The 72,089-nt window shown below is 34.0% G+C and overlaps 2 protein-coding genes and 1 long non-coding RNA gene across 3 annotated transcripts in view; 1 reads left to right on the forward strand and 2 right to left on the reverse strand.

Annotated features, from left to right (window-relative positions):
• Positions 1-25,303: 25,303 nt before the first annotated feature.
• Positions 25,304-26,965, reverse strand: LOC120072873 (uncharacterized). Its single transcript, XR_016528660.1, has 2 exons — positions 26,395-26,965; positions 25,304-25,647 (listed from the first exon to the last, which is right to left on the reverse strand). It is a non-coding gene; the product is annotated as an uncharacterized LOC120072873 (long non-coding RNA).
• Positions 26,966-58,172: 31,207 nt separating this feature from the next.
• C/VIF2 (cell wall / vacuolar inhibitor of fructosidase 2) lies at positions 58,173-59,559 on the forward strand. The gene has a single exon (XM_039026881.2). It carries the CDS (start codon positions 58,799-58,801, stop codon positions 59,363-59,365), a length of 567 nt encoding a protein of 188 aa, XP_038882809.1. The 5' UTR covers positions 58,173-58,798; the 3' UTR covers positions 59,366-59,559.
• A 4,275-nt stretch (positions 59,560-63,834) lies between these two features.
• Positions 63,835-72,089, reverse strand: part of FAS2 (Transducin/WD40 repeat-like superfamily protein) — a 9,216-nt gene continuing 961 nt past the window's right edge. Inside the window, exons 3-12 of the mRNA XM_039025301.2 lie at positions 69,540-69,566; positions 69,362-69,434; positions 68,838-68,941; positions 68,509-68,723; positions 68,321-68,417; positions 65,452-65,524; positions 65,155-65,243; positions 64,905-65,043; positions 64,706-64,806; positions 63,835-64,359 (exon numbers count right to left, since the gene is read on the reverse strand). Coding sequence (XP_038881229.1) covers positions 64,061-64,359; positions 64,706-64,806; positions 64,905-65,043; positions 65,155-65,243; positions 65,452-65,524; positions 68,321-68,417; positions 68,509-68,723; positions 68,838-68,941; positions 69,362-69,434; positions 69,540-69,566 — 1,217 coding nt within the window. The 3' untranslated portion in view covers positions 63,835-64,060. The remainder of the gene's footprint in view (positions 64,360-64,705; positions 64,807-64,904; positions 65,044-65,154; positions 65,244-65,451; positions 65,525-68,320; positions 68,418-68,508; positions 68,724-68,837; positions 68,942-69,361; positions 69,435-69,539; positions 69,567-72,089) is intronic.

The raw sequence follows: 72,089 nt of genomic DNA on the forward strand, positions 1-72,089 counted from the left end.
TACTTTGCCATATGAACACCATACATCACATGTATAATAAACAGATGTTGATGAACCGGGTAAAATTGACTCAAATCCACAAAACTAAAGCTAACTATTATAAAACCAAGGAATCTCCGGTTCAAACAGGCGAACCAGGTCTTGAACCATCCGAGCGAAGCAACGCGTCTCCAACCATCGTGCACTAAACTCCCTGCGATCGTCTACACGAAAGAACAAACGCTAGGCTTGATCGTTTACCAACACCCCCAGAGCTAAATGATCGTTTAGCAATGATCGTGTACCTTTTACTAAACGATGAAGCCTGAGGTACGCGATGGTCTAGCATGCTTCACACAACGCAAGCCTTATACAATTGTTTAAATGACTACGATGCGGCAAAGCTCCATTGCCTAAATGATCACTTAGCGAGCACCTTCGTATCGTATACCGTGTGATCTTGTAGGTAGTAACTAAGCAAGGAGGCATGCTAACTATACGATCGTCTAGCGTGCGCCTTCTTTTAAATGATGAGCATCAAATGCTCCCACTATGATCATCTACCTTCAGCGCCTATGTGATCGGGCAACCAACGATACGTGATAGAATAAACGATTTACCCCATCGTTTAGCATCATTTAGTAAATACTACACGATCGTATAGAAAAATCTATATGATCGTTTAGATAAATCCCAATGATCGTTTACCTTAGGCTACACGATACGACCAACTTTTGGTCTTCTTCCTCATTGAGAACTGCATCAGCATGCTTCGAAACTTCATCACGAACAACTCGACTAACTCAAACTCTTTGAATTACAAATTCGATAGCATGTTAATTATGCCCAAAAACACAGGGACCCTTACAAATTAACACTTTGTAGTTGAAGAAAGCTTTAGCAGAAAGGCAATTAAACCTGTAAACATCCATCAAGGCCATCCACAAAAGCATTTAACAATTAAACACAAGTGCAGAAAACCCACAAAGACTATAAAAGAAATTCAAAACAGAATTGGAATTTCAAATATCAGAACAACCTGGCTCTGATACCAATTGAAGGAAATCAAACACGAGGATTTCCATGAGCACCTGAAGGATCTTTCCAAATTTCAATCGTATATGAACTTTACAATTACAATCACAAACGGAAACATGCGGTTAAGCATAAAATAGAAATTACAACATGCTTTACTACAGATCAAGGGAAGAATCAACAAACCTTTGTAGACTCATCTTCTAGTTCCTTGTTCACGAATGCTCGATCATAGCAACACAGCAACACACGAACGTTCGTCCAACAAGACCGCTACACTGCACGAACACCGCACACTCGAACTAAGCGATCACCAAGGTCACGAACACCCTGAACATGGCGAACGACCTCCACAGAACCTCGACTGTGACGAGTTGAGTATGAAACCACCAAAAAGGTTACCTCAGTATTCTTGGTGTGAGAATCCAGAGGGTGGGCTCTGTGTGTACTTGGTTAGAGGCAGAAAACCAGAGGAACCACAATCGTATAAAAAATTGAGCAAGTGGGAGATGGAACAACTTATCGTATAAGTCGATGCCCAATTGTTTAGGAAAAGTTATGCAATTGTGTAGCAAAAGCTATGTGATTGTTTAGCTCATCGTCTAGCTGAGTGTCTATTGTGTAAGAACACTCCACGATCATTTAGCTAGCTCCAAGCTGTCGCTTAGTAAATCTGATTTACTTGAAAACTTCTCTGTGAAAATTTTCGAGAATGGAAATCTCAAAAACAAAATTTTTTAGATCTTATTTCTTTTATTTTCTTACTAAAAATAGGAAAACATTTTTCCTTTTATTTCAAGGTTAGCATCAAACCACCAATAACCTCCCACTCAATTGGATATTAGAGAAAAAGAGATAATTATCCAATAATTAATATTATTATAAATATAAATGATAACGAACTTACCATAATATATTTATAACCTATAGTTTTAATATTTTATCTCATGAAACATATAAACCATAGCTCTTTTTCTATTCCATGGCACTTAATGTAAATCTCATTTACATTAATCCTCCACTTGATGTATCTCATACACCATACCGATCATATCATATATAATCGAATTACCTCTTGTCAATTTGCACATTTCAAATCAACACCAAGAACTGATTCTCAACTTGAATCCATAGGGCTACCAAGGGGACCTTATGAACCTGTAGCTCGAAGCTCCAACGGTACGGGAATAACTGACTAAACTCTTTAGTCACGGGATCCACCATCCGTTAATTTCCAGGCACTCCACGAAAGATTGACAGCTGAACTCTCTTTACAACAGATATGTTATGTGTCCATCTTAACCAATCAATAGTGCGACGACCCTTCACAGATCGCTCGTAAGTACAACTCGGTCAATAACCGTTATGCCCCTATAGTTACATCTAACTCCTTAAGTACCACTGAATCCTCTAATGAACGTAAGTTATAGTCCTACAATGACTAAGTCATCTCTTCCAAAGAGAAACTATGGCCACTATGTTCAAGCCTCGGAATCAGCCCTTAAGGAAGCAATTTATCTACTTACCCCTGCTTCGGGGAAGGAGTGAATTCCATCTTGTATAATTGAGTTCTCAGCTCCCAGATCAGACAAGTCCCCAAAAAGGTAGGCATGTTGAGTTGGCAATTTGACCACTCTCACCCATACTAATCAAAGGACCGCCTTCAAAAGTAAGAGTTCCCAAAACACTCAGGATTGAGGTCGTGTTACCTATGGTCGTTTAGTTGAGATGTAAGTCTCCAGTATCAACGGTGTTATATACAGACTCTAGTCATCTCGTGGTTCAGTCTTATACAAACTCTTTATATAGGATACCCCGCTCGCATGTCTCTACATGAATGGTCAGGATCTACCATCTTTAGTGGTTTACAACACTTGTAAACCCTCTACAAAGCGAGTCGTATCCGTAGTGTCACCAGGATCAGGTATCCCACCTTAATCCTTATACTAGAGACCAATTTAGGTAATCACTTAAGGCATGATCCACTTGTATATCACATATACATACTTAAGTTTACATAAGATAATCATGGAGCTTTGTTTATTAAATATGAGTAAATGCCAAAATGGAATAACAGTTATTTTATTCATAAAACAATATGTATAATTACAAACAATGAGGCTCCGGGAGAATTAGGACACTAATCCCAACAATTATCACAATCTCCACATCACAAATATCACAAGATGGTTCTATAACATACATATACACCTTAACATCATGGCTCTACAACATACATATACACCTCAATACCCTCAGATCAAATACAACCTCATGGAATTAAATATCATATCATGCTAGCATTCAAGTATCTATGTGCACAATTAATCTCTCAGATCCTCATACAAGAACATACATCGGTTATACTAAACTATCAGTCTATCATGCTATCGTTATGTCATAATATCAATCTGTCTTGCTAGCATACATCTAGTGCCTGACCGTGGGCAGTTCCAGTAGTAAGATTACTTACCTCAAATAAAGTCCAAAAATTAATTCAAGCGAATAAACTCCTTTCTAGCTTTCCACAACTTTTGAATGAGATCCTAGAACATGGATAAAAATAAATCTTAACCTTTAAGCCCAATTTTAAATATTAAATAATTCCAAGATTACCAACACAACTTACCCAATAGTGGTTTGACCATGATTAACACCAAAATTCTTATCGGAATCAAACCCAAGTTGTTCGCTTCTAAATTCAAAACTTCTTCAAAACTTGAACCTAAAGCCCAATTAATCTGAGTAAAAAAAAAAAAGAAAATTCCATGGGCATTCAAAGCTCTTTGAAGAGAGTTCAATAGTAGCTCCAAGATCTACCCAAAACCTCACCTTTCAAGATCCAGTGAGGCCACAACGGTGGCGCTCGACAGAGGGCGGAAGAGCATGCGGTGGTGACTAGAGCAGTGACGGGTGACCAGCAGCTAGCTGATATGAGGGAACGGTGACACGCGTAGAACTTATGGCGTGAACAGATCTGGTGGCGCACAAGTGGCTGAAGAAGAACCAAACTGGCGACGCGACCTTTGAACAACGTTGGTGGCTTCGAAATGTAGACGAAGAGCGGCATGTGGGCATTGAAGCGCGACTGACTCAGATCTAGCGTTCGACTTCAGCTCCGAATAGGTCCAGACAACGGCGAACAGCGGTGGGCTCAATCTAATAGACGAGAGGTTCCTGGCTTGCTGGACGCATTCGACCATTAGGATTTGGAAAAGGAAGATGAAGATTGGGGGAGGGGGTTTCAGGGGTTGCTACATGTGAAGTTGATGGGAAAGGAAAGGGAAAGAAAAAGAAAAAGAAAAGAAAAGAAAAGGAAAGAATTGAATAAAATAAAATAAAATAATAAAATAGTATATTTTATTTTATTATTTCTTTAATCCACATTATTTTCTTTAAATTTCCTTCCTTTCCAGGATAGAATTTATTCTTGCCACCAATTTCCAACGTCAATAATTAAATTCCCACAATTACACTTAAAATCCAAAATTAAAAAAATACCCTCAATTAATATCAATTACTGAAATTATATTAATAATAAAAATTCGGGGTGTTACAATCTATGTCCTCTAGATGCCTCCCTCTAGTGGGGTATAAGTGCTCCCTCTAGTTCGCATAGGAGACATATCATCATGCAAAACTAACCTCTCATCCTACTGTAGTTAAGTATACCCATTACCTTTAGTAAGTCCCATAGGACCCACAATCTCTAGTGATCCCGAAGGAGACATCACCTCTAGTGAATCCTGAAGGAAACACAACCTTTGGTAAACCCCGAAAGATAACACCACCTCTAGTGAATCTTGAAGGAAACACAACCTTTGGTGAACCCCAGAGGATAACACCACCTCTGGTGAATCCCGAGGGAACACAACCTTTGGTGAACCCCGAAGGATAACACCACCTCTGATGAATCCCGAAGGAAACATAACATCTGGTGAATCCTAAAGGATAATACCATCTCTGGTGAATCCCAAAGGAAACATAACCTCTGGTGAATCCCAAAGGAAACATAACCTCCAGTGAATCCCGAAGGATAACACCACCTCTGGTGATTCTCGAAGGAATCACAACCTCTAGTGGATAACTAATTAACAGTAAGGATGCTACTACTACTGCAACATCATAGCATGGCTCTATAACATACATGCATAAACACCTCAGATTCTCAAATCAAACATAATCTCGTAGGATAACCTATACTTATCTCATACTAGCATTCAAACATTATCTCATAGAATACACATACTCATTTCATGCTTGCGTTCAAACATAATCTCATAGGACAACTCATACTCATCTCATGCTAGCATTCAAACATAAATAACACATACTCATCTCATGCTAGAAATCGAACATAATCTCATAGAATAACACGTACAAATCTCATGCTAGAAATCAAATATTTATATGCGTATTTAATCCTTCAGGTCCTCATAGCGAAGAAGACGTATATCAATCCTACCATCAACCAATCGTGCTATTAATCAGTCATACTATCAACTTATCTTACTAGCATACACCTAGTGTTTGGCCCGTGGGTAGTTCTAGTAGTAAGATTACTTACCTTAATCGAAAATCCATAGATAAGATCAGACAACCAAACGATGATAGCGATATGAAGTAACGACCCTAACACAGGAATAAAACCATTCAATTCCAAAACAACTAAATTTAAATCCTTGGACCCAAATTCATAATACCCAATCCAGCACAACCCGCAACGATTACCAAAACTTAAATGCCCAAAAGCTTACCCAAATGACGATACCAAAACGGGTCCGACGGCAACCACGATGGCGGCAGGGGCTGGGCGGCCGGTGGAAAGATGCGGCGCTGGGGACGGACGAAAGGGGTAGCGATTGGCGGCGCGGACGGCGAGTAGAGGCTCATGGCGATGGGTTACGCGGCTCGAACGAATGGATAGAGGAGGGTGAGATCGGTGCGACGCGTGGCGGAAGAGATCTGGCAAGCGGCAATTGGTGGATCTAGTGAGCGGCAAAGGACGAAGACCAGTGCGGCGAGATCTATGGCGACGAGGATGAAGACTGGTGTAGTGTCGAAGGTGAGGAGAGTGAGAAGAGATACGAGAGAGAGATGGAGATCGGGAGGGGGAAGGTCTTAGCGGCGTGAGGGTTTTCAACGGTGAGGGGCCACGCCTGTAGCATTTCACAAAAGGGGGGGGGGGTGGGTTTCTTTTGTTTTTTATATAAAAAAATAATAACTTAAAATAAAATAAAATATAATATAACACATGGGTGTTATGGTGATCAGCCGCATGTGTCCATCGTATAGGAGTTGCGATCGTCAAGCGATTATGGTCATCGTGTAGAGTTGCGGTAATCAAGCAAATGCGGTCACTGCACAATTACGGCTACACGATAACGCATAATAGTGGGATGACCGCAAGATTGGTGGAATGGACGCTTCAACGCATATCTTGGGAAAATCAAAAGATGATGTTGACATTTCACCTACCACACCGTTAGCAGCAGAGATTCAGAAAAAGACTTATGTGCCGCGAATGTCAGAATCAGAGCAGTCTATAAATGCTGTCGGCGATCCAAGCTCTAGAAATAGAAGTCGTCGAGCATAATTTCAAAGCATCTAGGGTTTTCACCCAAGGTTTCCTACCTTCGGGTGGATCCTTGTGATCCAGACGAATGCGTTAGAAGAAAGCTTGAGAGTTCTTCATCTTCTTCATCCATTCTGAGTGACAACCGTAGCCTTCGCCGGAGTTAGATCTCGAGAGAGTCAACTTCACCACCCTTCCATGACACCATTGACAGCCTTGACACACATCTGCTGGAAGCAAGACATTGTTTCCAACTGGTCTTTTCATGTTCTCTTCTTTTCTTATATTGTATTGTATTACATTTTAGATTAAGGAATTAATACATTATGTGTTCAATGCATTTCTGTGTTTCCTTCGATTCCATCCCCTATCTTTCTTTACTTAGCATCCTTAGCTTTCATTGTATCACTTAGTGAGATTGCTAGAGTATCACATACTTAGTCATGCAGATTAGAGATATGAAGCATGTAGCAAACCACCGGTAGGTGTGCGTTGCGCGAGTGTATGAGAAAACCTTATTTGCTTGGTGTGAAGCTATAGAAACGCCTATCTATAGGCAGATGCAACGTTTGTCTATGAGTAAAGTCAGCAACAACTAATTATCGGGAGGGTAAGTGATTGGTCGCATTAAGCATTGTAAGCATGTATTCACTAAAGATAAGAATAATCTTACGTCAGCCAAGTTTATGCGGTTACCTTGTCTTATGAGTGCATCATTCATCATTTAGGCATACTTGAAAGAGTAGTCTAAAATCCAAATCTAAGACTCGAGAGAGCGGATTGGAACGCATAAGCAAGAATAGAGAACTTAGGAATATGCTCCGTTTGCTATCACACATCGTATGCACCCTACGGAAAGGATATTGCATTCGTCCAAGAAGTAGGATATGGTGGCTGTATGCGGTCATCTCGACCCTTTTACATATACATTGCATGCATCCTAAATTAGACTCTAGTGTGTGTAGCATGATTGTTTAGCTTGCATTGGCTGAGGTTGCCCTTGTGGTCACTCTTAAGGGTTTCAATGAAGACATCTTCACATTTTATCTATTTTCCCATCCATTTATTTCATGTCAACAGTTGTCGTGTCTCTATCTCTCATTCATACTTCTCATTGCGTTGTCTATTAGTTAGGAGTAGGAGTAGTGCTAGCATAAAAACCCCTCCATCATTCTTTTATTCAACCGCCGCATACACATTACCACATACGTCTAGCTACAAGTCCTTGAGTTCGACCTCGAATCACCTGAGAAACTTGCGTTCGCGTTATACTTGGCGTGAGCGCAAGAAAACTTGTGACAGGAATGCATGGTCATCGCATACATTCGTTAACGCATAGTTCATTCCAACGCATGTCCACCGATGTATAATAATCAATGCATACTTTAAGACATGCATCAGATATTGCGTTCAACTAATTTTAGTCATCAAGTCCTTGACGGCTTAGTAATTAATTTTTCATCATAAAAAACCCCACATAATTAATTTTTCGTCATAAAAAACCCCACATAATTTTTCTTCATTCCCTTTTCCCTTTTTCAAATTTAAAACAATTCCCCCACATAACATCTCAATAATCAAAATTGAATTTCCAAAATTCCAAAAATGTCCTAAAATATTAGAAGATACTGAAATTATATCAAGAACAAAATTTCGGGGTGTTACATTCTTCCTCACTTACAAAACTTACGTCCTCGAAAGTTACTCCTGGAGCCCTGGTTCCTCATCTCATCCTCTCGCTCCCAGGTTGCTTCTTTTAACTGATGATTCTGCCATAACACTTTCACAAAAGCTATCTCCCTGCAGTGCAATGTCTTTACCTCTCTGGAGATAATTTCTACAGGCTTCTCCTTGTAGCTCAAGTTTTCATTCAACTGTAAAGGCTCAAAATCCACTATATGGGACGGATCTATCACATACTTTCTTAGTATTGAAACATGGAAGACATTATAGACTGAATACAGTGCTGGAGGCAATGCCAATCAGTAAGCTACTGGGCCAATTCGCTCCAATACCTCAAAAGGCCCAATGATCTCAGACTCAGCTTCCCCTTCCTGCCAAACCTTAGAACACCTTTCATAGGTACCACCTTTAAAAACACCTTATCACCAGTCTCAAATTCCAGGTCCTTACGTCTCACATCGGCATAACTTTTCTGTCTACTCTAGGTTGTCTGTATATGAGTCCTGATTTTCTGTATTGCCTCATTCGTAGTCTGCATTAGCTCAGGCCCTAGCAACTTTCTTTCTCCTACCTCATCCCAGAACACAGGAGACCCGTAGCTTTTCCCATATAGTGCCTTAAATGGTGACATCCCAATAGTAGACTGGTAACTATTATTATAAGCAAACTCTATCAAATACAAGTGGGCATCCCAGCTCCCTGAAAACTCTATGATGCATGCACGCAATATATCTTCCAATATCTTATTTAGACGTTCGTCTGCCCATCGGTCTGTGGGTGAAAAGCTATACTAAAATCCAACTGAGTTCCCAAAGCTGTCTGAAAACTCCTTCAGAAGTTAGACGTGAAACAAGGGTCTCTATCCAAAACAATGGACACAGGCACTCTGTGATATCTCACCACTTTTTTCATGTAAATTTGTGTCAACTTATCTATTGAAAAGGTAGACTTTCCAGGCATGAAGTGCCTAATTTGGTGAATCTATCTACCACAACCTAAATCATAATGAAACTTTGCTGTTTGATAACTGGTAGAAATACAAGTTATTATAGCTAAAATAAGTAAAACAATGAGAGAATGCAACGGTAAAATAAGCAATATCATGTCCAAAAGCGCTAAACTGAAAGGAATTGTGATCGCATGCACCTATCGCATAAAAGCAGTTAATTTACTTCTTATGTACAGGAAAAATGCGATAGTGCAAGTAAAATTGCGATCCAAAAGAACTAGGCGTCAACACACTTGAAGAATGCGATTGCAAAGTCATGCGATCGTATGCGATCGTGAGAAGTTTCTTAAAAAGGTGGCCGCATAAAGACTGCACATCAAGGTGACAACATAATAAATCATGATGGAACGGAAAGCTGATGACGGTCGAATCTGAATTTAGTTGACAAGCCTTAAAGCCACACTATAGCAAGTACACTTAACTTTTGGTGACCATTAATCGGCGCATCAGAGCAGGAGAATTAATATCGCCCATCATTGCAATCATTAGAAAGAAAGGTTGCTTCACCTTGAGCTCTATAAATACCGAAGGCCACGAGTGTAAAAAAGAAGTTAGAGAATTAGTTAGTCTATTCATGCACATACTCGTAGATATACTTAGAAGACGAAGACGAACAAGGAGATGAGGAAGTCGAGAGATCATTCTCGGATAGATCGATAGACTGTCGAAAAGCATTATAAAGGAGAGAGGGCCAACACTTACGAGAGCAAGAATACTTATCGAGAATAGAGTTGGAGTGAAAAAGAACTGTGTAAAAGGCTATGGGAGGCAAGACATTGCTTATCGGGCTTCTTATCTTTCAATTCCTTGTTATTTTGTATTCAGTACTTTATTTATAGAAAATAGAAATCTCATTTCAATCTATGTTCAATCTCTTCATACTTCGCATGAGTAGCTAAATTTCTGAATGGGTTGAGAAGTATTTAGCTAGCATGACTTAAGATTTATATTTTGTGCGATCATCTTGTCTTATGTATGCGTCATTCACCCTTTAGAGATACTTGAGAAAGTAGTCTAAAGATAGAATCTAGACTTGAGAGAGTTAGATTAGAATCTGGGCTTGAGAGAGTCAGATTAGAACTGCATAAGCAAGAAATAGAAACTTAGACAATTTCTGTTGCTATCTACACATCGCATGCACCCTAGAAATAGTTATGATTGTATGCAGTCACCTTATTTTATGTATGCATTACTCATCATCGCATAGACAAGAATAGAGACTTAGACATAAGTCCCATCGACTTTATCGTATACTCATCGTATGCATCCTAGAAATAGGAGTTGTGGCATTCTGCATTGAGAGATGACGTGTTGTTATTTTTGTGTAGCATGATCGCATAACTTGTGCACAATTTTAGAAAATGTTAGCTAAACCTCTTCTCAACCCTTTCATCGTATACTCATTATAACTCTACGTTTTTATCAACTCTGCGTTCAACTCCATCGCATAGGAAAAATTCTTAATCCCATCTACTTCATTTGTTTTTACTACCGCAAGAGAATCAAAGTGGCTGTCGCATATTTTCTTAGTAGTCCTTGTGTTTGACCCCAAACTTACCAGGAAACCTAATAAGGCTTATACTTGGGTCTTGTTAGGAAAAATTGCATGATCACTGCATAATACACATCGCTGCAAAATCACATCATAATTGCAGGCATTACTGTCCAGGGAAATCCCACAACGAAGTCCATAGACATGTGCTCCCACTTCCATTCTAGCACTCTTAAAGGTTGTAGCAAACCTACTGACTTCTGTCTCGGGCCTTAAACTTGTTGGCACACCAGGCACTTACTGAAGAATTCAGCCATCTCTCTTTTCATATCATTCCACCAATAATAATGCTTCAAGTCCTGGTACATTTTGGTGCTGCCGGGATAAATCAAAAACAAGGAACGATGAGCCTTTGACAACAACTCATTCTTAAGATCATTATCCGTTGGCACGCACAAACGCCCTTGATAGAGAAGACCACCTTCCGCTGAAACAAAGAATTCATCACCCTGACCCTACTCTACCTTACGAACTCCCTCCAGATAAGGGTCACACCACTGCACATCGATAATTATCTGCCTTAGACTCGGTTGCACTAACAACTGCGCTAACTGGGCCGTGACTTTTCCCACTGCTATTGCAATCTCAGCCCATTCTAGTTCCTTGCACAAATGAGTCTGTCTGGTAATGAGGGCTGTTGAATGGACTACCTTTCTGCTTAGAGCATCTGCTACTACATTCGTCTTCCCTGGGTGATACAAAATTTTGCAGTCATAATCCTTCACCAACTCTAACCACCTTCGTTACCTCATGTTCAACTCCTTCTGAGTGAAGAAATACTTTAAACTCTTGTGGTCGGTGAAAATTTGTATCTTCTCTCTATATAAATAATGACTCTAGATCTTTAGAGTGAAAACCACTGCTGCCAATTCCAAATCATGGGTGGGATAATTCTGTTCATGACTCTTCAGTTGACGAGAAGTATAAACAACCACTCTACCTTGTTACATCAGCACACATCCCAATCCTTTCTTGGAAACATCACTGTAGATGACGAAACCATCTGATCCATTTGGCACTGTAAGAATTGGAGCTCAAACCAACTTCTGCTTGAGATCTTGGAAACTCTCCTCACAAGCTTCACTCCAAATGAAAGAGGTTTTCTTCCGGGTCAATTGAATCAAAGGGGTGGCTATGCCAGAAAAATCCTTCATAAATCGCCTGTAATAGCCTACTAAACCCAGGAAACTGTGCACCTTGCTGACTATGGTTGGGTGAGCCCAACTTGTAACTGCCTCAATCTTCGTAGAATCCATGGAGACTCTTTCCTTCAATACCACATGCCCTAGAAAGAACACCTGCCTCAACCAAAACTAATATTTAGAAAACTTGGCATACAACTTATTTACTCGTAGCGTCTTTAAAACTTTTCGTAAATGCTCTGCATGCTTTGCCTTGGTCTTGGAATAAACCAAGATATCATCAATGGAAATAACAAAGGTGTCAAGGAATTCCTTGAACACCCTATTCATCAGGTCCATAAACATTGGCTGGGGCATTCGTCAGACCGAACGACATCACGATGAACTCATAATGCCCATATCTCGAATGGAAGGTTGTCTTGGGTACATCACTGTCCTTTATCTTCAGCTGATGATATCCTGATCGAAGATCAATCTCGAGAACACCGTAGCTCCCTACAATTAGTCGAAGAAGTCATCAATCCTAGGGAGTGGATATTTATTCTTTATGGTCACTTTGTTTAATTTTCTGTAGTCAATGCACAGCCGCAATGATCCATCATTCTTCTTTACAAAAAGTACTAGTGCACCTTATGGTGACACACTGTGTCGTATGAAGCCCTTATCCAACAACTTTTGCAATTGGACTTTAAGTTCCCTCAACTCTACTGGTGCCATTCTGTATGGAGCTTTCGAAATGAGAGTTATGCCTGGCTTCAACTGAATAGAAAAATTTATCTCCCGTTGCAGAGGCAGTCGGGGAAGATGCACTAAAAAAACATTTGGAAAATCTCTTACTACTGGCTCTGAAGTGAAGGTGACTTCAACCTCTCTAGTGTCAACCACACTGGCCATAATACCCCAGGCTCCTTGGTCAAACAGTCTACTGGCCTTCAATGCTAAAATCACTTTGGGTAGGACTATAGTCCCAACCCATTTAAACTTAAAACTAGCTGCTGTAAGAGGGTTAAAGATGACCTTCTTATGGGATTAATCTATGCTGGCATGATTAGCAGCTAGCCAATCCATGCCTAATATCACATCAAAATCACACATATTTAGAATTATTGAGGTCACATCTAATGCATGATTTGCTACCTCTACTTGACATGCCTTTATCTTTTTAGTAGCTAACATGATTTCTCTCGATGGAGTGGAAATTGACAGAGCATACTGTAAGGGTTTTGATTCTAACATGGCATGCTTTACAAATGCTAAGGATATGAAAGAGTGCGAAGAACCGGAGTCAAACAAAACTAAATCATAGTGCCCCAAGATGGGAAGCGTACCTATCACAACTGTCCCTGACTTCTCGACCTCATGCCAAGTAGTAAAAAACACTCTACCTTACTGCTATTGACGGCTCAGGACCCCCTGAAACGAGCTTACGGGTTGGCCCCTAATCTTAAACACGTTCCTCATTAGGAATTTCTTTGACATATGCCCCTTCTGACCCCACCGAAAACAAACTCTAGTACCGGCTAGACAATGCCCTCAATGACATCTACCACAGGTTGTACAAATCAACTTATCTTTCTTGACAGTTACAGCTTGAGAGCCTTGTTGTCCCCACTGACGTGGAACATTAACTACATTCTGGTTCCTTTGCAGAGGCTTCAGAAGCCCTTGGCTCAACCTTTCTTTTCTAATCTGCAGAGGTTTCAATTCCAAGCGACTTTCTGTACTCTTCTCCTTTTTGGGAGTCAACATTGATCCTCACGGCAGCCCGTAGTGTTGTGGCATATATCTTGAGGTCCAAGGTATGTATCGTACCTCACAATCCACTCCTCAGACCCTAGATGAACCTCTCTGTCCTTGCTGCCTCAGTGGGTACCAGCTCAGGGGAAAAGTGGGACAGCTTATCAAATTCCTACTCTTATTCCTTCATCGACATAACCCCTTATTTCAAATTCAAAAACTCTATCTTCTTGTTGTACCAAGTGTTGGCTGAGAAATATTTCTCGTAAAAATGCTCCTTAAACTGCTCTTAGGTTGCAAGTCTTCCACTGGTATCAATCATTTTTTCCGCTGATGCCACCAAATTTTTGCATTGCCAGTCAGTAGAAAAATCCTTCACAAATCGCCTGTAATAGCCTGCTAAACCCAGGAAACTGCACACCTTGCTGACTGTGGTTGGGCGAGCCCAACTTGTAACTGACTCAATCTTCGTAGAATCCACGGAGACTTTTTCCTTTGATACCACATGCCCTAGAAAGAACACCTTCCTCAACAAAAACTAATATTTAGAAAACTTGGCATACAACTTATTTGTTCGTAGTGTCTCCAAAACTTTTCGTAAATGCTCTGCATGCTTTGCCTTGGTCTTGGAATAAACCAAGATATCATCAATGGAAATAACAAAGGTGTCGAGGAATTCCTTGAACACCCTATTCATCAGGTCCATAAACATTGGCTGGGGCATTCGTCAGACCGAACGATATCACAATGAACTCATAATGCCCATATTTCGAATGGAAGGCTATATGCAGACCGGTGCGGCGAGATCTATGGCAACGAGGACGAAGACTGGCGCAGTGTCGACAGTGAGAAATGTGAAGAGAGATGTGGGAGAGAGATGGAGATCGTGGGGGGTGGGGGGTCTCGGCGGCGTGAGAGTTTTCAACGGTGGGGGGTCACGCCTGTAGCTTTTCACGAAGGGAGGGGGGTTTCTTTTGTTTTATATATAAAAAAAATAATAATAACTTAAAATAAAATATAACTTTACTTTATATTTTATTTTATTTGATCTTATTTTATTTTTTAAAACCCCACATAATTATATATATATATATATATATTTAAATCTTCATTCCTTTTTCCCTCTTTCAAATTTAAAATAATTCCCCTAAATAACATCTCAATAATCAAAATTGAATTTCCAAAATTCTAAAAATGTCCTCAAATATTAGAAAATACTGAAATTACATTAAGAGAAAAATTTTCGGATGTTATAGAAGTTATCACTAATAGCATGTTATCAGTGATAGAAGCTATCATCGAAAAGAAAAGGGACTTATAAATGTTTGGAAAGGACAAGAAATGGGTAAAAAGGTGCTTAGTGGCTATGATTGTTAGAAACTACTACTGATAGCATGTTACTGATGATAGAAGATAATACTAATAACATATTATTGATGATAGAAGCTACCCGATAGCACGTTATCAGTGATATAAGCTACGCGATAGCACGTTACCGGAGATAGAAGCTACCACTGATAGCACGTTATCAGTGATAGAAAACTATCACTGATAGCATGATATTAGTGAGATCATTGATAACATCTTATTAATGATACTATCAGTGAAAGAAACTATCATTGATAACCACAATATGAGTGATGTTAGTAATATCGGTGATAGAACTTAGGTGATATCTATATATCGAGTTTCTTTCAAAGATGATAACCAATTATAGAAATCTATCATTGATAGCCTTAAGTGTTAATATTTTAAGGTTGATTCTAATTAATGAAAGTCTATCAACGATAGCGACTGATAGTTGCTATCAGTAATAGCCACGATAAAAGATTATTAGTGATAACTATTGTGGTAATCAAAGTTGTTATTCTTCTTTAAAAGTTGATCACTATTTATGAATCTATTATTGATAGCCAGTGATAGTCTTAAGTATTGATATTTCAAGGTTGATACCAATTGATGAAAGTGAATCAATGATAACTACTGATAATTGATGACAAATTTAAAACTAATATTTCAAGAGTGTATTAATTTTTCTCAAATTGAAAGTTATCGCTGATAGCAACTATCATCGATAACAATTTATAGAAGCTATCAGCGATAGCAACTGATAGCAGCTATCAGTGGCTATCACTAATAGATGCTATCAATGATAGCTTTTAATTTGAGAAAATTGGGAAGAAGCGAGCAAAATGGTGGTTAGGCATGAGTTTTTTAGTCTTTTACCAATTTTTTTTTATCTATATATGCAATTATTTTATCCTTATACTACATATTTTCTATTATTTTGGGTTTGAATTCTATTTATGCCACTAGTCCTATTAAAACAGATTTTGACTTTTTCATAAACTAAAAAAAAGAGGCATTGATTGAATATCTATTTTAGCGCACACATTTTGGTTATTGATTTTTGCGGAGAAAGTCTATACACGTTAATTTCGCCTTTCAAAGCACAGGATCTTGATAATGTTAGATTTTTCTTACGCATATAAATTTGTATTGTAATACACAACTAAAATATGAGAAATGGTCATAAATAACTCTTTTTAAGTTTTCACATTATAACATTAGTTTTAAAAGAAAATCATTAGAATAGTTTTTCTTAGTCCATCTTGCGACAATCGAGATTTAGTTTAAAAATAACTTCTTCTAATTTATAGATTGTTTTGGGCCTTCTCGGTATCTCGACAGATTACACATGGAGATTTGCTAATTTTATATGTAATCTTTCCAAATCTTATATATTTTCTAATTTTCTCCAAATTCAGTTATCTTTACTAAATATTATACCAAATTCTTACGTAATTTTTCAAATATTTAGCATAATTTATGTTTTCACAATGGTGCGAATTTCTAAAATTCCAAATAGGTTTTCCAGTTATCAGAATAGATTTTCCAAATTGATTTAAGATGATTACACTGTCACTTTTAAATTTTGGAAAAGATATAATTTTGTAAAAAATTGGGTAAGATTTGGGATTTATATTGAATCTTGGTGTTATTTATGTCGAGGTTCTACCGAGAAAGCTCAAATATATTGAATTTCGATGTTGTTTATGCCCAGGTTTCACCGAGAAAGCCCAAATATATAGAGTTTTGGTGTTATTTTGCCCGGGATTAACATCGAGATCCACATAATTACACAAATTTCTAAATTGATTTACTGATTATTTAAATAATTTACCAATTATCTTTTCAAATTTTTCCAAATTGTGTAATATTTAGTAGTCTGATTTTTTCATTTTGGAATGACTTGGGAAGATTACATAACATTTGGAAAATTAACAAATCTCATTGTGTAATTTTAGCAAGATGTACCAAGAAGGTCCAAAACAGTTCGATAAGTTCAAAAAAGTTATTTGGCCGATTTCGGGCGAGATAGACCGAGAAAAACTATTCTAACGAGTTTTTTTTTTTTTAATAAAAAAATTTGTTAGTCTTGTAAGATGAAAACTTAAACATGTTATTTCTGACAATTTTTCATAAAATTTACTTACAATTACGAATTAAAATGGAGGTATATAATATATATTAACAATTAAAAGGTATATACTTCAAACTTTATTAAAAAAAAGCATATGAGCTTGCAACCACACATTAATTAACCATATATTATTCTTGCTATTAGTCAAATTATTAAGTGATCGAGTTTAGGCCACATACGTAATAAAAATATACAACCAATTTTCTAAAATGCCATCTTGGAATATTTATTAGAAGTGGAGTATTTTGTGTCGTTTTTATTAAAATATAAAGCAACACCAACTAATTTAGAAGATTTTTTTAAGTATTTACAAAATGATATAAAAAATTAAATTAGTTTTTTTCTAGAATTATGTTGAAATATATAAATTGTAAATCACAAAAGTACTAATCTAGACTTGTCCTTGGTTTTTTTTTTAGGTTTAAGGCATCCTAGAGACTTCATTTAGATAAGAATAAACCTTGAAAAATCTAGAATATTTAAAATCTAAAAAAAGTCTAGAGAGATCTTTTTACTTGGGCTCCAATGATCTCATGCCTATAATAGGAGGTGTGGCTCCATATGTGAGCCACGCAAAGTTAGAAAGTTAGAAAAGAAAAGTGAGTGTTAGAGAGTAAAAGAGCATTCTCTCAAAAGTGTCCATCTTTGTTCTTTCTTAAATAAAAGTTTCTTTCTTCCAAGCTTGTCTCTATTCTTTTTTTTTTGTCCGTTTCTTCAACAAGTGGTATCAGAGCTAAGTTAGCATAGCTTGCTATGGAGGAGCTTTTGAAGATTGAATACATTCTAGAATTGTGAAGATTATTGTCTGGGATACAGCTACTCACAGAGTGCATTCATCACTACAAGATGATGGAAAACCTTCAAGTTGTTGGAGCAATCAAGAAGCTCAACACTCAGAACTACAAAACATGGTCCACATGCATGAAATCATATCTCCAAAGTCAAGACTTGTGGGATGTTGTGGGAGGCCCTGAAGTCACGCCACCTAAAATGCTACTACTTTGAAGATATGGAATATCAAGGCAGGTAAGACCATGTTTGCAATTAAAACTACAGTTAATGAAGAAATGTTGGAGCACATAAGTATAACGAAGACATCAAAGGGTGCATGAAACACGTTTGCCTCACTTTTCTCGAAGAGAAATGATGCAAGATTACAGTTTCTAGAGAACGAGCTCATGTCAGTTGCTCAAAGGGAGATGACTATCAACCAATACTTCAACAAGGTAAAAACTCTATGACGTGAAATCTCTGAGTTAGATCCTACTTCTGCTATTTCAGAACCGAGAATGAGAAAAGTTATTATTCATAGACTTAAACCTGAATATAGAAGCTGTATTGTTGTTATTCAAGGTTGGGTAGTCCAATCTTCTTTGATTAACCTAGAAAATATGCTTGCTAGTCAAGAAGCATCGGCTAAACAAATATCGGAGGTCATAATAAAGAGCAATAACAAAGAAGCGCTCTTTAGTGGCCAAAGAAAATGTCAAACAAAATCTCAAAAGAAAGTAGGATCAAAAGGAGATGAAAAAACTCCAAAACGCTCTCAAGTAGGGGGAGCTAGTAAAACTGATAAAAAACACGAGTATAGAAAAAATAGTGAATGTTATAACTGTGGAGAGGTAGGCCGTTATGTAGAGACTGCCGCTGAAAGAAAAAAAAACCAGTAGAAAGTAATGCAGTCTCCTCCCAGATTGAGAGCATTAATGAAGAAGAATGGGATGCAAATGCATGTTTTGCAATGTAGATTCAAACCTCCAATCGACATCCAATGCAATGAAGAACGAGTGTTGGCTCTCCATGCAGAAAAGGTAAATTATGAAAATGATTAGATTGTTGATTCAAGCCACTCTAACCATATGATAGGTGATATGAAGAAGCTACAAAACACATCAGAGTATAATGGAAGCCAAGTTGTTCACTGCAAACAACTCAAAGTTGCCAATAGCCCATGTTGGCAAAACTTTGATAATGTTTCATTCCAATTCCAATCAAGTGGAGTTAGAGAATGCATTTTATGTGCCTGGGATGGAGAAGAATCTGGTGTCAGTATCTCAATTGACATCAGCAGGCAACTTTGTCGTGTTTGGACCTGATGATGTGAAGGTGCACTATGATTTAAAGTCAATGGTGTGTCGTTGATGGAAGGGCAAAAAATGGACTCCATCTATGGCATGTTAGCGGAGGTCGCTGATTAGGTCCTTTTTTCAGTATCATTTAATTCTCAAAAAAAATCCACAAATCAAAGAAAATTTATATTAACTGAACTCTACAACTACTACTAAAAAATCGTAGCAATAGTGACAAGCACGGGTTGATCTATAGGGAAGCACTAAATTTGTTTTGTTAAGTTAATTCTCCAGATATAGCAGTAAGCGATGGGTTGCATGTGGCAGAGAGATAAAGTGCGAAAAAACATAAAGATAAGTGGGCAAAAGTAATATATAGTAAAAAAAATTCTAGTTCTAGGAGCAAGAAAGGGTCCTATTCAGTTTTCGATCATCGACTTCTCTTAATTGAACTCATATTTGATATATATGTGCATAACAACCTATTTGGCTCAACCAACTCGTCAGCATTACAGACAACCAAAATCGTTAAATTAAATCAAGCAAGCGCCCTAATTATCAATTAAAGCCTAAGCCCTAATTAATCCAAATCCCTTAGTCCTATTGGATTCGATAACATCTATTTAAAGCTAACACACTTGCATTAAGATTAAGAGTTCCATTGTGCGATTGATCAATTAGAGTAGCCCAATTAATTAATCATAATATCCTAGAATCTAGGTTAAACATACATTTTAAGGTCTATGGGTACCCTATATATTCCATATCATGCATACAATCAACCTTTGCTACTTGGGATTCAAGCTAGACGAACAATCTGTGGTCTTAACTTAATTATTTGAGCAAGTAATCTTGCAAATGGAAGATTTCGACTTGATAATAAGCACATGTGTGACTATCTACTGAATGCGTCTATTAATGCCATAAAAGATCTAAATGGTCCATTTGGTGGATTTATAGGTTCACATATATCACCAAGAATTCGTTCTAAAATGCAACCGATTCAGTCCTCACTTTGACTAGTGATGGTCTAATGATTAATTTGCCTTTTGAGCAAGCATCACATGATAATTCATTAGATTGAAGAATCTCCTAGCTCTTCAATGGATGTCCATTTGAAATCTCAATAATTCTTCTCATCATTACAGACCTTGGATGACCTAATCAGTCATGCCAAATTGTAAATATGTCTGGATTAATTAACTTCATGTTCATTATTGTATATGTTTCAATTACTCGTATATGAGTATGATATAATCCAGAAGATAAAGCAGACAACTCTTCTAATATATGTTTTTCATATAAGACAGTAGATATGATATAAAGATACTCCATATTATTCTTTCTATCAGTCTCAATATCATAACCATTGCAACATATATCTTTAAAACTAAGTAAATTTCTCTTTGATTAACTAGAGAATAATGCATTGTCAATTGTAAATTTTGTTTCTCTAGGAAAAATAATATTTGATTTATCAAACCTTTCAATTAGGTTTGCAGAACCTGATATTGTATTGACTTTTGCTTCCAACATTGTCAGTTTGGAAAAATATTTTTTTTACTTGTAAGTATTGTATGTGTAGTTGCACTGTCTAACAAACATAGATCTTTTTTACTCATTTTTTAGTCTGCCAACATATGAAAATGATCCAAGTTTCTTCATTAGAAGAAAATAATAAGAAGAAGAAAAATAATATTTGGAATACATAAAAGTTAACATCTATTAAGAGGGGGAAAATGGAGATAAATAAAAAAAAAATATTAAGTCTAGATATTTTCAAAGTCAAAGGAAACACTTGATGTTCCATTAATTCTACTGATTTTCTCTTTAGAAGATTCAAAAAAGTTAGTCACATCCAAATTTTTCATATGGGATAGGTCAAATATATCATTATCCTGGTATGCAAAAATTTGCTTCCATATTTTTCTCTTTTTCCTTCAAAGATGTATGATAGAGATCAACTAAGTGTTTTGACGTACAACAGATACGTGACCAATGCTCAGTCATTCCACATCGGAAGCATTTATTTTCAACACTTTTTCAACTTTTATCTTGTGGAGTTTTTCCTTTGTTATCATTATTTTGTGTGGTTCTTTTGAAATTTGAATGATTATAACGACCACCATGAAAATAATAATTATTTCTTCCTCTGCCATAGTCACGACCATGACTTCGACCACGATTATTATTAAAATTCACAGCATTCACTTCGCGAAATGGTGTCGTCCCAATTGGTCAAGATTCATGATTTTTTATTGATAACTGTTATTTTGTTCGGTCCCGAGAAGACATGAAATTAGTTTATAATATTTTTTAAAACTTTTCTCTCGATATTGCTACTGTAGGAGCATATTCAAGACATAAAATATACAAAATGTCTTCTCTAACATATCAACATCAGTAATTTTCTCTCTACATAACAACTTTGAACTGATTTTAAATACTGCGGAATTGTAATCACTTATTGATTTGAGATTTTGCAGCCTCAAGTGCAATCACTCATAATGAGCTTTAGGAAGAATAACTATTTTTTTATGATCATATCTCTCTTTCAAATTTTTTCACAATATACAAGAATCTTTTATTATAAGATACTCCATTTTCAACCTCTCGTGGAGATGACGACGAAGGAAAATCATAACTTTTGCTTTGTCTTGACTGCATGTCATATTTTCTTCTTTAATAGTCTCTCCAAGATTCACAGCATCCAGCTAGTTTTCAGCATCAAGTACCCATGAAAAATAACTACTGTCGTTAATATCAAGGGTGACAAATTTTAATTTTGTGAGATTTGTCATGGCAACACTATCATAAAATATTATATTTATGGTAGAAATTTAATAGATATGAAATATGAAAAATAACGTTAAATTTATAATTATAATGAAGAGGAAAAAACCGACATACCTTTAGGACTTACCTTGGAAAACGATAGGAGCATTGTGCTGATAATGTTTTGTGAACTTGGGGAACAAAATGAGAACACGGATACCAATAAAATATACTATTAAAATAAATATAATGTAATATAATAATAAACTAAATAAATTAAAATAAATTAAACATAATATATAAAATAAGAAATTTATCTAAATTCTCCACTTTCTCCAATTTTCATGGATTTTACTTAATGTGTGTGTCTTTCAAAACCCATCAAATGCTACTATTTATATGCAATTTGGCAAGTACGAGGTGGATTATATGGATATTAATAATGTGTAATCTTGAGATACATAGACAACACTTTGAAAAATAGGAGTATGATACATAATGAATGGACACTAAACATGAGTATCTAATGTACCAATTATCATAATATTTATAATAGTTTCATATTAATGAAGGCTTCTTTTATTGTTGGCCCCATAATAATTCACTTGTAGAGAGGTGGCCATATATGTATGGTCTCAATCTATTTATTGAACCGTCATTACTTCTTTTGAAAAAGAGATGTGTTGCGTCAGCAATTAACACTATCATTAATTTTTTCATCTATAAATATTGCATTCATGATTTCACTAGAAAAAATGTATATACTTTTATGTCATGCAAATTCAAATTCAAAGTGTCCACAACTAAGAGCGAAAGGAAATTGAATTTGCATAAGGACCATTCATTTATGAACTCAATCATATAAATTAATTATTTTTTTTCGAGTTAGTCATCAGTCATAATCTTATGGTTGAAGTCTCGACAATCAACACTTAAGGAAACTACACTCATCTATCTTTTATAGGAGAAAATGTGAATTTCATTTATACGACTCTTATATGTTTTTAACTTCCTATTTGCTAACATCTCCAGAATGGTTAAGATTATTTTGAATTGATTACAAAAGTCATTTTCACCGTACCCATACAAAAATAAAAGACAACCTTTAACATGTAAGTATATAATACACTCAATTAGGATTAAGATTGAATCGCATATGCTCTCTCATTTTGTAAAATAATTATATCCCCTCAACTAATTAATTTATAATGGGAGATTATAATATTTTGTGATCAAGTTTTACTGAACTTTTTTTTTTTTTTTTAATAATATATGGAAGTAAAATAGATCAATAGATGCAACAAGATATCTCAACTAGATTGACACATTCCAAACACTCCCATCACTACTACAAAACTGGGCTTTAATGTCAGTTTAAAACTAACATTATAGGGGTACAATGTTGATTGAAAATCGACATTGAAGAATGTATTACAAAAAGTCTTCAAGGTCGATTGTTTTTAATGTCGACTAAAAATCTACATTATAGATGACCAAGATTTCAATGCCAATTATTTTCAATGTCAATTACCAACCGACATTGAATACTATCTTCGACCGACATTGAACATCATCTTTAATGTCAGTTTTCACTTACTTTTTATCGATAATTGTTCGTCATTAAATGTCTGTCATGCTTTTGTTATTGGAAAAATAAAAAAAACATTTTTTTTTCTTATGCACGTGCAAATCAATAATAATATTTTTCTTTTACTTGTATATACACAAAATAAAACCTTAATTGATATTATATATACAACTCAACTTTCAGCCAATACAAATATTAGCTAATACAACAAAGAGAGTGAGAAGTTGTAATAATTAAGTAACATATCAACAAGTTACATTGACCAGTGTATACATAAAGCTCAAAAGCCTAAAGATCTAGAGAGTTGGTCTACTTTGGAGGGTCATATAGATCATCCAACAAAAGCTGGAACAAAACTAAAATAATTGTATAATTAAATCTCATCATACTAACATAGTTTTGCTAATATGGAGTTTTACCTTCGAAACAAAATCATTTTCTTAGCTAATAGAAAATTGTAGTTAAAAATTAAACATCAATGCAAAAATTTAGATTATTCAACATGATGTTTTCACCAAGTGATATATTGTAAAATTTCATCTTCATTTCTTTAAGAAAAGTCTTGACTAATTGATCGGAAAGGGAAGTGAAAACATAAGTTAGCATAAATATTTTTGTTCTTATTATAAATAAATAAAACCAGTGTCACACCCTCTCTCCAATACTCTCTTGATCTAGAAGAGGATGTGAAGATGAAGAATGTCAACCCTTTAATGACACTCGTCATCTACCTATTTCGTGCTTTAACTTGATTGACAATAATATATGCTTAGAATCATATTGCATCACCACTGCCAAAACCTTCTATACATATACATGCATAATAACCATAAACAACCCAAGCATAAAGTCTACAAACACATACATACAACTACCTCTCAAAATAACCACAAGATGAGCCAATAAACACGCCAAAATATTTAACTCTCAAACCCTTCGATACATGTACATGTCAGACCAAAACCTAGGTCTAAATAAGCGAGCTTGCAGATGTGTTGGAGCTGTGGCAGACGTAAGACACGTTTTTGTAGATAAATCATACTTCAGGTAAGGCATTAGGGAGAAAAACTCGTAAAACCCATAATATTAAATCATGTTTATCACGCCTTAAAACAAAGAGTTCATGCCATAGAAAATTATGCTTTGAATTGCAAAAGAATTTATTTAAAATAATATTTTGTCACTCACAGTCAAAGCGAGAACTACTTGGATTTTTGTCCTGAAATAAATTTAACTCAGGTATCCACACAATTTTCTTTCCTAATCATCTAGCTTATTCTAAACTTTTAAATTCTTCCTATCCCACACTTTACAGTTACCCTTCTATGTGTTGCTTGTTTCACATTTTAGGCGATTGTTTTGAGTTATTTTCTTGCTCAACTATGCCTATTTGTTCAAATAACAGTTACTCTCAAAGAATGATATCAGTATATGCTCCATACCAACCAAAAACAGTAGCTATAAGCCCCATTGACAGCACATGACAACAGCTATTTCTACATGATTTTTCATTCTTTGCTGCTAAAATGACTTACTACCAGCTTAGTTATAACATACTCTTCAATTTTAAGATGAATATTAAAGAGTAGACTCACCAAGGATTGGTTTTATGTTTTATCCATCCTCCAAATCATCAAAAACCAACCGTCCAAACTTCCAGCTGTTCATTACTCTGTTTAACCAAACTATTTCAAATATCTTGCATAAAACTCATAGTTACTCTCTATACTCATAAACAAATTATTTAATTGTAGCTCTTTTAAAGTCTTCATTTTCTATATTTTTCACATTCTATTGTAATTGATCACACATGAATACCTTTTACCCAGTGGCAAATCCCTAAAATATTCTAGTCAAAACTTAGTTGCTAAATACAATGCAAGTTAAAGGGATGAACTCTAGAAATACAGGTTGAGGACTCAACTGCAATATCGTCCTGAAAATTCCACCTTCTGTTCTGGTCGAAAGTCTCCAGCAGAACCCATACAACTTTTTCTCTCATCCAAGCCAGATCAGTAGCTGGAGAAATAAATGGAACAACAAATTCATATTCAATTGGAATGCAAAATGTTTGAAGTTCTTACAGTTCACTACATTAAGCCAGAAAACTATGAGTGAAAAAACTGAGATGCTAATAATACCTGTGTAATGTGCATCAAGAACAGACAGTGCTTCCAATTTTGGCATATTTCAACCTTTTTTTTCTTTTTCAAAAGGGGAAATCTTCATTAATGAAAAAAAGAGAATAAATACTTGGCATTATCTCTAACTCACACACAACATTCACATATATTGAGCATGGTTTCTTACGTTTGTGAAATTAGCATTGTCATTTACAATAAACATGTGATTCGTATGCCTAAAGTTTGGAATCGAAACGTTTAAGCAGCTGATCAAACCTAATAAATAAGAAAACTCAAGGCATCTCTTAGATAAAGTAGGAAAAGATTTCCAAATTCACATAATTCACCGCCAAACAGTACAGATCATATAGAACTCAGAAATGAGAAAAAATAATCGAAATCCACAAGTAGAACATTAACCATTTTTCGGTAATCGCTTCACTCATATTCCTACAGAGAAAAATTCCATTAAAAAAGAAGAGAAAAAAAATGATCTAAAATATTTGAGGTTTGAGATTTGCAGCAAGGAGTTTGTTAGAGACGAAGGAACTCTAGATATCTCCATAATGGTATGATATTGTCTACATTAAGAGTATAAATTTTTATGACTTTGCTTTTGGAACCATTTCAATAGACCTCGTACCATTGGAGATAGTTTGGAGATAGTTGTGCTCCCTTATAAACCCATGATCATTCCTTATTTAACAAATGTAGGACTTTGATTGCATTTCCACCCTACAGAGTTGATGAAGAGAATCGTAACCACAAACGGAGCTATTGTTAATGGCATTTTTTCATCGTTGAGCTCTCCATTTGTAGAATCAATGTTTGAGGTCTTCCCCTTGTTGATTGGAGAAAGATAAAAGGTGTGATTAAATACAATATACAACTCGATGACCTAAATTTTAGGTCATTAATACCTAAGAAAGTCACCGGAAATCAACATGTTTAGGAGCTGGAGTGACGAAACGCACGGGAACGAATAGATCTAAACCCATGGCAGATCTGACAAACGAACGCAGATCGTCTAAACCCATGGCGGCGTCGATGCTCTACAACTTATGAAATCTAGTGGCACGGCTAATCGGAGTGGCCGAACTAATAGGCAAACGAACGTGACCTCATGCGTGCTCCGACAGTGGCGTGTGGCGTGGGTGATCGAAGCGCTCAAACTGATGGGGAGATGAGAAAGAGCGGCATAATTTTTTTCCTTTAACCCTAATATATATAAGATGGCCTATATATTTGTTTTCCTAATTTCCTTCTTAAAAAAACAGATCTTTAATGTCAGTTTTAAACTGACATCGTAGGCATACCTAAATTCAATTTAAAACCGACATTAAAAGTCCACATTTTTTTTTAAGAATCCGATCTTGTACAACCGTTTTTAGTTTTTTCCAACCAACATAAAAACCCATATTTCTTGTAGTGCATCATACTTCAAGATCAAAATAGATTTAATTAATAGATAAATAAAGATACAGAAGAGCTAGAATAGAGCTCTCAAGAGTCAAAGGAACAACAAAGAGCATATATTAGAGGAAAGCCTTCTAGAGATATCACAACTACCAAAATAGGGGCGACGTTGAGCATCAAAGGGCCACTAAATGCATAATATCATCCCATTGCTGCCTTGATGATTTGCCATCATTCTGGAAGGTTCTGTCATTCCGCTCAAGCCAAATACAGCACGTAGAGGCACCCAATAGATTGCATAACATAATACTCTTGGAGATAACTTATTTGAGATTTATCGTCTACGTTAAAAGGTCCTCCAAAGATTGAAGAAAACCAATGGCTGGGTTGCAAAAATTATTCCAGATCTGCTTAGAGAAGGAACGTAAGGAATAGATGATCCATAATAGGGAAACACATTTGTCATTTATCAGCGGTATTCAGTCCCTTGTTAAGGAGCAACCATATGAAGAATTTACACTTTTTAGGAGGTATGACATCCACAAAAGACCAACCTCCAGAATTGGGGAATGATCTGAGGTTGGCAAGCAACTTTTTGAGGGATTTGACAGAGAACTGATCATCGGAAGCAGGGATCCATTAGAATTTTATCACAGCCATAATTAATTATGGGAACGGTCCAATTACACGAAGCTTGATTCCATAAATCTCGTTCTCTATCCAAGAGTGGTCGTCTAAAAACAGGATTCCATGTATTCAAATTTTCATCCCAGGCTTCCTGGACGGTAGTTGTCTCATTGGCAGATAGGTATATTCATGGGTTGAGTTAGATTAGGTTGAAAGATTTTTTAGATCCTAAACCCAATCCAATTGTTATAAATTTTTTCAATCCAAATAATTTTTATTAAAAAATGAAGCCAACCCAACCATGAGTTGGGTTGGTTCGGATTAATCGAGTCATTTATTTAAAATTTTGTTCAAACAAAATGTAAATAGGTAAAAATCTAATTTATTTATTTTCATATATTAAATTAAGATTAACTACTCGACTTCAACTTATATAGGGCAAATTTTCTTTTTAGAGTGCAAAGAAACTATTTTTAAGAATGGTTGAAGAATAAATTATTAAAAAAATATTGGAATTAAATAAAATTAAAATCAATATATGTATAAATAATCATGTTATAAGTAACAAAAAAAAATTAAAATTAATAATAAATTCGGGTTAGTTCGGATTGGTTTGGATTATATTAAGTGAACCCATGAATCAACCAAACCCATAGAGTTTTAATTTATTTGAACCCAATCCAACCAAAATGAGTTGATAACCCAATCCAAACCGCACGGGTTGAATTGGGTTGATCGATTTTATTGGGTCATCGGGTTTTTTGAACACCCCGAGCAGATATAGTATAGAATCTGGGAAGAGTTTGGTTTAATAGACCATTAGGGGTCTATCAATGAACCAAAATAATGTGTTTAGTTTGTCCCTCACCTTCCACTCTAAGAAGCACAGACATAGATACAGATACATGATACCGATACGATACGATATGAATATACGTTAATTTCTAAAAAACTAAGATACGGATATGTTGAAGACACGTATTATAGTATATATATGAAGAGAGTGAAAACTTGAAAAAAAAAATCCAGTAATGTTGAGTGATTAGAGTAGATGGTAGGAAAGAAGTAGAAGATGAAGATTGAATAATGAAGCTGAAGATAAAGGAGGCGTGAATCATGATTTAACTAGTGAGAGAGAATGGAAGAATAAAGATTTATTACGTTTCGGGGGTTTTTTTTTAATTTTTTATGTTTTATCATTTTTAATTTATTTTGTTTTGGATTGCTCAATTTAAGTGGACTTATATGTTTGGAAGTAATTTTAAAATGGTTGAAATCACTTTTGTCATTTTCAAAATTAAACATGTTTAATTTTTTAAAACTAATGTTGATATGAAAATTTCATTTAAAAGTGTAAAATTAAAAATTAATTTTAAGTAATTAAAAGTGTGTTTTTGAGTGATTTTAAAAATGAAAAAAAAAAAAAAAGTGAATTTTGATGATTTTAAAATCACTCCTAAACATGCACTAAAATAAAATGGGTTGTAGGTTGGGTTTTTTAAATGGTTGGGCTTAAATTTGAAACAAAAAATTGACTCAATACGCCTATCTAAAAATAAAAAATTAGATACTTCAAATCACGTATCAGACACGTCTGGACGTATCTATATCGTATCCGTATCTGATACCGATTCTCTACACAATTAGAAGTATCTCTGCTTCTTAACTTCTACAGAAAGGCCTCCATTTTAGAACCATGCTGCTTTGCTACTGATGTACTTTCACCTATTAGGAATAGAGAAGGGGTCATCTCAAACTCATCATTAATCAATATTCTTCATTTTCCAAGTAAAGCATCGATAGATATCCTAATCTTGTCAATATTAAGACCACCCTTCTCCTTTTCATGAGTGATGAGATCCCATTTGATGAGGTGTGAGCCACTCTCATTATCAGTATTCTCTCGTAGAAAAGCCCTTGTCTTCTTCTCAATCAGCTTACAGATTGCAGCAGGAGCATATCTAGACAATCATACCCCACTCACATTTATTGAACTCATTGCATGTATGATATATATCCTATACAATCATACCTCACTCACATTTTTCCACATAAATGATTTAAATTAGGTAATCTTTTGCAACTGATACAAAACGAGCCATAATATTAACATGATAAGATACTCAACCTTATCCATGTATACTATAAATTCTTTAGGTTATTACTTGAACACAATCCTTTTATACGTTAATTACATACTTTTCAAGATTACGCTAATAACATTGTATTCTCATAAAATAGATAATACTAAATTGTAAATAATAAGTTATTAAAAACATTAATAACAAGGCATTGGGACATAGATCCTGACAACACAACAATGAATGAATCTGCCTGATTCGCAGAATTTAAATGCTGATGATTTTTAAGAGACGAACATATAAGCAAAAAAAAAAAAAAAAGAAACTATATACTAGTGTGGTACTCTCACCACACACATTTCGATGCTCAAGTCAAGCTTGAATTTTTTATATAATTTAGGAAAGATTAGGATTTCACAAAAATTTACCTCCATATATGGTGCGAACCACCAAGGGCTCAAACTTATTACTTATATTTTCTTTAATAATTTAAATGTATTTTTATTGTTTTCAATTTTATCATTTCTAAAACATGTTAAATGAGGGTATTTGTCATTTTATTAAACTCTATGATATGGCACACACATTAGAGATTGAGAGGTTATCTAAAGTCTGGTCATTTGTTGGGGTTGATCTCCTAAATCTCGTAGGATCCTATAGCTTGTAAATTATATTGTACAAACATCTTATTTATCTAATAAATATGTGATGTTTTATCTGACATATAGTTGCATCCACAAACCAATGAACTAACATCTAAGGTTATCTTGTAGCTTAAGCATGTATGTAGAGATATACGGGTGGATCATGTTTAAATGATAATCTAAATGGTCTATAGTAGATGGATAAGGCTGGATACCTTATCCTGGTGACACTACGATTACGACCCACTTTGTAGATGTTACAATTGTTGTAAAGTGCTAAAATTGATTTGATCCTAATCATTCATGTGGAGACATGTGAGTGAGGGTATTCTATACAAAGAAGTTTGTATAAGACCGGACCACAAAATGTTTAGTCTTATTATATAACGTCATTTATAATAGAGATTTACATTTAACTAGGATGACCATAGGTGACATGACCTGAATCCTTAATGAGTTGTGAATTCCTGCCTATGAAGACAGTCCTTTGATTTGTATGGGTGAGAGTGGCTAAATCGCCGACTCAACAAGCCTTCCATTTTGGTGATTCGTCTGATTGGGTAGTTGGGAACACAACTACACAAGAAAGAATTCACTCATTCTCGAACGTTGGGGTAAGTAGATAAATTGCTCCCTTAAGGTTAATTCTGGGGCTTGAACAATGTGGCGTCACACACTCTCTTGGTACGAGAGGGGTTTGGTCATAGTTGGACTATAATTTATTCATTAAAGGGATCAGTGGTACTTAAAGAGTTAGATGTAACTATAGGGGCAAAACGGTAATTTTGGTCCAATTGTACATACGAGCAATTTGTGAAGGTCGTCGTATTGTAGACTGGTTATATCCAATGGACACAGAAATATATTTGTAGTGTGAAGAGTGCAACTGTCGATCTTTAGTGGAGCACCCGACAGTTAACGGATGGTGAATAATTTAATTAAAGGAGTTTAATTAATAATTCACGTACCGTTGGAGCTTCAAGCTACAGGTTTATGAGGTCCCCTCTGTAGCTCAACGGGAATTATTGAGAATCAATTTTTGGATTAATTTGAATTGTTCAAATTGATTGAGGGAATTAATTCTATGTGATATAATTAATTTAATCTAATTATATATGATATAATTACTATAATGTATTTGATACATTATATTATAAAGTTTATTAAAGATGAAATAAATATTTGAATATGATTCAAATATTAATTATGTGAATTAGATTCATATAATTAAATTTAATATAAATGTGATTTATATTAAAAGTTATTGGTGAGAAAAAATTGAAATTATAGGTTATATTGTATTTGATACAATATAGAAACCATAGGTTATATATTATATTTGATATAACATATAGTTTAATAGTTATTATATATATATATATATATATATATATATATATATATATATTAATTTTATTTATTTATTTAAAAATCAATTTTGGGAGGGAGTTGTAACTCTCTCCCCCTCTTTTCTCTCCTCAACGTGATAGTGGGAAGGGATTGCAGTTCGTTGATTATTGATTCATCATCTTTTTCCTATAAAAAACTTACAGAAAGATTCTGTAAGTTCCAGTTTTTCCTTCCCAATATTTTTCTTTCATCTCTCTCAATTCCCTCTTCCAATATAACCAGAGCATACACAAACTCTTGGATTCTCATCTAAAGAATATAGAGGTTTCCATCGTGGTGGTGTCCATTTTGGTTCGAGGGTTTTCTTTCTTGAAGAAAGGTTCTTCAAAAGTAAGACTTTCTAAACTCACTTTTACTCTTCTTTAATTCTTTTCTAGCATGCTGTATTTTAATTAGATTCATAATTTCTGTATGTTTTTGCTGTAAAATTGATGTTTGTAATTTTTGGGTTTGGGTCCGATCCTGTTTTCCGCCAAGGACTTTCAATGGTTCCTTCAATTAGGTTGTACACGACTTTTTAGATTTTGAATTTTGAGAATTAAGTTTTTTTCTCTATATTGATGACGGAGATTCATCACGATTCTTTTTGCATTTCTTGATCTACGGTTGCATACTTGAGCGTTCAAGTAAGATTGATCGACTTGCCCGTGAAATGCTTATACCTTTAGTAGGGAACTAAGTTCTTTTTGTTAGGGTTATTTTCTTAAATCTCATGGTTTCGTAGTTTGTAAATCATTTGTACAAAATTTAATAAAATAAAGTTTTATTTTATATGACATTTATTCTATATTAACCCAAAACCAATAAACTAAGATCATAGGTTATTTAATGTAGCTTAAACATGTATGTGGTGACGAATAAGTGGATCATGTTTAAGTAATAACATGAATGGTCTGTAGTAGATGGATAAGGTTGGTACCTTATCCTGGTGATACTACGGATACGCCACACTTTGTATGTTATAAAGTATTACAAATGATCTGATCTTAATCATTTATTGAAGACATGTGAATAGGTGTATCTCATACAAAGAGTTTGTATAAGATTGGACCACGAAATGATTGGTCTCTCTTTATAACACCGTTACTTGAAGAGACTTACATTTCATTAGGATGACCATAGGTGACTGAACCTTAATCCTAGGTGAGTTGTGAACTTTTGCCTATGAGAGCAAACCTTTGATCTGTATGGGTGAGAGTGGTCAGATTCATCGACTCAATATGCCTACCATTTTGGGGATTCGTCTGAGTAAGGAGTTGGGAACATAGTTATGCAAGACAGAATTCACTCCTTCCCGTTGTTAAGGTAAGTAGATAAATTATTCATTTAAAGATTGATTCTCGATCTTGAACAATGAGGCACTTCTCCCATTCACTGGCCAGAGAGAGGTCTAGTTATAGTTGGACGATGACTAATTATTCATTAGAGGGATCAGTGGTACTTAAGGAGTTAGATGTAACTATAGGGGCAAAACAGTACTTTTAACCCAACTGTAGTTACAAGCAATTTGTGAAGTGTTAACTTACTATTGATTGGTTATATCTACTAGACATAGAAATATATCTACAGTGCGAAGAGTGTAGCTGTCGATCTTTAGTGGAGTGACCAACAGTTAATGAATGTTGATTAATTTAATTAAAAAGTTTAATTCATTAATCTCGTATCATTGGAGTTTTTAATCTACAGGTCCATAGGTTTCCCTAGCTAGCTCAATTAGGGTTTAATGAGAATCAATTAATTTTGGATTAATTTGAATTGTTCAAATTAATTATATGAGATGCAATTAATATAATGCATATGGATACATTATAATATAAAGTTTATTAAGAGAGATAAATATTTGAATATGATTCAAATATTAATTATATGAATGAGATTTATATTACAACTATAAGTTATATGAGAGAATATAAAGTTAGTTTATATTATAGGTTATATTATATTAATTTATGATAAGTTTTTATATGATTTTATAAGATTTGATGTGTTTGCTAATGATTTTTAGGTTTTATGTACAAGAATTGAATTATACTCAAAAGAAGCCAAAAATGATCAAATCACGCATAAAGAAGTCAAAGCCGAGCAATGGATCAAAATGAGAGAAGAAAAGAAGGAAGAAAACACAAAAATGTGCAGATTTCTGCCATCTGTCACCTTTTGTCTATCATTAAAAAGGAAGTGTAACACACAGGGAAGTTACGCTGCCCCGTTACGCTTGAAGGTAGTAGCTGCGATTAAAACTAGCATAATTATGCTCGACATGAGCATAATTACACTCGACATGAGCGTAATTACGTTGTCTTTCCTTAAATAAAAAATATGCACTTTTGGAAAACTTTGTCTATTTAAGCGCTAGGGTTTTTGGTCAGCCTCCACATTGAATTTTTGAGTGTTTGAAGCCTAGAGAGAGGGTTTAGAAGTTTTCTTGATTCCGGTGAGATTAAAGATAGTTCGAAGGCCAAATTCATCACGGGAACGCGATTGGAAGCTAGATAACTTCTTCTTTCCCTCTTGTTTATTGAATTCTTTTTTGTATTTTTACATTCTTGACTTGGTTCTGTCTATAGAAGTCATGTTATGCTAAATTTTTCATAGTTATAGGGGTAAATGGATTCTTAGATTTAAATTGTTGAACACTTTACTTCTTGAATGTTAATTTATATTTACTCTTTCTAGCATGATCATTCTTAATGCTTTCGAATGTTTGATCAATATTTGAATGATTTCATGATTTAGAATCTTGCGTGAACAAATGAGTTTTAGATTAGATCATGCATGCTAGACTATCGTCTAAACACACTTTTGTAGTTGGATAACGGTAGCAATTGTTGATGAAGGAACATAATGTTATGCTTCTTAATATGATTTCACGGTGTTAGTTATCATTTAATTGGCACGAGAAAAGATTATTTGTAAAAGATTCAATTCGCATAAAAGACTTTTATATCTAGGTGTTCTGTTAATTACTTCAGGAGTCAAAGCATGTATGTTTAATAATACCTTTGATGAAATTTATTCCCTAGAACATCTCTTAGTTGATCATTCTTCATATTCGATTACTTTTATTGCTTTCTTAATTAGTTTCTCTATCTTACATCATGATTTGGTCCCTAAATAAAATTGGAATGATCTCTAAATAGCTAAAAGAATATCAATTCGATTCCCGGAGGATGATACTCGGCCTTTTACGCCATTTTAATTTACTATAACTTGACTACGTTCACTTGCGCATGCCATCAACAGGAAAATTCACAGAGGAACAAAAAAAGAAGGAAGTTCATACGTAAAAAACAATATTGAGATTTCTTTGTGCATCTCCTTCCTCTATGTGTGAAACTCTCTAAAAAAAATCTTTTCTTTCTCCCTCATCCAAAATTAATAAGGCAAGCCCACAACTCTGTGTTGATTCTCACCTTGAGAATAGTGAAGAAGACTCAATGGTTATGTCCAAGAGAAGTACTGACATCGCTGTGTTTGTGGAAGAAGTGTTCCTGAGGAAGCTTCCTGCTCGTGATCATTAGAAGAGGAATACATGTGATTGTTTTTCTTCAAGGGTAAGTGTTCTCTCTTTCCCTTTCCTCTTTGTACGTTAGTAAGCATGCTTAGTTTTGATGTTTATCATAATGTTCTTCTCTATTTTAACTTTTTCCAAAATCAAACTCATTGACATAAAGGCGATCATTTGCTTCCACTTCTAGAATTTCATTTCTTCACTTTTTACCTCTTGGTCCACAATCACAAGATAACCTTTTCTAACTCTCCTTAGAATTGTGGTGATTGATTTTGGGAGTTTTGAAATTTGTTAATTTGGAGTTCAAATAACCAAAGGATTCTTACAATGAAAATTTTAGGGGTTTCATATCAATGTGAGTTTCTTCTTTCCATGATCAATTGGGAATGACTTGAGCCTCCTTTTTTTTTTTCTTATTCTCAATAAATGGAGACTCACCATTGTTTAATGAATCACACATATGTGTATCGTTTTTTAGGTATTAAACCAACTAGGCAGGTCGGTAGAGACTTGAGCTTAGTGCTTGGTCGGGCTTTGATCTCGACTTAGTTGAGGATCTGACCATCCACAAGGCAACCTTTATATAATCCCAAAGGGCAAGTTGGCCCTGGGTTCAATTAAACCCTAGTACACTTCATGTTGAACCCCTTTCATCTGGAATTCTTTATCTAGTTCTTTTGAGTATTCTCATTGCCTCTGATAATTTCATTAGGTTTAATTTTATCTATGTTATGGGTAATTTATCGAGAAGCACTGAGATCGAGAGTCTAGAGAGATAGAAGACCTATGGATAAAGATAAAGGCTCAAGTTGGCAGAACAAGGTCAATGAGACCCGCGTTCGACCAATGGCCACCAATGAATCTAGAAGGCTAAGTAGATTGGTTGGGAGGCATGAGAAAAACTTAGAGTGAGCTTAACAAACACACGAGGAGCCTAGAGGTAGTTAAAAGGACCTACATATGAAGGTGTCTAAAGTGAACTCAAAGGACCTATAAGGGAACCTAGAGGGCGCTTAGAGGACTCATGAGCAAGTCTACTAAGCTCCTAGGAGCTTAGGCGACTCATGAGGGAGCTTAGAAAGAGCTCAAATAACTCATGAGGGAGTTGAGATGGAGCTCAGAGGACCTATGAGGGAGTCTAGAATGAGCTCGGAGGACCCATAAAGAGCCTAGTTGAAGGCTAGCTAGTTATAGCGATATAAAGTCATAGTAGATAATCCATGAAAGGTTAAGTCGAGCATATCAAGTATTGATGGCCATCTCAAGTGCCAGAGTTGTAACCGTCTGAATTGTAATAGCTCGACAGTTTCATGGATTAATGAGGTGTTGTTATGAGTCTAGGTATCCACTGCATATAATATCAATTCTATATAAGCAATCAGAATCACTTCTCAAAGGTACACCTAAAACACTCTATACTAACTCTTTACTACCAGTATTCATCTCAACCCCTTATTGACTTGACCATCAAAGTTTCGGTGGCTTGGCACCACACCAATATTCATTTTCTTTGTTTTATAGAATACTTGAATTATTTTTTCCTGAAATATAAATTTAAGTTGATCATTTTTTGACATCAACAATCTATATGAGAAATAATAACATGAATGTCCCTAACATAAAAAAGAAAGAAGGGAAAAAAAAAGAATGATCCAAGTTTATAAAGAATATATTCCTTGTAAAATTTACATTTTTTTTTTTGAACCATCATGAGAAAAAAGATAAAATTATTATAATTTGGTAATATTAGGAAAGCATGTTTTGCATTTTTTGGAAAAGAGAAAGGGATGAGAGAATATGTCATTGAAAATTTGGAAGATGATCATCTTGCAACTTGTTGGAATAAAGTTCCAAACATAACACGTGAACAGTACAGAGAATACATTATATTCTCAAAGATAATCTTACAAATACTTAATGCCTTTTGTTCTCATGCAATTTATATACGTATATATTATTATATGGGACAAAAAAGTTTAAATATAAAATTCTTAGAAAAATTAGACATATATAGTAAATCACTCTAATATAGGTATATTAATTCGTAAGAAATAGTTATTAAAATTTATTATAAAATTATTTTTATATGATTTTAAAAATTTGAATGAGTTAAAATGAGTATAGTTATGTTCGACATAAAATTTATATTATCAATTGAAGTATTCGATATCCAATCTCATATTATATAAAAAAAATTGAACCACACGTAAAATATTTAATGATGATAATCAATGAAGGATTAGAATGGGGAAAAGCTAGTGAATTAAATTATTGAATTATTGTTGAATATAATGTGTGAAAAGGAGTTCATCTTTTTGGATATTTTGTGTATGCATGACAGCAAGAAGCCAACATATAACCAAAATCAAAATGGTGTATCATTGACTTTGTGACCTCACAAATTAAAGAGTTGGCCATTATATAATTTGGCTTTTTGATTACACTATTTTCCTTTTAAATAAAATATGCTTTAGTTTTTTTATTATGAACTAGGTTAGCTATTCTTTCAATTTTTAATGTATTTTTTTTTATAATATGAGTGATAATATTTTTAAAATATATGTAAATCAATTAGATTGTACATGAATGGACTGAATTTTTTAATTGATTTTCTGTAGTAAAGCTGGTTCAAGGTGACGTTATAAAATCACATTCGATTAGGAAAATTACTTTTTTAGCCCTCAAATTTTAAAGAATATGTATATTTAGTCCTTAAATTTTAAAAATTTATCTTTTTAGTCCTAAATTTATAAAATAGGTTATTTGGTCCCTTAGTTTTCAACATGTATCTTTTTAGTCCCCAAGTTCGTAAAATAGGTTTAAGAGGTCCTTAAAGTATTTTCTATTTGCTTTTTTAAAAATAATTATGTGATATTTAAAATTAGAAAGAATAGTTCTAGAGAGGATGTGATTTTTAAAAATTATTATTTTAATTTAAAATGTAATATAGTTATTCAAAATAATAATATAAATTATTTGAGGGACTTTTTAAACCTATATTTAAAAATTCAGGGATAAAAAAGATATATTTTGAAAATTCCATGACCAAATGAGTATCTTTTTATAAACCTGAAAACTAAAAAAAAATTACATAGGAACAAAACACATATATTTTTCAAACTTGACGATCAAAAGAGTAATTTTTCTAATATATATATACTCAAATACTAATTAACCAAGTAATAATTACGATTATTTGATTTGAACCGACTAAGCTAAATGCATCTATATGCATAATGCACAAAAGTTATTTTAATTAACTTCTCATCCATATACAATACATGTCAATATATTTTAGCTATAAAGGATATAATTTCCCATATTACCCTTGAGGCGTAATAATAAGGGATATTGTTTTGTTTTTTCTTGGGAAAAAAATACATTAGTGACTATATATATTTTAAAGTCAAACGTTTCATCTCTCACTATTACCATTATTGAACTTTGAAAAAAAATTTCAAGTTGTATTGTTGTATTGAATTGATATTCAAAGGGTAATTCTTATCAATAGAAAAATAATCAAACTATTTACATTCTATAGCAAAAAACATATCTCACACTAATTAGGTTTTCCTTTTTTAAAATTTCCTAAAATATCCTTCAGATTTGAAATCTGCACATGTTTCTTTTTCTTCGTCTATTTCTTCTTCCTCATCGTGTTCTTCCTCGAGCACGACTTTGATTTTCTTCTTCAATTTTGTGTCCTATGGGCACAGTGTTTCCTCGACCCCGACACCGTCTTTTTCCTCTATCTTCTTTAATTTTCTGTGTGTGCTTGTCTATGGTTCTTCCTCGTCCACAACGTCTTTGTTCACCAAAAATGCTCTCCTTCGTCGGTTAGGGATTCTTTGCTCATCCACAGTTTCTTTTCTTTTGTCTTACAATTTCATCATCGATATTTTCTCTCCTTCTCCTTCTCCTTCTCATTTTCTTCTTCTTCTCATTCTCCTTCTCCTTTTCTTCTTCTTCTCCTTCTTTTCTTGGTATGATGTTGGCTTTCTTCTTTTTCATCTCATTCTCTTCTAGGTTTTTTTTAAATCTATCACTGTTTATCATGATACAATATGATAGAACTCTATCTTTTCTGTAAAATTTACTTGTTGTATTTGTGTTATTTTCAATCTGAATTCTTTTGGTGTAAGCAAAGAATGTACAACCTTAAATGTATTTAAAGTAGGTCCGCTATGAAAGCCATAAAACTGCTTTACTGACTAGTGACTCTACTTTTATTATTCTTCTTTGTTTTTGATTCGTTGTTGTGCAGATAGTTTTTGGTGTTAATATGTATGGATGTGAATATTTCTCAACCATGGAAAGACTCTATCATTGTCTATCAGTTATATAAAGTGATAGAGTTCTACACTGATAGACAGTTATAGAGCTTTATTACTGTCTATCATTGATACAAAGTGATAGAACTTTATCATTGATACAAAGTGATAGATTGTGATTGAGCTCTATCATTGTCTATCATTGTCTATCACTGTCTATCAGTTATACAAGAGCTCTATACTGATAAACAGTGATAGAGTTCTATCACTACCTATCAGTTATAAAAAGTGATAGAGCTCTACTGATAGACAATGATAGAGCTCTATCACTGTATATAGTTATACAAAGTGATAGAGCTCTACACTGGTAGACAGTGATAGAGCTCTATCACTGTTTATCACTGATATAAAGTTATAAAGCTATATACATATTAATATTTTTCTTATACAATCTTCTTTTTCTTTCTTTTTTTTTTTTTTCTTTTTTATGTAGTAAATTGATACTATGGTTAATGTTCCTATAGTCATTTTTTATGGTGGATAGTGGACTCACTGCAAATCTTATGAGAATTATAGTGTTGCTAGAGTTTTTGTTGATGATATGATAGACTTCAATTAGTTAGTTTGATATTGGGTGAAATTCAATTGGATGTTTTTATAGATTTATCAGTATTATTGGATTTTGGTCAAACTAATATTCAATCTATATTCCAAATAAAACAAAATAAGGATATTGGTTGGTATCTGTCTTTGGCTAAAGATTTAGGGACTACACATCCTTTAGTTGGTCATGTTAGTCATCATTTTGTAGAAGGATCTTGTAGTGGTATTACTGGTGGAGGTGGTGATAGATTGCTATGTTTAGGTTCTTTTGGTTCTTCAAATGGTCAAATTATACGAAATGTTGGTTTTAATTGTGATTTGAAGGAAAAAGATGTATTTGGAAGTAAAGAAATACTATCCAAGTATTTTATGTAATAACAGTGAATAAGAATTTTCAATTCAGGACTACATGATCAAATTCAAAGTCGTTTGAGTGGAAATGTTTGGAAGAAGGCTATCAACGGTATGTTCGGGCATCTTAAAACAAGAAGAGTGAGTTGTGGATGGTTAGAAGTACATTTATAACCATAATTTTTCAATGAATACAACTCAAAGTTGTCATATTAGGCAAGCTTCTTCATCTATAATTGGGGGCTGCTTGAAAGAAGATTTTTTAGGTTTATCTCTACTGATCACTCCCTTCCTTGAGATATTATTCATAAGGCTCGTACTAAGCTTGGTGTTAATATTAGTTATCAAAAACCTTAGAGGGCAAAAGAACACATATTAAGTGTTGAGGTTGATGTCCTAAAATCTCGTGTCCTGTAGTTTGTAAACAGTTTATATGAACACTTGTATTGTTAATATATGATATTTACTTCACATCTTGTATTTTTGCTCAATTACTTGTTTTATTTGCTTTACCACAAACCAATAAACATAAAATCCCTGGTTATCTATATGTGACTTAAGCATGTATGTGGTGACATACAAGTGGATCATGTCTAGAGTGATAACCAAAATGGTCTGTAGTATATGGATATAGGAGGGAAACCTTATCCTGGTAACGCTATGGATGCAGCCCGCTTTGTGGAATGGTCACAAGTGTTATGACTTGTCACAGATGGTCTGATCCTAATCATTCATGTTAGGGACATGCGAATGGGGGTATCCTATACAAAAAATTTGTATAAGACCTGACCACGAAGTGTTAACGTCTCGTTATATAACATCGTTCATGATAAAGACTTCACTTCACTAGGATGACCATAGGTAACATGACTTCAATCCTAAGTGATTTGGGAACTTCTGCCATTGAGGGCGGTCCTTTGATTTGTATGAGTGCGAGTGGCCAGGTCGCCGATTTAAACCTACCATTTTGGGGATTCGTCTGATTTGGGAGCTGGGAACTCAGGTACACAAGATGGAATTCACTCATTCCCCGAGGCAAGGGTAAGTAAATAGATAGCTCCCTTAAGGGCTGATTCTGAGGCTTGAATGATGTGGCACCACACACCTTCTCTTGGCCCGAGAGGTATTCACACATAGTTTGACTATGTTGTATTGTTTATTAGAAGAATCAGTGGTACTTAAGGAGTGAGATAACTACGGGCAATTTGGCCTAGCTGTACTTACGAGCATCTGTGAAGGGCCATTGTACTCATGATTGGTTATATCCGATGGACACAAAAATATATCTGTGGTAAGAAGAGTTCAGATGTTGGTCTTTAGTGGAATGCCTGACAGTTAACGGATGGTGGATCTCGTGGCTAAAGAGTTTGTCAGCTATTCACGGACCGTTGGAGCTTCGAGCCATAGGTCCATTAGGTCCCTTGGGTAACTTGGATAAAGTCGAGAACCAGTGTTTGGGTTAATTTGAAATGTTCAAATTGACAAGAGGAAGTTCGATTATATATGATATAATTGGACTAGTTAATTATATATGATATAATTGGCTAAATGTATGAGATACATTATTTTGGAGAAAATTAGATATAAATATGATTTATATCAAGTAGATGAGAAAATACTATAGTAGATATGTGATATCAAACTATAGGATAAAAATATAATATGATTATATTTATTAATATTTTAGTTAATTATATGATAATTATCCCAAAAATTACGTTTGGATGTGAGTTAGTGGGAATGAGTTGGTTATTATAACTGATGAAATAAAAATGAAATTGTTTCCTTTTTTGAATGGTTCTTCAATCGTTCAAAAGAAAAAGTGAAACGCACGCTGGTGAAAAGAAAACAATCGCTTAAGTAAATCGAGAGCCTATGCGATAGTTGCTCTTCGTCTAGACGATCGTCCACCTCGCGCCTAAACGATCGCACACTAAGTCCTACACGATCGTATAGCTTCTTTAAATGATCGTATAGTGTACCGATTTTGCTAAACGATCGTATATCATTTCCTAAATGATCATTCAGTAAAACCTACACGATTGTGTAGCTTCTCCTAAATGATAAGCATTTTGCTATGCGATAACATCTTTTTCCCTCTCACTTGCTTATCGCCTACACGATCCGTGTTTCCTCCTTCCTCTACCAAATTCACCAAAGACCACACTTTAGGTTCTCACTCTGAGAATACCCGGGGATCTTTTCTTGTGGTGTCGTCCCCGTTGCGGTCGTGAGTTTGCGGTTGTGCGTGCTGCTACGTTGACGATTGAGTGGAGGTTTCCGCTACAGTGAGTTCTAAAGTTTTGAAGACTGTCTTCAACTGGTATGGAACTCTCTCCCTTGTTATATATTGTTCATAACATGCCATTAATTAAGATTTTTTTACATAACTGTGCGTGGAATGTATATTGTTGTATTTCGGTCACTGTGATATCGTAGCGATCTGAACGTGCTCATGGAACTCTTCGATAAGAGATCCTTCATTAAGATCATTAAATAGTGATGCAGCTGAGTCATATAGCCTGATTCCATAGTTTTTTTTAAGAGGTTGAAAGAAATGAATCCAAGTATTATTACAAATGAAGTATTCTTCTCATAAAATTTATATCACTGTCAGTTGTAGATAGACCGTAATAGACATCTATCACTGTCTAACAATGATAGTTGTGCCTCACTATCAACTGATAGATAGTTATAGACATTTATTATCGTCTATCAGTGATAGTTGTGTATCACTGTCTATCATTGATAGACTGTAATAGATATCTATCATTGTCTATCTACCAATTACAGACAACGATAGATTTATTACCATTGTCACTAATATAATTGTTTTCATGTATTTTTTTTTAGGAATGTACACTGCTTTAAAGATTAATGAAAATGGACATTTTACATTCTATTTCATCACTATTGGTGCATCTATTGAGGTGCGGAGGTACTGTCGAGCTACCATATATGTTTTGTTGGGATTGATGTCCTAATTCTCCAGAGTCTCGTTGTTTGATGAATAAAATAACTGTTATTTCATTCTGGCATTTACTCTCCAATAAACAAAACTCCTTGGTTATCTTATGTCAACTTAAGCATGTATATGTGATATATAAGTGGATCATGACTTAAGTGATAACCTAAATAAGTCTATAGTATAAGGACTAAGGTGGGATACTTGATCCTGGTGACATTACGGATACGACTCGCTTGTAGAGGTTTGCAAGTGTTATAAACTACTACAGATGGTAGATTCTGACCATTCATGTGGAGACGTGCGAGCGGAGGTGTCCTATACAAAGAGTTTGTATACGACCAGACCACGAGATGACTAGACTCTGTATATAACATCATTGATACTAGAGACTTACATCTCACCTAAATAACCATAGGTGACACGACCTCAATCTTGAGTGTTTTGGGAACTCCTGCCTATGAGGGCGGTCCTTTGATTAGTATGGGTGAGAGTGGCCAGATTGCTAATTCAACATGCCTACCTTTTTGGGGACTTATCTGATCTGGGAGCTGGGAACTCAATACACAAGATGAAATTCACTCATTTTCCGAAGTAGGAATAAGTAGAGAGATTACTCTCTTAAGGATGATTCCAGGGCTTGAACATAGTGGCCACAACTTCTCTTTGGAAGAAAGGACTCAGTCATAGAAGGACTATGACTTATGTTCATTAGAGGGATCAGTGGTTGTAACTTAAAATTTTACGTCTTTAGCAATGCGCTGATACAAATATGTGATACTACTTTTAGATCTGCGTTAATTATGAATGTTCTTGTAGTATGCTATGTGTTATCACAAGTTTTCTTACGTTGGAACCAAGTGTAATTCTACCGTAAGTTTCTCGGTGTGATCCGAGGTCGAACACGGGGACTGTTTGAGGTTATTGTGGTATGTTCGTGGTATATGCGACCAGGTTTTTCAATCTTTAAAGAGTGTTTTATACAAGTAAATATAAAATTGCGGTAAAGTAAAGGAAAGCAGTAAAAAAATGCGATAATAAAATAAGTACAGTAAACCTAAGTTAGATGATACAAGATGTTGGGGTCCAGACTGGCTGTGAAGGTTATGCAAAGAACATGGAATGCAGCGATGAGTCTTATGTACAAACAGAAAGAGAAAGTTAACTAATATAAACAACGCAAGTTTCTTAATTGCGTTGAAGTTATAAGTACGGTTCTTCTTTTCTCTTGGTATACATCTTTTAGTGATCGACCGCGCTTCCACATGTCTGTGGTGAATCAAAGACGAATGCAATGAACGCAAGGTTGCTTCCATGTATGGAAGTACTACTCGCTTTAGTTAACGGATTCTTCTAACCTTCTCTCGATAGATCAGAATGGCATCTTCACTTCTGCTCTCACAGGTGAAGATGTCGTCTAGCATACTTTAGCTAAACGTAGTTATCTCTTTAACACAAGTTAAGTACTCGTTTAATTCATATTAACTACCAGGAGATTAAGAAGACATCATGGAGAAAGTGATTCACAGAGGAACGGAAGTAGACAGAAAATGGAATATGAAAACAATCGAAACATTTAATATGTCTATTAAGCGTTTGATACATGGTGTGTGAATGAAGAGATAAAGAAAGAGAAATACAATGATGAAAAGAGATAGAACAGATACAAACAAGCGCCAACATCTTGATACCGATTCAGGTGGAGATCTGCTTGCCAGATTGGATGGATCAGATGGATGGATGAGCTTCCCTCTCAGGCTTGCTCAACCGGTAGCAGGGTTCTCAGCACAGAGCTTCTCGGCAAGTATTCGGCAGAATAGAATTGAGACTCACCTCTCGGCCTTGTCTCGTCTTCTTCCCGGATTTCTTCAGTTAAGCACCCAGCTCAGCTTTTTCTCTCAACACTTTAGCAGCAATTAGCCCCGTATCCAGTAACATAAGTTTTCTTCGAAATCTATGGGGTATTTATAGGTGAGGATCTTTGACTCCGGCCTTGTGGTCCTCACTTGTTGTTATGGAAATTCCGAAGATGGAGGGATATTATTCCTTCTGTTATACAATCAGACCGTCAATTCTGCACAACCGTTAATTGTACACGTGTCTCAATCCTCCGCTTTTACGTTGTTGTTTTTATTACCGCATGCGGTTCAAAGTCAGCTCTAGATCGACTGTCGCATTGCGCCGTCATTGCGTTAATCGTCTCTTCATTGTTGATTGACAGGCACAATGTGACAGAGATGCATTGAGCAGTTCTTCTTGAGCATTGAGCACAAGTGGTGACTTGGTTTCCTACAAAATAGAGTAAAATCTCCTTTTCTTCCATCTTAAAGATGTTAGTGGGTGTGATTACGATAATTCATAATTATTGTATTTCGAAGCTAATTTTCATACAATCGGCTCATATTCACTATCTTTTAGCCACAATATCTAGATAAGGCAGTATAAATAATTTGTATTTCTATAATTTATCAATGGTACTTAAGGAGTTAGATGTAGCTAAAGGGGCATAACGGTTATTGGCCGAGCTGTATTTATAAGCGATCTGTGAAAGGTTGTCGCATTACTGATTTGTTAAAATGGACACATAATATATCTGTGATAAGAAGAGTTCAGCTGTCGGTATTTAGTGGAGTGCCTGGTAGTTAATGGATGGTAGATTCCGTGACTAAACAGTTTAGTCAGTTATTCATGTACAGTTGGAGCTTCGAGCTATAGGTCCATAAGGTTCCATTGGTAGCTCAATGGATTCAGTTGAGGATCAATTTTTGGTGTTGATTTGAAATGTTCAAATTGACAAGAGGTAATTCGATTCTATATGATATGATCAGTTTGATGTATGAGATACATCTAGTGGAGGATTAATATAAATGATATTTACATTAAGTACCATGCAATAGAAAAATAGCTATGGTTTCTATGTTTCATGAGATGAAATATTAAAACTATAGGTTATAAATATAGTATGATAAGTTATTTATTATTTATATTTATAATAATATTAATTATTGGATAATTAATTCTTTTTCTCTAATAACCAATTGAGTAGGAGGTTATTGGTAGTTTTATAGTAACCGTGAGATAAAAGAAAAAATGCTTTTCTATTTTTAGTAAGTTTTTACAAGCTTGAGATTTTGTGAATTTGAGATTTTCTCTGTCGGAAATAATCTCATGGAAGTTGAAGTAAATAGGATTTACTAAGTGACAACTTGGATAAGGTAAACAATCGTGTAGTATTTGTAGACAACAGACACGCAACTAAGCGATGAGCTAAACGATTGGGTATCGACCTATACGATAGGTTCTGTTATCTCCCACTTAGCTTTTACACTATTGTGTTTCCTCCGTCTTCTGCTTCAAACTAAGTCCACATAGAGCCCACCCTCTAGATTCTTACACTGAGAATACTAAGGTAGCCTTCTTGGTGGTGTCATACTCAACTAGACACCATCGAGGTCCTATGAAGGTCGTTCGTGTTGTTCGGGGTGTTTGTGACCAAGACAATCGTTGAATTCAAGTGTGCGGTGTTCGTGCAGTGTAGCGACCATGTTGGATGAGCATTCGAGGTTGTTTTGTTCGAGCGTTCGTGATCAAGGTGCTTGGCGATGAGTCTACAAATGTATGTAGCATTTCTCCTTGATCATTTGTATTATCATGCTGTAATTTTTGTAATGAATGCATAACCGTTTGTTTCTGTTTATGATTGTAATTGTAAAGTTCATATATGATTGTAATTTGGAATGATCTTTTCGCTACTCATGGAAATCCTCGTGTTCGATTTCCTACAATATGTATCAGATTGAGGCAAAACCTAAAGCAACCGTTGTTGAGGTTGATGCCCTAAAGTCTTGTATCCTGTAATTTGTAAATAGTTTGTACGAACACTTGTGTTGTTAATATATGATATTTACTTCACATCTTGTTGTTTTGCTCGATTATTTGTTTCATTTGCTTTACCACAAACCAATAAACATAAAATCCCTGGTTATCTGTATGTGACTCAAGCATGTATGTGTTGACATACAAGTGGATCATGTCTTGAGTGATAACCAAAATGGTCTGTAGTATATGGATATAGGAGGGAAATCTTATCCTGGTAACGCTACAGACACGACCCGCTTTGTGGAATGGTCACAAGTGTTGTGACTTATCATAGATGGTCTGATCCTGATCATTCGTGTTGAAGACATGCGAGGTGAGGCATCCTATACAAAGAGTTTGTATAAGACCTGACCACGAAGTGTTAATGTCTCGTTATATAAAACCGTTCATGACAGAGACTTTACTTCACTAAGATGATCATAGGTAACATGACCTCAATCCTGAGTGAGTTGGGAATTCCTGTTATTAAGGGCGGTCCTTTGATTTGTATGGGTGCAAGTGGCCAGGTCGCCGATTCAAACATACCATTTTGGGGATTCGTCTGATCTGGGAGTTTGGAACTCAGCTATACAAAATGGAATTCACTCATTCCCCGAGGCAGAGGTAAGTAGATAGAAGGCTCCCTTAAGGGTTGATTCTGGGGCTTGAACGATATGGCGCCACAAACCTTCTCTTGGCCCGAGAGGTGTTCACACATAGTTGGACTATGTTATATTGTTCATTAGAGGAATCAGTGGTACTTAAGTAGTGAGATGCAACTATAGGGGCAAAACGGTAAATTGATCCAGCTGTTCTTATGAGCATCTGTGAAGGGTCATCGTACTCATGATTGGTTATATCCGATGGACACAGAAATATATCTGTGGTAAGAAGAGTTCAGCTGTTGGTCTTTAGTGGAATCACTGACAGTTAACAGATGGTGGATCTCATGGCTAAAGAGTTTAGTCAGCTATTCACGTACCGTTGGACCTTCGAGTCACAGGTCCATTAGGTCACCTGGGTAGCTTAGATAAAGTTGAAAACCAGTGTTTGGGTTAATTTGAAATGTTCAAATTGATAAGAAGAAGTTCAATTATATATGATATAATTGGACTGGTTAATTATATATGATACTATTGGCTAAATGTATGAGATACATTAATATGGAGGAAATTAGATATAAATATGATTTATATCCAGTAGAGGAGAAAATACTATAATAGATATGTGATATCAAATTATAGGATATAAATATAATATGATTATATTTATTAATTAATTGATTGATTGATTATATGATAATTAACCAATTCTTCCACTTTTGAACATGGGTAGTGGGTTGCGTTGGTTATGGTAACCGACAGGTTAAAAATGAAAATCGTTTTCATTTTTCACAATCGTGCATTAATATTTTCGTCCGCCCAAAAGAATTCGTGAAAGTGATCACGAGAGCCTATACGATAGAAGCTCGTCCATCTTTTCACTTCGAGGATACCTGGGTTTCACTTGTGGTGGTGTCGTCCCCATTGCAGTGTTCGTGCTTGTACTAATTGTGTTGTTGCAGTCGACACACCCGCTGGTGTTGGTAGATCCGTTGGAGGGTTTCCGTTGTTTAGGGTTCAGACGTGCGAAGAGAGTCTTCAACTGGTATGAACCCTTTCCCTGTTATTAATTGTGTTCTGAGCATGCCAATAATTAGGTTTATATACATAACTGTTAGTGTTGAATATATATCTCTTTTGTTTTGGTCACTGTGAAATTAGAGCAATCTGAACATGCTTATGGAACTCTCAGTATGAGATCCTTCAACCGTATCCATGGAGTTCACCTTGATCTTGACCAACTGCACAAAACTCATCCGAAGAGGGACGCTCCTAGGGTACCACGAGGGAGTATAGAATGATCTTACGGTGTGAACTAATGACAGAGACCATAGGACGTGTTGACACACACCCTTCACCCACTTACTATAAGCACTCTCTCCGTTCACCTTGATATTGACTCATGCAAACACCATCCAAAGGGGGATGCACCCAAGGCACCACAAGACCAAGCATGAATCTCACGGTGTGAACATACAGTGAGAAACGTGAGTGGAATCATAGACATATCAGATACATCTCTTCCTCCCACTGAGTATTTTATAATCTAGGGTTTAGCTTACTTAGAAAAAATATGGCTAAGGATTTTAACTAAGTGACTTTTAGGTTTGCCCAAGAGTAACTTTTACCTTGGATAGTTAAACAATTTTGGATCATCATCCATTAAACTCTTTAATGAAGTCTTTGACCAAATTGTCACATGTTTGTTGAAAATCTATCTAATTCACTTTTCCAGGTAGGTTCCCAAGTAGGGGTGTTATGTTTCTGTCAACTTAAGAACCCCAACCTAGCTAGAACCCGCCTTAGACAAAAGATCCCTTATAGATAGATTTAAAACAAATTTAATATTTTATGCCAACCAATTTAATCCTATTGAACCGATTTTAAAAGATTAATCTAGGTTGTTAATCTCTTTAGAACCATTTGAACTTGGGTCTATGTCAACCCAATTTTAAAACCCTTTTAAAAAAAAACTTGAGTTCACTCTAAGTTCACATGAAACTTAATGGCATGTTTTTTAAGTCTAAGTTTGGTGGTACTCTACTATCTGCTTTAGCACTAGATGGTAATAATAATATATTTCCCCTTACGTTTTCTATCGTAGATTCTACAAATGATGCATCATGGAAATGGTTTTTCCAAAATATACAAACTAGTTTAAGGAATAGAGAACATTTAATTATTGTCTCTTATCAGATTTGAGCATTCCAAAAGGTCTTAAGTGTATTTAGCAATGTTGAGTACTGTGTGTGCATTCAACATGTTATGCGAAATTTGAAAAAGTCGTTTAAGGATCCTTTGATTGACCAGTTTTACTTTAATTTTGCTAAATCTTATACTCTTGATAACTTGGAGTTTAATATGAGATCTATGGAGTCAATTTCTCCAAATATTTGAAGTTACCTTATTAATATAGGATTTGAGAAGTGGTTTCGTGCATATTCTCAAAGAAGAAGGTATGAAATAATAAGAACGAACCTTTCAGAGTGCGTAAATTTTGTTTTGAAAGAGAATAGAAACTTATCTGTTGCAAGTTCACTCGATGCAATTAGAGATTTATTACAAAAATGGTCTCATGATCGAAGTAAAGCTAGTTTGTCAATGAAAACAATTTTGACTCCTTGGCCTGAGAATATATTATGCAACCAAAACGAAAAATCAAGAAGTTTCATGGTATGAGTTTTTTATTCTTTTTCATTTTTGTTTGTTTTTAGATATATAAAATTGATAGAAGAATGATAGATAAGATAGATTTATATCACTGTCTATTGGTGATAGATAGTAGTAGATTTCAATCACTGTTTATATTTAGTATGTTTGTAATGTGCTGATTTCTTTTTCCATTTTTATTTATTAGGTCCATCCTATTAACAACGTCGAATACATGGTAATGGATGGTGACAAAAAATTCCTAGTAAAAACCTGAATTTGGGATCTTGCAGCTGTCGAATATGGGATTTTGATGAAATTTCATGCTTTCATGCGCTTATTCTTCAGCTGCTTAACATGGATACTTATTCTTATGTATCTGATTATTATTATTCAAGCACGTTGTCATTAACATATATGGGTTGTGTTCGACCTGTTGAAGTCTATTCAAATTGGAGGGTTTTAGATGATGGGATTATAGCATTACCTCCTATTTTTAAACGTTCAGTAGGAGAACCTAAAAAACAAAGGATCCCATTTGTAGGTGAAGCTAAAAGTAGTTCATTAAGATGTAGTCGTTATCATTGTAAAGGTCACAATTCTAGGACTTGCAAACTTCGTCAAATTAATCGCTGGTGTAATCATTATAGTTGCCACTTTTCCATTATATTGCCAAATGGATTAATATTAGAATTTATTAAAGTTACTTTTCCCCTTGATTGGTTCTACTATTGAGTTTATAAATGTATATAACAATATATTTATATGAATAAATTATCCAATTTCTTTGTTTATATTCATTTTCTAGATTGAAACATGTGATATACACACTTATACACACACTGATAGACAGTGATAGATTTTTATCAGTGTCTATCATTCATACATACTGATATACAATTGAGTTGATATATATCAATATCTTTCTATCAATGTATAGCACTGGTAGACAGTAATTTTTCTCTTCCTTTCGGTTATTCTGGAAATGAAGATACTTGATGAATTGATGCTCGACATAGGGATATTGAACTTGTCTAATGGTCAATTTGAAAGTCAATGTTTCTACTTTATGATATGATACATTATAACAGTTTTGGTTATTAAAATATATTGGTTCCATTTTTTTATGTAAAAGTTATTGCAATATTAGGATTATGCATGGTTGATTCAGTTTTGGCATCAGTCATTGGAACTAGAAGCATTATAGCATTATAGTAATTGAATTGATAGTTGATAGACATTGATAGATAAGTCTATCAATGTCTATCAGTGAATTATGGAGTTTTTTCCATCAATAACTATCACCAATAGATACTGATAAACTTCTATCATTGTCTTTCAATGATAGAATTCATGATGCACCTAATAAAATTACATTCAACATATATTTCATAGTGGTTTATTCATCATGTACCTGATAGAATTTTATCCAGCATATATATATAAGTTTATAAACTAATAAAATCACAGTAGATAAGATCAATAGTATAAACTGGAATTATTATAGATGTAGTTCTAACATCAATGTTCACTGTCACTAGTATTGTAACATTCAAAAAATATCATTCACAAAATAACATAGTTCATTATCAGTAGTATTGTAATCTTTTTCAATAATATTCTAAAATCAAGTTCTAACATTAAGTTTGAGAAGGTTGAGAATCAGATTGAGAAGGTTGAGATTGAGTATGAGAGTTTAGTTGAGAAATGTTTAAGTCGAAGCTTGGAGCACTACCCATTAATTACGTTGTTTCCTTTTTTTGCTTCTGTTTTGGAGAGGCTTTATTCTTTGCCTTTTATATTTGTTTCCTTTCTCTCTTGGGCCTCTCCTTCATAACTTTCCTATCATCTTCTAATACTTTTGGTCTAAACTTGGTTTGTTTATCTTTCCTTCACCTTCAACAACCTAAATTAATTATAAGAAGAAAGAAATTTAAATGTTAGAATGGGAAAACTACATATCATGATATCAGCAAGAAATATATGAAAATAATATTAATCAACAAATTGATTTATCATCTCTTACTATCTATTGTTGATAGACAATGATAGTGGTCTATCATTCTCTATCAATGATAGACAATGATAAAAAACTATCACTCTACTCATCGTTATATCAACATCTATGTACAAATATGTAGTGATATAATTGGCAACTTCAACTATTTAGATCTATATAGCAAGAAAATATGAACATAATACTAATATACAAATTGATTTATAAAAAAATCTCACTATCTACCATTGATAGACAGTGATAGTCGTCTATCACTCTCTATCATCAATGATAGACAGTGATAGACCACTAGAACTCTATTTATTATGATATCAAATATCTAGTGATAGAACAAGCAACTATTCACCTTTTTTCCCTTGGTTGTTTTTTTTTATTTTTAAGTCTTTTTTTTTCTTTTCACTCTCATTTTCTTCTTTAGTTTCTTCCTCAATAACTTGGTCTTCAGCATGCTCCTTATTCAACAACATTTTCTCCTTTATCAACAAACTATAATAAATAAAGTAATAGTATAGTGTTAGACATTGATAGTATTTTATAAATATCATTAATTAATAATATTTACCTTTTTCTCATTTTTTAATTTTGATCTTCTCTTTTTTCTTTTTTTTTTCCTTCTTTGTCAAATAGATCAAATTCTTCTTCTTCTTCTTCTCCAAGCTCAACTTCCTACAATAGACCCAAAATTCTAAAATACTTAAGAAAACAACCTATCGCTTTATTTTCTTTTATAATGTCTAGATATTTACCTTTTCCTTTTGTTGAATATGATCAGTTTTTTCCATATATTCCTCGGCTTCAAATTCTTTTTGTTGCATTACATGTAATGTGTTCTTGTTACATAATAATTAAGAAAGTGATAGAAGTATATCATTGTCTATCAATGATAGACAACGATAGAATTCTATCGGTATCTATTACTGATGGGCAGTGATTGACCTCATTGACTTCTATCAAAAAAACGTCTATAATTGATAAACATTGATAAAATTCTATCAGCATCTACCAATGATATACACTTCCTGATAAATATCTATCATTTAGATTTCTTAGACTGTTATTTACCTTCTGCTAAACTTGATCAGTTTTTTCCAGATGTTCTATAGCTTCAAATTCATTTTGCTGCAATAATACAATGTAATGTGTCATTGTTATATAAGAATTAAAGAAGTGATAGAATTTTTTTATCAGTGATAGACACTGATAGAATTCTATTCACTGATGGGCAACGATAGATCTCATTGACTTTCAAGACAAAGTAGCTTAAAACAAGAAACAAAGTAGTTTAAGAGGGGAATCCAACCTTTTTCTCTTCATCCTCTTCCTCAAACTCTGGTGTTAATTTTTATGTCTTTAGGGTTTCTAAAGGTAGAGTTTGAATATGATCGAAATCATCTTGTGTTTTGATCACTTATATTTGCATATCAGATTCCTAAAACAAAAAACATAAATCAAACACAAAATTAATGAAAAGAAGGAGATTCCTATAACAAAAGACACAAATTGAAAGGAAGAAAAAGGCATTGGTAGACAGTGATATAATTCTATCATTGTCTATCAATATACAAACTTGTATACAAACCTTTCCTTCATTTCCGATTTCAATCTACAAGAAAAAAGTCATTTTAGTTTAGTCAGTAAATGTATATTTACATTTAAAAAATAAAATACTATTGGGATGGATATCCTAAATCTAGTGTATCTCGTGGTTTGTAGGTTTGTTAACACAAATTATTTATCTAATAAGATCAGAAGTATTTCAATTGACATTTAGACAGCATTAATTCAATTCAATAAACTAAGATCCAAGATGATATGATATCACTTTAACAGTATGTGGTTGACATACATGTGGTTCATGTTCAAGTAATAACCTAAAAAGTCTATAGTAAACGGATGACGGTTGGGTGCCTTATCCTGGTAACAGTGCAGATACGACCCACTTTATAATTGTTACATGAGATGTAAGTGTTAAAAATAAAATGAACCATATTGTTGATGTAAAGATGTGTGAGTGGAGGTATCTTGTATAAAGGAGTTTATACATAGACCGGACTACAAAATAATTAGTTTCTCTTTATAACACCGTTACTTGAAGAAACTAATATTTCACTAGATGACCATATGAGACTTAACATTAATCTTGAGTAAGTTGTGAACTCTTGTTTATGACAGAAGTCCTTTGATCTATATGGGTGGGAGTGACCATGATAGTTGACTTAATAAGCCTACCATTTTGGGGATTTATTTGATTAGGGAGTTAGGAACACAGTTGCACAAGAAGAAATTCACTCCTTCCCATTTCTTGGGAAAGTAGATAAATTGCTCCCTTAATAGCTGGTTCCAGTTCTTGAACAATGAAACCTCAACCTCTCACTGACCCGAGAGGTGTTAGTTTATAGTTGGACTATAAACTGTAGGGGTGTTCAAAAAATCCGGTAACCCGACCAACCCAGACTACGCAACCCAAACCGCAAGGGTTGGGTTGGGTTAGATTTTATTTTGGTTGGGTTGGGTTAAAAATGTTAAAAAATATTAAATTTGGGTTGGGTCTCGGGTTACCCCATTTCATGATTTGGTCAACCCGACCCGACTATATATATAAGTAAAAAAAACAATCAAATTAAAAAAAAAAAAAAGAATCGATGACCCAACCCGGCCCAACCCTAAAATTTTGGATTGAGTTGGGTTGGGTTGACCCTCCAAAAAAGAACTAATAGGGTTCATTATTAGCCAACCCGAATTTTTGGGTTGGTCAACAAAAATCTTCCAACCCGACCCAACCCGAACTATGTACACCCCTAATAAACTGTTTGCTCATGAGAAGAATCAGTGGTACTTAAGAAGTTAGATGTAACTACAGGGGTAAAACGATATTTTGACCCAACTATAGTTATGAGCATTTGTGAAGGGACATCGCTCTATTGATTGGTAATATCCATGGACACATAAATATATCTACAGTGTGAAAAGTGCAACTATTGGTCTTTTGTGGAGTGATCGATAGTTAATCAATATTGATTATTTAGATTAAAGGAGTTTAATCAATTAATCTCATATCATTGAAGCTTCTAATATATAGGTCCATAAGGTCCCCTTGTTAGCTCACTAAATGATGGTAATAAGAAATGGTTTAAATTGTTCAAATCAAATGAGAAAATTTTATATTAATGAGATTAATATATAATGGTTAATTATAGATATGATCTATATTCCAAATTAGGTAAGAAAGATATATTTGAATAAGACTTAAATATTAAATTTATATGAATTGGATTCATAAGGAGATGTACACATATAAATATGTGACATTTATACGTTAATGAACTCCATATTAAATATGATTTAATATAGTTAATTAATTGATTAAGAAATAATGACGATGAAATGTTAGTATAAATATATGATATTTATGATAATTAATTAAATATATATTAAATGGGATTTTTTGTGTTTGGTTGGACTAATAACCGTTTCCTAAAATTTTTCCCATAAATTATAAATACTTTAGCCCACTTTCCTATATATAAAAATTCCCCATATTCAAATGTATTTAACATAATCACACATTATTTTTCTTCTTTAAATTTCTAAAGCTTTCAAAATACTGATATAATTCTATAAAATTATAAAATGTCTATCAAATGTATCTTGAACTTTTTAAAAATATATATATATGCAGTGTCGTTAAAACTATGCTATTTTGGCTTTTAAAGACTGATTATAGTATTTTGGTTCTTGCATTTTCTTTAAAAAAATCAACTTGATTTTGAGTATGTGAGTCAATATCGTGTCGTGAACATTTATTTGACGAAGCAAAAGTCTTGAGTAAGAGAATATTAAGTAACACAAAATAATATAGTTTAAAGGACCAAACAATTATCATTATTATATTTCTTTGCAAAAAAATACTTTTTTTTTCTCAAAGCATGACGAAAAAGTAGACATTAGTTAGAATGGTTAATCTTTTGAAAAAATTTAAAAAATAAAAAATATATATATGAATAAAAAATTTAAAGACCAAAATAAAAATAAATGACTTCTAAATCAGTCCATAAAATTCAAACCAACAACAATATTTAATTTTAAAGTCCAACATATCTCATATCATACAACTAAATCGTTCTTCAATCTAAGCAAATGTTAACACATAGTAACACAAATCACAGAAAAAACTTCAATAAAACTTTTGAAATGATTAAGAAATTAAATACGGATCGAAACTACATATTTAAATAAGATCATTAATTCTCATCTTAAAAGTCGATGGTTCAAAAACAAAATAGTCTCGTTAAACTTGGATGCATGCATGCAATAATTGGCGATCAAAATCCACATTTTACCCTCATGTATACTGTCAAAATAAAGAATATTTCATGGCAGAAATCATGGAGGCCAAGTGTACTGATAAACAGAAGAAAAAACCAAAGAATGCTACAAAAAAACCCTTAAAGAAAAATGGCATTTTGTATTTGTCTATTGGCTCTGCTTTAATTTATACCTTTGGCTTTGGCCCGTGACTCTCTCTCTGTCTTCTTCCTTAACCAAAACACACCCACTAACCCCTATAATTCTATGCAATAACTTTCCCATTCTTAAATTAATTAATTATCACTTCCAAATTCCACAATATTATTGTAATATTTTATTCTAATTATTATATAATCGTAAATTCTCTTTAATAACCAAAACGGGTAACATTATTTTTTTTATTATTTATTTTAGATCAATCCCTCTCAACACAACATCAATTTACTAGAGATGTTGGCTTGTCTTGCATTACAAGTATCATAATTCTGTAGATAAAAAGAGAAGCCTAAAATAATACTTGTTTGATGAAAAACTCAAATGTCATAAACAAATATTTCAGTTTCGTTATTGAAATTATCTCCACCTTTAAGTAAATTTCAGAGAATCATCGAATCTGTCTCAATTCATAAAGGATAAATCTTTGTTTTCTTAACAGTAATAATTTTGTTTAAGAGAGCAGCAACTTCGACAAGCCCAACTATTATATTGTTGAAATTTTTAATTTTTTTTTATCAAAATCATAGATTCGCCATTATGAACAATGACCCGAAATGGCTTTCGAGTAACATGAATTGAATTATATATATATATTTTGGAGATCGGTCAAACATTATTATTATTGTTAATTATTATTATTAAATGGGGTTTGATAGAAGCGAATCATTTTTGCTTCAAAATCTGATTTGAATCATTTCTCTTTTTTTTTTTTTTTAATCTTTATCTTGTTGCTTTATGTAAAGTATTTTTATTCTTGAATTGATGTTATTATATTATATGATTTTGTTGACAAAAAAGCTGTTTGAATGTAGTGAGTAAAAAGAATTTATTCAGACTGAAACTGAGTTGTCTTTAAAACAAACTTAGATTCTCCAATCTCCTTATTATATAAATGAGCTTTTCATCATCACCTTCACATTCTTCACAGTTCTTTCTTAATGATTCTCTCTTTCATTTCTCTCTTTTCTCTCAATCTCTTCCATTTACATTAACCAAAAAAAAAAAAAAGTTTCTTGAGAGTTCCCTAGAAAAGTTTTCCAATCTCAACACCCTCATAACCCTTGCATACATATTCAAAACAAATTCATAATTTTCCTTTTATTAGTGTATATTGTGACAGCCTCTTCCTGTTATTTTTCTCACTATTCACTTGAATAAATTTGAGGTATTTTTATCATTTCTTCCTTATTTACTCTATATCCACATTGTATACAATTTCATTGGATAATTTTATATCAAAAAAGGAAAATATATATATATTTCTTTTCCTATTATATAGAGCTAGTGTCATATCTTCTCCATTGTCCTCTCCACATCTCTCTCAAAAGCAAAGAAAAGAAAAAAGGTTCCTTGAGGGAGTGTCTTATTCATTATCCTCTCTCTCTCCCATTAAAAAAAGAACTCTCATTGGGTTTGAAGATCTTCCTTCTCTCAAGTCTCTCCCCCATTTAGAACCCGACCTCTCTTCTTCATTTCACTTTCTCTCAAAAAAGAAGTAATTTTTGAGGAAAATCTGAAATGGGTATGAAGAAATTCTCCATCTTTCTCCTCTACCTTGCAATCCCATTAATCTTTTTTCACAAAAATGAAGTTTCATTAGTAGCCGCCGACCAAACCCTAATCCAAAAAACATGCACAAACACTCTTTACTACAACCTTTGCATGTCCTCCCTTAAATCTGACCCCACCAGCCTCACCGCCGACACCAAGGGCCTCGCCGCCATCATGGCTTCCATTGGTGCCACTAACGCCACTGCCACCGCCACCTACCTCTCGTCTCAGCTCCCTACCTCTGCCTCTACTGCCGCCAACAACAACAACAAAACAAAACTCATAAGACAATGCTCCGAAAAATACGGATTTGCAGCGGAAGCCCTTAGAGCATCTCTCAAAGACTTGGCTGATGAGACTTATGACTATGCGTATATGCATGTTTCTGCGGCGGCGGATTATGCCAATGTTTGTCATGATGCCTTCAGAGGGTTCCCGGCGGTGACTTATCCGGCGAAACTTGGCCGGAGAGAAGAAGGGTTGAAGCGTATTTGCAGAGTGGTTTTGGGGATTTTGGATCTTCTTGGTTGGTGAATCAATCACTATGTTCTCTCTCTAATCATAATTTTGTTTTTTGTTTTTTTACTTTTGCTTTTGCTTTTGCATTTTTTTTTTTTTTTTTTTTTTTTTTTGAGGGGGGTAATAAATTTGTTTGTTTCTTTTTAGATGAAATGTTCATGTGTGTGACTCTTTTATCTGTTGAATTAATTTATAATTTACTTCTTCTAGATTGATGTGTGTGCTTGAACTAGGTTGTAAGTTGGAGTACTTTTTTATGTTTAATTTTTACATAATAGAGGATTTTGTATTTGTGATTTTTTAGTCCATTAGACAATATACAATGGAGAGGAATCGAATCAAATTTTTGAGCTACTCATATTTTTAATCTAAATGTGACTTAATATAATGTTAAGATCTAATTAAAGTTACCGTTAATTATGTCTGATTTTCTTGCTAAACGACCCACCCATGTTATATAATATTAATTATTTTTTTAAGAAAATTGATCAATTTTAGTGAGTAGTGAGTAAAGTGTTATAAATTATATAATATTAATGTTTAACTAGTTTGGTGTTTTTAAATTATTTGTGTTTTTCTATTTTACTTTTTCGATTTTAAGAAGTTGATATCATATATGTTCTTGGATTTTAAGTTATCTCCATGTTTTATTCTAGGGGTTAATTTCATTAATAAAACTAGCGTGATAGATCTATATTATAGATATAAATTTTAATTTGGGTTAAGCTATTTGAGTAGTGTTAAGATGAACGTAGTTCAACTAATTAAAACCTTATATATTATTTATCATAGCTTTCATCTCTAACCTCACATATGTATGTTGTTAAACTTAGAAAAAATAATAATAATAATTACAAGTTTAGTCCTTGAATGTTCAACTTCATATTTATTTGATCACTAAAATTTAAAATTTGTCTAATAGTCACCTAATTTTCAATTTTATGTTTAATACTTTCCTGGTTTTTTCTAAAAAGATCTTTACCAAGTTAAGGATCCAAGTGGATACATAATGGAAAATTCAAGGACCCCTTGAACACAAAAATTAAAAGTTTAAAAATCCATTAGAAGTTTTCTAAAGTACATGCAGACCAAATAGATTCATAAACAAAAAGTTAAAATTGAAAGACTAAACTTGTAATCAAGTCAAACCTTAGATAATAGTGGAAAGGATATAAATAATTTTTGTAAAATAAAGGATTAATTAAATAGATATTATTATGGTAGTTGGACTAAAGGGCATAATCGATTTTGGCAAATTCATGGATTATTGGATCCAAAGAAAGAACGGAACTCGAGCTAAAATCCACACACTCCAAGATCCAATTGGACCTGAAGAAGAGAAAAGGTTGAATCGAAGACTCGAATTGACTTGCTCGGCCTTAGTCAAGGACAAGGCTAAGGCTCTCCTTTTGATGAGCGGGTTATACTCAATAAGTTCCCCAACACATTTTGACATGAAAAAAGAGGATAAAGACCTAACGATCATATACTTTTTTTCCGTATTTTGACATCAACAGATACAATATTCAACAATTCAATAATTCAATAATTTTTAACCCTGCCCATGAAAAAACAATATAAATATTTCTTTAAATTCGAACGTTTTGCCTTCTAATCCATGATATATGTCTTAAGAGTTGTGAACAACAATAACAAGATTTGACCTCAAAATCTTAAGCCTTTGATACAACATTAAAGATATTCCATTACGGGTAAGTTTAAATATTAATTTGTGAGATCCAATAGCTATGGACCATTATTATTAAATCAAATAAGGGAATATAATATTGAAAAGAAATTTTGTATTTAGATTTAAAACTTCAATTATTATTAGCTAAAGTAAATTTGATCTTCAATATATTCCAACATTATATGGACTGTGGTTCCCACGGGTATTTGGCAGCCATAGATTCCTCATTAATTAATATAATTGTTATTGAATTTGTGTCATCAAAAAGCAAGCATTAGCACTTTGATTTTGAAAATGGTCTTCCCATTATATATTACAAGGCGTTTCTGCCTTTTTTAAGGGTCCATATTTGATATTTATTTGGCTTACATATCTAACATTTTCCTCCATGTATGAATGCCCCGTTTCAAGAAATGAAAATTTACTTTTGAAATGAGATTGCACTTATATATTGTGCCATCCATGTTTTTTCCAATAAAAAATTATCACGTGACAATTAAATTTTTTTAAAATAATATTTTTTGAATAGAGTAATGAAGATTATAGAAGGTTGCACTCAAGTATTACTCTTTAAAAAAAAAAAAAAAAAGTAATGATATCTTTGAGTTCGTTATTTTAAATACATTAAACTACATTTACTTTTTTTTTTTTTTTGTGCAACAAATTAAGGTGGGAAGATTTTAACTACATAGGACATATAGTACGTATCATGTTGACTTTAACAAACGATATTTTCTTTATTAGTACTTTAGGATAAAGATAAAATTTTATCTTACATCTCACATATAGCATTTGATATAAACAAAATGATCACACGTTAGAATGTGTGTAGGGAAATAAGTTTGGCCAACGTGAGCATGGGATACAAAATTTTTTTTTAAAAAAAAAAAATCACTTTTTAAAACTACAATGAAAAAAATTGATGTTTTAAAAGGTATAAAAAGACTAAAAGTAAACAATCAAACTCTGGTATAAACCAAAGTTTGTATAATCAAATTTGTAAGCATATTATCGGTGAAAGATCTAGAATTTAAATCAATTTTTATTGAAAAATTTCTACAGATAAAAAAAAGTCAAATTATCAATAGAAAATAAAAAAAAAAATCGATAGACTGATAGGCATTTAACCTGTACAAAAGAAAATTAAAATGTTACTATTTTGTATAAATAGTTTCTCTTACTTTTATATTTTTAAAAAATCCTCTTTTTTATATGATTTTAAAAAAAGGGTATTTCATATATTTTAAATGAATAAAATATTTATGATTTTTCAAATATATGCACACATATATATAACTGTGTGCTCTTCTTCCACCGCACAACTCATTCATGTGACTCCAATCCCATATCCCGTCATTTGCAGAAAAAATTGTTCAATATAAATCCTCAAATATAGAGTATGTTTGGAATTGAATAGTAAAAAATAATCTCTGTTTAAGCCAATTTTATTTAAACTCTTTTAATAATTTAAAATACATTTTGAAAGTGTTTCAAAAACTATTTTGAATGATTGTCAAATCCTTCAATTTTTTTATAAAATGACTTATTAAACCAAATACAATCTTAAGTTAGAAACAAATCAAACCTCCATTGTGGGGGACTACTATACATTTTGCTAGAGTTAATAATAGAATTTAATCTTTTTTTAGCAATTTATATATACTAATATTAATATTTTCATAGTTAAGAGGGAGCTCGAGCCTTGGAACCATGATAAATCCATCCATGCATATTATATATAGGTAAAATTACCCTTTGATCCCTAAATTTTCAAGAATGTGTGCATTTAGTTCCCAATATTTTAAATGTGTGCATTTAGTCTCCGATGTTTTAAATTAGACATTTTAATCTCCAGGTTTTCAAAAATATGTTTAAATAGTCGTTCTACTGAAAACTCTAATTAAATTTAAACAAAAAAGTTAACTAGATAGATGATGTGGATTGCTGGCATGGAAAGATTTTTATTTTTAATATTTCTCTCCTGTCTCCCTATTCTCTCTCCGGATGGCCAAAAGGAAAATTTTTCCATATATATATATATATATATATATATATATATATTGTATCAACAACTTAATTTGGAATAATAAGCACTAGTGAGGAGTGTGCCATTTCAGTTTCCAACCTGCAAGCCATGCCGATTTGTGAGCTGTTTCGGTTCATGTGATGGATTGTGTCACATGTCCAAATTGACTTGTGGACAACCCAATCCAAATTAATCATTTGGTGCACGACACTTGAACCTACATATATCCTCGTAGTCATAGCCAAAATTCAAGATCAAAACAAGGATGTCTTAATTGAAGATCGTCTTCATCAATTATACTCATTGGCATATTCACACCCTTGTTCTATTCGCCTTCATTCCCATCTCAATCCATTATAACATATTCCTACTCTAGATAAATGGAAACTCCATCCATCTAAATCATCGAAATTAATCTCTAATGTCTGACTATTTTTCCAAGGACTCTAATCTATGTTAGATAAGTTTATCATTGACCAATTCTAACATTATCAATGGTGAGAAAAAGAATTAAAAATACCAATACATAACAGCTCTCTCGATAGAAAATTCTATAAATATTTGACAAATACTGCATATTACCAAATCAGGCCTTTCATTTTAGCGCTCTTCCAATAGAAAAAATCTGTCAATAAATATACTTGTGGAACGATTTTAAATCGGCTGGCCCCTCATAAGCATGCAATTGAAAAAATGTTAGAAATAATTCTTCGCGTTAGTTTGTTAGGATAAAAGCACGGAAGAACAAAGAGAAGCGAAAACTGAATATTGCTATCGTAGAACTCTTCTCAAGAAGAGGCTTATAGAACTAAATATCATTGAAATCTTTATCATCAGGAAAATGAGATTAAAGATGATACATCAACCATTGTAAAAATGATCATTTCAGCTACATCGGTGACCAAAATTTGATCAAGCACCGCCAACAAAATGCTTTTAATAACTCAGCAAAATCTGTGGGGATGAAGAGAATATACAGAGGGTAATGTACCTCTCATGGATCAATAGCCATGGGTGTAATGCGCCTTTTGGCTGGCTTGCTGGTAACAGAGTTGCTTGAAGAGCTTATAGACATTTGTTTACTTGCCTTTTCCATTTCATGTCCTCTGCAGTCAGATTCAACAAGATTGTCTCCACTAGAAGGTTTTTCAATCACCATGTTTTCTGTTTTTTCAACGCTTTCATTTTCTTCATATCTCCCTTCTGCTTCTGTTTTCCTATTTTGACCGTCATTTATTGTTACCACATCTGTTAAATTCGTCTTCTGGTCGGTTGTTGTGCCTATTCTATCTTCTACATTGATTAAAAGTAAACCATGAGGAACAAATTTGTTATGAAATCAACAAATAAAGATGAACAAAAAACATATAACAATAGAGAATTGACACAAAAATTTACATGGTTCACTAACCGTGCGAGGCATTTCTAGGACTAAAAAGTTTATATAATACACTTCTCTAAATCCTAGGGTCAAAAATGAAAATAATGTAAACATGACAAATGACAAATACAGACTGCAGACCCCATACTTAGTCATTCGAAGCACCAGATATCATATTCAAGGGATTCCAACAAAATTAACCAAAGACAAACTACTATTTTGAGGAAACATGACAGGAAGGGAGAAGTAAATGCTGACCTGATAGAGTGAGTGGTGATCCCAGTTCGTCATTTTCAAATTCCACCAAAGTGCAGTAACCATCTTGAGAAGATAGTGCTAAATAATGAGCATCTGCCGACCTTTTAAGAACAAACAATTCAGAATTGAGAAAATGAGCAACTGCGGTAGAAAGAAACTGCCAACGAGAATAGCCAAGAGACAGGAGTGGAAAATTTACCACGCAACATCCGTTATGGCAGCATAGTGAAGACCAGCCATGATTGCTAGTGGCACAACACTTTCAGTGTCATATATGTACAAAGAATTTAAAGTCACTACTGCAAAAATCACCCGATGTGGAAGCTTAAAGAACCCAGCTGCAGAATTCATGATACAAAAATTGAAGTTACCATTTTACCGACCAATAATACTGTTACTACAAATTATTATGCAATGAATAAAACAAAAACAAACCATCGTCCAAGCACCTGAATTTAATCCTCTAAGACTAAAAAGCTTTGGACAAAAGCACACTGCTACAACTGGCTTGCTGGCACCAGGGAGCTGAATAGCAGGCCTGATCAGAAAAATAATAAATTCAAGAAGGTTCGCTCTTCGTTTTGAATCTTTCCAAGTATATCACTATGTTTTGTAGTGTAATTTGGCCCGGCTATAACAGAAGTTGAATTAACAATGACAATAAAGATGTAGGACATCACTATTGTACGGCCTCAGCATGATTACCATAATTGTCAAACTAGTAGTAACAAAGAATTGAATCTTGCCTGGAGAGATCCTTTCTACAAAATATATAGGCTGTATTTACTGGTTCAGATGCTGGTGATATTTTACAAATACCTGAAATGAAAGGGGCATCAAATCAACAAAAGTTTTCAAAGAAAAAATTAAAATTGTGGACCGTGGAGAAACAAGAGATTATAGGAAGGAAAAATGCAAACGATATTTCATAATATGATGTATATAGTAAAAGTAATATTGAAAGAACATCATTTTAATGAGTCGCCAAAAGTAACTTGTATTCAAGCTCCAGTATGAAATTATGATGCAGTAAACAAAATTGGAGACTTTCTTCTGCATGCACGTGAGAGATGCTGAAAAAGGAATAGGTAACACGAAAACCAGAATGAAGAACGAACAAGAAGCATATTTCCATAGTTGATCGATATGAGACCACAGTTCCATCATTATACGAGTTCCACTGTCTCCAAGTTTTACCAAATCAACTGAAGCCATATCTTTAGACTTTAAAAGTCAGCCCATCCCATTCTAGCACAATGGTAAAGAAAAAAACAATTAAAATGAAAATAAAAGACCATGAGCACACAAATCAAGCTGATCTACTCTTCTCTTTAGACTACCAGGGAAAACTCCACGTTGTCCCGCATTTTAACTGTTTCCCTGTTGACATTTAATGGATTGGAAGACTTTACTCCTTAAATAAGAGAGGGAACAGATAATCACAAAGAAATGAAGAACCCTGGACACCTTACAAACAGCAGGTTGGGGAAAAAAAGAAAACAAAATAACAGAATAAAAAGGAACCAACAAAATTCCTGGATGCTGGTGATCTCAGGAAATGGATTATCATCCCATTTGTATTCTGGCATTAATCTACAGAAATAACTTGAGAACTAACTTTCACTAGAGGTACCTAATCCAACCCACCATGTGGCTAGTAAGACCAACCAAAGGCCTAGTTGTGGATCATCCAGTTAGGGGGTGTTTGACAACCCAAGAAGAATTGGGTTGAGTTGGTATTTTTTACCAACTCAATGTTTGACAACCAATTTCAAATGTTGGTGGGATTGAGTTGGTTATTTTACCAAATCACCCTCAACTCACCCTAACTCTCCCCAATTCTCTCTCCCTCTAATGTTTTTAATGGTTCCACCCATCAGTCTCCGTTGGCGATTACCGCTACCACACTCCGGCGACATACTCCGATGACCACCTTCGGATGGCCAACTCCGACGACCAACTCCGAGCTCCGGCTATCACCTCCAACGACACTCCGGAAATCAATTCCAACAACCACCTTGGTACAAAACAACTCTGACTTCCACATTCGCACGACCAACTTCAACGAAACTCTAGGTTCCACCAACCACTTTTGACGACAACTCTAGTGACTAACTCCAGCGACTACCTTCGCACAAGCAACTTCGGCGACATACTTCGACTACCACCTTCGTGTGCCCAACTTCGACAACTATTTATAAAAATAAAACGGTGAGTTTAATTATCCACCATTTTATCACTCACTCACCTGTTTTCCCTTACTCTCCCAACTCCCTCAATTACTTTGTTATTTCTTTCTCTCTCTCATGCGTCTCTTCACATTTACTCTCTTTCTTTCATCTTCTCTCTTCTTTCACCTTTTGGTTCGTCTTTCTCATTCTCTCTTTTTTCTCTATGTGGCTCGTATGGGTTTTATTTTCCCTTTTCTTTCCCAACTCCTCTCTCTTTTTTGATTTTTTGTCTATGGTTGTTCTTTTAGATCTAATTATTCTTCTTCTATTTCATTTTTTTCTTAGATCTAAAAAATATTGCAAATGACATCCTATTATTGTTTCACTAAACAAAAGTTCAACGATATGTTTTAAACAACCTATCCCTTGATGTTTTCAAATATTACAGAATTCTAATGAAATATTGGAATTTAAAATTATGGCTCAAGTATTTTTTTTTAAAGATAGCTTGTACACTAATCCAACATAATAGTAGAAAAAATAGACATTATTTCTAAAATCATTCCACCAATTTTAGAAAAAAGGTAAATCCGTATTCCACAAAATGGTCAAAAAATACTATCTACTAGTTGGTTTTATGATTTAAATTGTAAGATTTTGGTTTTTTTAATATTAACATTTAAGTGTCGCCGCTTCTATCTAAAACAATGTCAATAATTTCATTTGATGGCACTAATCCTTTTAGTTCTTTTTAAATTTTACGGTAACTAATGATTAAGTTGGGTTTTGAAGGGAATAATCACTTCTATTTGAGTGCTTAAAAAATTGAATTCAAACTTTTGTGTTCTGTATATGAATACTTTGTAGAGAATTTGTTATGTTTTGAAAATGTAAAAGAATTTGAAGTTTTTTTGTTTTTATCTTAGAAAAGTTAGGAAAATATGTGCAACAATAGCAAAAAGAAAAAAACAATCAACTTCATTTACAAAAACAGCACCAGCTACCCCAACTCAACTCAGCCCCCAAACACAAACAATAATTACCAACTCAACTCTGCACACCAAACACAGACAATATAACTCTCCAGATAATAATTTACCAACTCAACTCAATTCAACTCTCTGTTTTTATCACACACCAAACGCTCCCTTAATGATTTAATCCCTTGGCAATGTTAACACGGGCAACTAACAAGGCAAATTAACCATATATAGTTTGTGAGGACCAAACCACATTCGCGATGGGAACTCACTACATATCTAGGATGAATGGATGATCCACCACATGCAATAGAATTATCAATCAAGTTAATAAAGAAATATGGTGTGATAAATGAACTAAAGCTGCCCCAAACAATAAACAATGTCCATCAAGTCAGAATGTATATTTTCCTATCACTATGGAAAGGTGGTAAATAGCATTTGACATCTACCCCAACCGTTACCTGCAGGCACAAGTAGGAAAGATCCATCAGGTGACCAGGCCAACCTTCGGAAGAAAGATGGCAATGTCTCGTCATGAAAGAGATGGTTTCTGGCAGACTGCAATGTCAAGCATAGATGCCATTGTCAATACAGGTAATATCAACATATTAACTGCTTGAGAAACTAGAATACTCTTGACATTTTCTACCTTAGAATCATCAACTGCAACATTTTCTGCCTTAGTAATGACATGCTGACAAACATAAGTCATTTTCTCACTGTTCTTCACTTTGGTCGGGGGTTTATAGGCATAGATTCTGCAACTTCTATCTGAACTCAGAGAAGCAGCATAGTTTCCCAGTGGATCCAATGCCACACCTTGAACATAGTGCAAATGGGCATCTAAAATCTGATGGACAGACCCTGAAGAACATAGACAAGAAGCAGATCTAAATGGCCAATAAAGCAAATAAGCTGAACTCTGGAAATGGAATTTTCTTTTTCTTTTTTTTTTCTTATGTGTGTCTTTTGTTCAACCTTTGCTTACATCCCATATGATGCAAGAATTATCTACGGAACCAGATATTAAATATGCACCATCATGAGACCACTGTAGGTCCAGTACATCCTTGCGGTGAAATCTAGCCAATAGACATAATACAACAATTAGTGGAAGTTCATGCAAGAGAACAATGACTAGGAAATGTCCTTACAATTACAATTTAAGTCTGCTCTACAAGTTGTTATTTTCTTTATTTTTTTTCTCTTAATGTTCATGAATGTTTGAACTAGTTGGCGAGCATCTAGCTATTCTCACGAGACAACTATTTACCTACTATATTATGTAGTCAAGTTAATTGGTAGAGTATTAACTCATAGGGAGGTAGTCACCATGACTTGAACCTTCCCTCTAAATCCTTTGCCATTTGCATTAGTTCTTATCAATCACTAGATCAACTCATGGTTGTTAAATATGCTCTACCAGGGTGTTTTCAAGTCAATTTTTGAACTCCATGGGTTCTTAAGAGGTTAAAATAGGGTAGGGAAAAAAATAGCCTTACGATAATGTCTTCAGGACTTTCCAAGAATGGCCACTTTCCGAATGGTGCAATTTCCATATGATAAGCTCACCTCCTGTAAGAAATGAAAACTAGTATATAAGGACTTAAATCTCCAAGGATTTAGTCACTGGCACAAATATGTACTGAAAACACCAGCTGCAATTAGCGAAAGTACTACCATCGGCACCAGAGGCAAGTTGTTCTCCTGCAAAAGATAACGGGCATTAATTTCTAACTGTGAATTAAGAAAAGCATACAGCAAATACAAGATTGAGAGGTAAATGCTAATAGTACCACAACATATATTGGTTCACACCACCACTCCAATTCTTTAGTACTAAAAAAAAAATACTGAAGCCTTTTTGCAAAAGCACCAAATTGACCAAAAAACATTTAGGCCATGTTTATTGCAGGGAAAACATAATAAATCAATGGTAGTCTAAAATGTGGCCTCTATTTGATTACGCTTTTTGTTGTTTACCTATGCTCTGTAATTGTAATAGAATGTAGGGCCCACTTCCAAGTATGTAATCAAAAAACATGATCCAATTGAGGTGTGGAGAGTGTTACAGCATGAGCATTATGAATCTGTCACAATTACTGTTACCGTTATCATTTGACCCTAAACGATAACAGTAAGGTAACAATAATAGTAAATTTGACAGATTTATAATTCTAAGTAAACATGATCAAAAGCAATCAAATTACGTTTGCAATTGTGGCCCCTTACGATTGATCAATTGATGGAACTCCAATACGATTACACCATTTTTCAATATGGATTGGTAAACATGGCCTTAATGTAGAATATCAAAATTATGGGTATCACAATTTTGGATGATGTCGGCATCAAGCCATGGTGAATACTTAAGGGCATAAGTCATTTTTCATGAAAATCAGCAAATTTTTTCCTCCATGCCTTAAATCCCAATTCCTAAGGTGGAAATTTTCCTTGCATATTTAGTTTGGAAAGAAAAGACCCATATAAGGGTAAGGAATGCTAAGAAATACCTCTTGTGGGGTTATCTTAGTTAAAATGAATAATGGGATTTCCAATGTCAGATACATGGTGATGAGATGAATGATGTAGGTGAATTCTTAGATATTTGTATAATGTAGTTAATAGTAGTTTAGCAGTTAATTTTAAAATAGTTAATGTTTAATTATTACTTTTAGATTTAATTAGTTATTTGAAATAAAGTCGTTTTAAAAAGTCCTCCCGGGTGCGAGCCTAGGCTCAAGGCTCAGGTCTTCAAGATGAGGCTCACATAATAAGGCACGCCTCAAGTACGTGCCTTTTGTGAAGGGCCGTGACGCTTTTTCATTAGTGTTAAAAAATAGTAATAATAAGGGTTTTTTTCCTTCTTTATTAACTAAAAAAATGATTTAGTAAGCCTAAATACATGTTTAGAGATTTTGTTTTCATATTTCCATTTCAACTATGCTTTCTCTCCTTAATATAGCTCACAAAGAAAAAACCCATGCTTTTTTTTTTTTTTTGCGCCTTGTGCTCAAGCCTTAGAAGACTATTGCACTTTATTGCGCCTTGAGCTTTCAAAAATACTGAATAAGGTTATAAATGGACACTTTTATTGTCCTATGAGGAGCTTTTTGAATCATATATTGAAATAAAACTTTGTTCAAGAGAGTTCTCTCTCAACTCTTCATGATGGATTTCTCTTGTTTGATCATAGATTTGGTATAATGTCAAACTCCTTGCATCACATGATCTTCTATAACTTTCAAAGATTGTACAATACTCAACCTAATGTTGAAGTAATTTAAGCAGAGATCTTCATCGCCACACCACCAACTTAGCTAACTGAGACTGGATGAGTTTGTTGTAAATATCTATTTTTGGCTGGCATGCCTCAAAAGCCATGAGATTCTGGTAAATATCTCTTTGTATAGTCCCTTCTCTTTAATAGAAAACCCCATGTTTCTTATAAAAGAAAATGGCCATCTTTGAGCAGTCCATGGAGAAGCCTAAACTCAATCATATCAAAACTCTTGGCAAGCATGTCTTGAAAAGCACAACTAAAAATGGTAAAACGTCTTTAATTAGATTCCTCGTAAAAAAATTAAAATTTTTAATTGAACTCAAAATATCCTCACTTCCCCTACTAACCAATAACTTTTCCCAAAAAGAGTCCATAAAATTAAAACCTATTCTCTATAGAGGATAGAATAAACTCTAGTGAATACAAGAGAAATATCAATAAACTTTAAAAAAAAAAAATTAAGCACTTCACTTTTTTTATAACATGTGGAGTGGGAGAATCAAACATCGAACTTTGATGTTGATAGTACAAACAGTTGAGTTATGCTCATTTTAACTAAAGCACTTTAATTTTGAAAATGACTTATGCAAAAGTGCAATATTAATTGTGATAATACCCACTCTCCCTCCCACCCTCTCTCTTTTCGACCTAATATCCACCAATAATTGACCAATCGTGTAGAGTGATGCTATATAAATCTATCCTTTGTGAAATTAAATTTTTATTTGAAAAGTTGGTCATCGCATCTTTATTTTTTTTTTATAAGAGACAGAAGCGTATATTCAAGGGAAAACAAAAGAGAACAAACTAAGGGCGGGGGTTGAGAAACCCCCCACCACACACAAAGACTAATGTATAAGAGCCTTCCAATTGTGGCATCTTTAATCATCCAAAGCACTCAAATTGATCATATGTTCAAGGCCCCGATGTCAAGTATGTATTAGGTT

This window comes from Benincasa hispida, chromosome 3 (genome assembly GCF_027475165.1).
Source record: "Benincasa hispida cultivar pf3 chromosome 3, pf3_genome.v1.1, whole genome shotgun sequence".
In the NCBI taxonomy this organism is placed as follows: domain Eukaryota; kingdom Viridiplantae; phylum Streptophyta; class Magnoliopsida; order Cucurbitales; family Cucurbitaceae; genus Benincasa; species Benincasa hispida.

Coding starts and splice junctions, on each gene's coding strand:
- C/VIF2 (XM_039026881.2), top strand. CDS start 58,799: ATGGGTATGAAGAAATTCTCCATCTTTCTCCTCTACCTTGCAATCCCA.